The sequence below is a fragment of the Hylobates moloch genome, unplaced genomic scaffold, assembly GCF_009828535.3.
Source record: "Hylobates moloch isolate HMO894 unplaced genomic scaffold, HMol_V3 SCAFFOLD_9, whole genome shotgun sequence".
NCBI lineage: Eukaryota > Metazoa > Chordata > Mammalia > Primates > Hylobatidae > Hylobates > Hylobates moloch.
In genome coordinates, this window is record NW_026652284.1 from 3,750,231 (window position 1) to 3,822,319 (window position 72,089).

Sequence of the window (72,089 nt, forward strand, 5' to 3'; positions counted from 1 at the left end):
TTGCCTAAGAAACGTTCCCTCTGAAACATTCCCTCCTAAGTCAGTTTTCCCAGCTGTCTCCTCTAACCAACTGTGTGGTCAACTAGAGTCCAGGGCTCCCTATAGGTTAATTGAGAGCGATTCTTTGGCCTCCCTGCCTCCTTCTCTTTCCAGGGTGCATTTCTGCAAGGGACTTAACACCGTATTCTAGAACTATGAAAGCTGTGGTTTATAATGAGTAAAGGGAGGACCATAAGAGCTGCCTCTTGCTGGGTTCTGCACTCAGCTCTTTGCTTGGAGTGTCTCCTTTAACCATCCTGCAAGGTATGACCTATTGCCTCCAATTCACGAAGGAGGAAGCAAATCCCCAAAGACTGTGTCACCTGCCCAAGGAGTGGGACTGGAAGTGGCCTAGATTCGGCCTCAGCCACACCTCTCTGGGATGCTATGTCCCTAACAACTGTGCTGGGATTCCTAAAACGGGGCTTTCTAAGTGACTTAGGTCATATTGACAACTTGCCAAGACCCCAGGCTTTTTCTTATCTCACAAAACAAAATCATTTTGCTTCTCCCAACCATTGACTCTGCTGTCACTTGTCCTTCCCTCACCCACATTTGTGGAATCTTTAAGAATCCCTCCATCTTGGGCACAGACCCAGGGGTTCCCAGAGGTTGCAGTGAGTGGAGACAGTGTCCTGCCCTGGTGACCCAGTCCATGAATCTATCTTCTTAACCTCTTAGCCTGTGGGCTCTCCACCCTGGTTGCCCTCTGGCTGATATCAAGGGTGCTGGTGACCGAAAAAGGACAGTTCTCCCCCGATCTCTTCCTGGGAAGATGCACGGAGCCACTGGTATATCCTCACTCTCTCTAATCATTCTTTCCTGTGTCCACTGCAAAGATGTCCAAAGCCCTTTTGGAGCCGAGATCCTGGGCCCACATCAGGGACTGGCAGCTGCACCCAATCCCTCAAGAGCCTCCCAGTTTTGTCCCCTGCCTGCCCTGCTTAGAACTTATGTGGACTTCAGCCCACAGGGCCTACACTTCCCAGCTTGCTGATTGGCTATGTCAGAGCAGAGGGCAAATACATGGTGCCCCAGCATGACTTTTGCACTGAACTGGTGACTGGTCAGTCATGCTGTGTAGCCAACCCCATCTGTTGGGCTGCAGTGGCCAGTCCCTCATCTCTATGCCATTGGTGTCCTGAGTGCTGACACTCTGTGGAAAGTCTTGATCCTAGAAATGGCCCAAGATTGGGAACAAAGTGATATGGTTTGGCTGTGTCCCCACCCAAATCTCATCTTGAAGAGTAGTTCCCATATTCCCCACATGTTGTGGGAGGGACCCAGTGGGAAGTAATTGAATCTTGGGTGTGGTTACCCTCATGCTGTTCTCGTGATAATAAGTGAGTTCTCATGAGATTAAGGGGCTTCCCCCACTCTTTGCTCTGCACTTCTCCTTCTTGCTGCCATGTGAAGAAGGACGTGTTTGCTTCCCCTCCACCATGATTGTAAGTTTCCTGAGGCCTCCCCAGCCATGCTGAACTGTGAGTCAATTAAGCCTCTTTCCTTTATAAATTACCCAGTCTTGGGTATGTCTTTATTAGCCATGTGAGAATGGTCTAATACACAAAGCAAAGATGTCCAAACTCACTACTCCTGTCAACATCATACTGGAAGTCCTAGCTAATACAATCAGAAAAAGAAAGGAAATAAAAGGTATACACATTATGAAGAAAGAAATAAAATTGCCTTTGCTCACAGGTGACATTATCACTTAAATAGAAAATATGAAAAAATCTGCAAAAACAAAACAAAACAAAAACCTTCGTGGAACTAATTAGTGATCATAGCAAGGTTGCAGTATACAAGGTTAATATACAGAAGCCAATTGGTTTTCTATGTACCAGCAATGAACAAATGGAATTTGAAATAAAAAACACATTACTATTTACTTTGGCACCCTCTAAAATGAATTACTTAGGTGTAAATCTAAAAAAATTTGTACAAGACTCATATGAGGAAAGCTACTAAAGTCTGATGAAAGATATTTAAAAAAGCCTAAATAAATCTTGCCTGTGTATAGACAGAAAGACTCTATATCATCAAGACATCAGTTCTTCCTACCTTGATCCATAGAGTCAATGCGATCCCAATCAAAAGCCCACAAGTTATTTTGTAGATATCAGCAAACTGATTCCAAAGTTTATATGGAGAGGAAAAAGACCCAGAATAGCCAACTCAATATTAAAGGAGAAAAACAAAGCCAGAGAACTGAAATTACCTGACTTCAAGATTTACTGTGAAGCTGCAATAGTCAAGATAGTGTGGTCCTAGTGAAAGAACAGACAAATAGATCACTAAAACAGAATAGAAAGCTGAGAAACCATCCCACATAAATATAGCCAAGTGATCTTTGACAAAGGAACAAAGTTAAAATGACCAAGCAAAGATATAATCTTTTCAACAAATGATACAGGAATAATTGGAAATCTATGTGCAAAATAATGAAACTAGAAACAGACTCTACACACTTCACAAAAATTAACTCAAAATGAACTATAGTCCCAAATATAGAATGCAAAACTATAAAACTCTTAGAAGATAATACAGGAGAAAATCTAAATGATCTTGGATATGATGATGACTTTTGAAATACATCAAAGGCATAATCCATGAAAAAAATAATTGATAAGGTAGACTTTATTAAAATTAAAAACTGTGCCCTATGAAAGACATTTCAGGAGAATGAGAAGACAAGCCACAGACTGGGATAAAATATTTGCGAAAGACATGTCTGATAAAAGATGTTTATCCAAAATGTGCAAAGAAATCTTAATACTCAACAGTAAGAAAACGAGAAAATGAACAACCTTATGTAAAAAAAAAAGCCAAAGACCTGAACAGATACTTCACCACAGAAGGTATACACAAGGCAAGTAGTTCCCATATTCCCAACATCATATGTCATTAAGAAATTGCAAAATAGTAGACACCACTACACACTTATTAGAATAGCCAAAATCCAAAGCACTGACATCACCACATGCTGGTGAGGCTGTGGAGCAACAGGAATGCTCATTCATTGCTGGCAGGAATGCAAAATGATGCAGCCACTTGGGAAGGCAGTTCGGCAGTTTCTTACAAAACTAAACATTCTTACCATATGATCTAGTAATCACACTTCTTGGTATTTATCCAAAGTAGTTTAAAACATGTTCACACAAAAACTTGTGCACAGATGTATATAGTAGCTTTATTCATAATTTCAAAAACTTGGAAGCAACCCAGATGTCCTTCAGTAGGTGAGTGAATGAAAATATCTGTGGTATATCCAGACAATGGAATATTATTGAGTGCTAAAAAGAAATAAGCTATTAAGCCATACAAAGACATGGAAGGATAACCTTAAGTACATATTACTAAGTGAAATAAACCAATCTGGAAAGGCTGTGTGGTTTCAACTATGCAACATTCTGAAAAAGACAAAACGATGGAGATCAGTGGTGACTAGGGGTTGTGGGAAGGAAGAGACGAATAGATGGAACACAAGTCTGCAGGATTTTTAAGGCAGTGAGACTTCCCTGGATGATACTATAATGGTGGACATGTGTCATTCTGCACTTGTCCAAATCCATAGAATGAGCAGCACCAAGAGCAAACTCTGCAATCTGGATGATAGTGGCATGTCAATGCAGGCCGATTAATTGCAATAAGTATACCACTCTGGTAGATGATGCTGATGATGGGGGAGGCTGTGCAAGTGTGGGTATGGAGGGTACTTGGAAAACCTCTGTACCTTCTGCTCAGTTTTGCTGTGAACTTAAAATTGCTCTAAAAATAAACTTTGTGGTTAAAAATACGACTTTTTGGAGTGATGGAAATATTCTATATCTTGATGGTGATGGTGTATGCATTTGTCAAAACTCATCAAAATGGTGAGGTTCATGTAATATAAGTTATATTTCAAAAAGGCTGATTTGAAAAAATTAGAATTTTCCCTCGAATCTGCTTCCCTGCAAAGGCAGCATTTTTATGTGTATTGTGTTTTATGATTTTGACTTGGCTAATCAGAGAAAAGGATGAGGTTTCTACAGTTGATGTGACAGCTCTGAGCTTGGGGTCTGTGTACTAAGTGCATCACCATCAGGATCGGAAGCTCCAGGGGCCCACCAGAATCATCATGGGCTTGGGATTAATGTGTGTGATCAGCATCTGCCAAGACCCGGCCCATGTGCCAAGGGGAGAGTGAAGGAACAGCAGGCACCAATTGCAAGGCTGGGGAGCAGGGGCCTGGCAGAGGTTTACCCTCTGGCCAGCTCAGGGTGATTCAGTTGAGTTCAACTCAGCATAGGTTTGCTGAGGCCAGCTATGCAGACCCTGCTGCCAGAGCTGGCGAGGGAAGCAGAGAGGATGAGAACATCCTCCTTAAGGGGGTGGTCTGGGAGGCAGACATATACTGGGAGCAATTGTTTGTAGCTGGGGGGGTCCCCTTTCATGATCTGTTTTTGGAGTGTGGAGCAGAGGAGCTAGGGATCTCTAACTGGGGGAACTGAGGGCAGTTCCCTGCCACGGCGTCTTTACCTGGGTCTTGGCGTTGGGCAGGTTTCCACAGGTGACAATGCAAGAACAGCAAACCAGGAGGTGGAAAACTTGGGGTAAGGGATGTGCTATGTGTGAGCACATCTTGTGTGAACAAGGTAAGCGAAAACAGCAGAAAGAACCAGAAAATGGACCAGCATCTTGGGCCTGACACCCAGGTATCCCCAGGTGAGCGGGAAAACCCCCTCCCAGCCTGCCTCTCTATCACTTGGCGTGTCACCTGCTCTGCTGGTTTTTTGGTCTGAATGTCTGTGTTCCTTCGTGTGTTGAAGTCCAAACACACAAGGTGGTAGCATTAGGGGGTGGGGACTTTGGGAAGTAAGGAGGCTATGGGAGTAGAGCTGCCATGGTGGGATTAGCGTCCTTATAAAAGAGTCCCAGAGAGCTTCCTCACCCCTTTATACCACATGGAGACTTAGCGAGAAGGCACTATCTATGAACCGGGAAGAGAGTCCTCATCGGGAACTAAATGAGTCAGACCCTTGATCTCGCACTTCCCAGCTTCCAGAACTGTGAGCAATACATTTCTATTGTTGATAAACCACCCAGTTTATGGTATTTTGTTATAGCAGCCTGGACAGAAGAAGACAGGGCAAAAACTCTCTTCACTGTGTGGAGCGGACCCTCCAGCTATTGAGAAAAGAGTGGGTCCCAGACTCACTGAACACCCCTGAGGGGCGGTAGGCCGGGGCCTTACCTATGCTTCTTTATGCCAGGAGTGTACTTGAGCCTACAGGGATGCACGGGTTGTCTGATGCTGTGAGCAGCAGAGCTGAGCTTTGTCTCATGAAAACCACTGGGCTGTGGGATGTGAATGGCCTGGAGCTAGGGGGTTCTTGCACAAGGGCAGGCTGGAGGTCAGTAGAATGGAGCCAGGTGGTGACACAGTAATAAAGGAAGGGGACAGATGCACGGAGCACTTCAGAGGTGGAGTGTATCATTCTTCAGCGCAAGTTGGACAGGAGCCATGAAGGGAGGGTAGCATGGCTCTTTCTAGGACTCTCAGCCTGGGTGACTTGGAGAATAATTAACAATAATAACTACATGTGACTGTTACTGAGTGCCTATGTGTGCCAAAGAAGTTGTACAGAATGCTTAGATAAAGAATTCTAATTTTAATCTTCGCAAACCCTCTAGGTGGGGAGGGCTGACAAAACAGTCTCAGGGAGGGTAGGTGTCTCACCCAAATATCCAGGTGGGACTAGAATTCAGAGCCTCCACTCATGTTTGTCCACTCGTGTCACTCAGAGGGTGTGATGTTCCAGGCTTGAGATTCTGGGTTTCAGATCCAAGCTGACAGTCCCGAGAATGACCCAGCAGGTGGCTTGAGAGGAGTGTGGAGCTCAGGAGGCAGCAGGTGCAGCAGAAATGGCACTAGAGGACCATGAATGCGTCCCAGCAGAGAACATGGCAGAGGCAAGGGAGGAAGCGGTGAAGGGACCTTTGAGGAGCTGTGCAAACACAGACTGCTACCTGGTCCCCTCTGCTACCTTCCTGACCTCCCCTCCTCTCTTTTTCAAAGCATCGTGTCTCTCCTTTCTCTCCATTTCAAGCTACTGATTTCCTTAAATAAACTGTAGCTTAGACATAACATTTCACCAGTGAAAATTAAGCACAAAAACTCCACCTGATTTTTTTTCTTTTAAGAACAACCCAGATCTAAGCAAAACTGGAGCTTTGATTTATAAAATCACTCTCCCGGGCACACAGAAGGAAAGATGCAAATGAAAGCTACTGTTTGTAGTGAACATGCTGAGTACATGACTACGGTGTTCCTTCAGCCAGGGGGGATGCAGCTGGCTGCAAACATTCACGAACCACTGGAAGGGAAGACAGGCAGAACAAAGGGCCGAGGCATGGGGCGAAGTCTCATGTCTTCATTCCCTCTCCCACAAGAACCGCGAGCCTTTGTAAAACAGGAACAGGCCAGGGATCCAGGAGGGCGCAGGAATTTGGGAAGTAGTTAATATCAATTTTGTCACCATTATATGCCACTCTCCCTAAAGCAGAGCCGCCTCAATGTGCCTCGGGGTCCTCAACTTCCTTCGCTATTTGATATAAGAATCCTACATTGAAATTTGGGTGGGAAAAACACTGAAATACATGAAGAGAAGTTAGATAAGATTGGCAAAGTGAGCAGCACAAATTGATAAGCAGCTTAGATGGGGCCCACCAATCACCTGACGTCCTCCAGTGTCTCCATGTGACCTGGGTTCTTCCAGGCTCGCGGTGAGAGCTGGAATGTTCCTGCCCAAAGACATTCGGAAGCAATTACGGGAAAAGTCCTCGGGGAGCCGAGGGCATGCTCATGGGGTTCAGGAACACCCCACTCACCCCCGTTACTCTTCCTTGTCCCAACTTCAGCCAAAGCTCAGGTTTTCTTTCAGCTGGACCCAGGGCCAGGGCAGGTGGGAGCCAGCCAAGCACCACCCCCACCTCCGCAGCCCTGGGCTTCTCACTCCTCCATTCAATTTCTGTGCAGCGACTAATTATACTTGACTAGTTGCCAAACACCCTATTTTGGTGCCTGAGCTCATATGACTGAGCTGTGATAACAAGGCTGTCTTTTTTCACACCAACTGAGTCATGAATAATGATCTTATATAGATATTTTTAGTGTGGGTCAGAATTTTGTTCTGTTTCTAAATGTTTCCTTTCTCTTCCTTTTAAAACCAAAGTGAGGCTTGAGTGGTAGGCAGCTAAGCCTTCCCGAAAAAGGGTCAGAGACAGCTTTGATGCAAGGGTCTGTGTCCACCCTGGGAGCCAGGGCATCCCTGTCCTCGCTCTTTTCCCTCCTCCAAACACAAACTTCCCACAAAACCAATTTTCTGTGCCAAATGTTCCCCAACGCTGCAAATCTCGGTTCTGTGAGTGACATTGATTGAAAGACATGAAATCAATCACAATATTTATGAAGTAGGTAAAATGTTGTACAACACCAGGGTTTCATATTGAGGAATAAGCAGCACCAAATTAATAACTTCTGAGACCTTGGGGCCCCAAAATAGCCAGCAGATAAGCCTCGAGGAAGAGCAAATGAATCAATGTGATCAATTATTTGTCATTTACAGTTTAAATAAGCCCCGGGGATAACATTAATATCGCAGTCACAATTGGATAAGCCTCTCAATATCTGGAGTTATTATTTTGGGACCAGGTCAGTCTTCTATTCACGCCTCACTTCTAAATTCCAATTATAGATGGCACTTGATCCATAGGAAAGGAAGTGGAGTGAGGATGCTGGAGGAGGGAAGGGTGCCCAAGAGGCAGCGGACAGGAGGGAAGGAGGCTAGGCTGCCTGGAGTGTCTGCTCCACAGCCTGAGGGTGAAGAAACCGCTGGGTAGAAATGAAGCCCTCCAATGTGTGACTTGGCGAAGGTGGATATTTGAACACAGTCTATGGTTGACTGAGCAGCTCAGATTGTTCTAGGGAAGCTTTTCAGAAAGCATATGAGCCTTTTTCAGTATTGTTTTTAAAGAATTGGTTGTTAATGGCAACCATTGAAAAGATGATTGAATAACTGCATGATGCAAGCAGTGTGCTGCTGGGCCTGGAAATGGAATGGGAGCGTTTCCATGGCTGTAGAGGTGGCTTTCCAACCTCTCGTGTGTGTGTGTGTGTGTGTGTGTGTGTGTGTGTGTGTGTGTGTGTCTGTGAACATTGGGCAGGCCCTTCTCCCCTCTACCAACCTCAATGACTGAGAAAGAAGAATGGCTCCTATGGACAGGTTACCCCCAGGGCTCCGGTGTCCCACTCGTGGGGATGTTTTGCAACCCCCAAGAGAAGCACCCTTTGGATAAGTATTTGTGAGCATTGAAATAATCATCAAAACACGTCCTTTGTTCCCCCACCCCTCTCTAGTTAAGGACATAACATTTAATTCCTTTTACCATCTAACCTAACCTTGTATTCAGCTTAGCAGCAGTGTGTGCTTTGGGTAGAAGCTCACACAGAGGGATCTCCAAGAGCTGATGAAGCAATGAATTATGTGGCTTCCAGAGTTCTCTTCCAGTGCTGGGGAGAATCGGCACCCCCCCTTTCCCTGCAGAAAGAACATGGTGCTGAGTTCCTGGGCCATCATTCTCCCCAGAGGGGCTACTGAAGCCACAATGCTACGTTCAGTCTTCTCAAGAATTGGCAAGAAAGAGACTTGTCCATTGAAGGCCACTGAGGGCTTGTCCTCCTGGGTCTGCAGGGCTTTCCTCAGGAGACAGGACTTTTCGAAAGCCTCGGACCCATTCTCCAAGGTAAGCAAAAGCAGCAGAAAGAAACAGAAAATGAACCAGCAACTTGGGGCTGACACCCAGGAGTCCCCAGGTGAGCAGGGAAAACTCCCTCCCAGCCTGCCTCTCTATCACATGGTATGTCACCTGCTCTGCTGGTTTCTTGGTCTTCTTTGGATTGGGAATGCATTTGAGGAGCTGGAAAAAGCACAGTCCTGCTTGACTGCTGCCCCCAGACAAACTCACAGGATTCCTCAGTCATGTCCATGGCACCTTGGAACCTTCTAGGGCAGCACGGCCCCCTGGAATGCTCCAGGGTGATGGGAATATTCTATGCCTCTATTGTCCAGTGTGGAAGCTACCAGCCACATGTGCCTATGAGCACTTGGAGTATGGCCAGTGTGGCTGAAACACTGACTTTCTTATGGTATTTAATTGGGAATCCTGGATTCAGGACAGTGACCTTTGGCAAATGAAGAATGACAGTAGGTTCTTACGTTTTCACTCATCGGTGCGTTGACCTTCAGTTTCAGCTTAGGGGCTGGGAGCAGGTGGGCTTAACAGAGGAGTCTGCAGAGTGAGCGTCAGGGATGATGCAGCCATGTTTGTGCAGCGTCCAATCCCTGTCCCTGTCACTATCACCATCATCAAAGCAGCCCCAAGTGCCACCTAGCCCTTGGGCAGAGTCTTCATTTCTGGGTCCTGATCTTCTATACAGGAAGCGGCTGGACACAAATTCATCTACATTCACACCTACTTGAAGGTGAGAACCAAAAAAAGCCAGACATTGCAGGCAGCCTGTCCATGCCCCTGACAGTGGTGATGGGGACTTGATCGGCTGTGCTTCCTTTTGGAGGCATTCAGGGATGGGCATTGTGAACAAACAGGGCAAGGTCCTTTTTGAACAACACTGACCTTTCATGACCCCGGGTCCCCCCAGGAACTGCCTTTTCTTGGGCCTTTATGAGGAAGAGAGAGACTTCTCTTGTGAGCTTTTCTAGGAGATGTGAGTATCTTTGAAAGGAAAACAGTTATTTAAAAGGAAAATGCCTTTCACCAACGTCCAGCTCTAGAAGCCTATGAACTAATTACCATGGGAAACAGGCCCTCCAGGTGGCATTTTAGAACAAAGTCAGGAGTGACTGTCGCTGGCAGTTACCTATAGCGATGAAATGGGACAGTTCCCTTATTCCCCTTGCAGGAAATCCGACAGGGGTGTGGCCCTCTCCTTCGGTCACCCGCTGCTCAAACCCCTAGGGGAAGCATGCAGATGGGCAGGTGCAGAGGCTGTGGGGAGCACTTCTGGGCTCTGGCCCCATGGCAGCCTCTAGGGGTGGGTGTCTTCGACCCCTGAAGCCCAAGTGGGCATGTGTTACCAAGCCCTTTTAGATTTGCTGTTTGCAGACAGCTTGTGTGTTAATCAGCTCAATGAGCCCTCAGCAAGGCCAGTGTGACAGGCTTCTGTATTCTGAGTTCTTGCCCAGTGTACCGGAAGAATTGGATCACAGGTGAGCTTGAGGGATGACTGCAAGGTTTTACTGAGCAGTGGAGGTGGCTCTCAGCGAGATGGATGGGGAGCAGGAAGTGGGGGATGGAGTGGGAAGTTGGTCTTCGTCTGGAGTTGGGCCGCCCAGCAGCTGTGTTCTTCCCCCACCACCCTCGGCTGAACTCTCCTTGGCGTCTGGACATCCTTCCCCATCCCTCTTTCTCTGCCATGTTGTTCCGTTGTCACTGGCCTGCTGGTTCTCACGTTCAGCTGTTTGTGTGTGTGTTTCCGCTAAGGTCTTGGGTCTATATGGGGGAAGGATGGGGAGTGTGGCAGGCCAAAAGGCAACTTTTTGGGTGCAAAAACAGAAATGCCTGTCTTCATTTAGGGCTGTGGCTCTTCAGGCTTGAGGGTGGGGCTTTTGCCTGGGAACTGCCCTCTTTTACCCAGTATTTCCCTGTCTCCTGTCCATATCAGTGACACCTGTCTCCATGTGATGTGTCTGTCCTTCGTGAACAGAGCTTTCAGCCCTGCATCCCAACAGACATTTCAGAGGTCTGTTCTCCCAACACAGCCCCTCCTCTCCTTGCCAGGGCGCTCAGTGTCTCTGCTCTTGAGGTCAAGGGCCAAGAACCCAATTCAGAGGACACTCTGCTGTGATGTCTCCCAGGGCTGCTCCTGCTGGTGGGAGCCTCACCACCCTGGGACCAGCCCCAGAACCCCAATATCTTCACATGGCTCTTTCCCTCCATGGGTGTGGCTGGCCCTAAAACTACTGCCATGTGTGGCTCCTGAATCTTTTCATGGGGGTCAGAACATTTCTGCCATGTAGCTGCCTCTCCAGAGCCAGGGACAGCCTGTCCTCTGAGTGTGGGTCACCATGGGCCACCCCTGGAGCTCGTCTTTGTGTTGCCAGCACCAGGTGGCACCTTCCACTGTGCTCTGGGCTTTTGGGTCCCTCCACAAATCGACATCTTGATTCTACCCTCTCCTATGCCTCGTGCTAAGAGCAGCAGCCTCTCAGATTGGGTGGGATTGTTGGGGATGGGGGAGGCTTAAGGCGGCAGAGGAAACATGGGCCTTAAATGGGAGTTTGGAAGGGCCAAGAAGGACTTAGAGGCCCTGGAGACCCCAGATTCCAGCTCTGCCTACTTGACCATGGGGCAAACCCATCCACTGGGTCTACTAAGAGCCCCTCCCTCCTGGCACTGTGGGGAGAGCTGAGGAGTTGATCTGTAAAAGCCCTCAGCCCTGCTGTGCTTGGAAAAAACTCTCCCCAGATCTGAGTGCCACGCTTATCTTTTATTTTTCCACAGGTGATCTGAGGGGCAGAACTTCCTTCTTCGTTTTCCCTGCCCCCAGGTCTATACTAGAGTAACCCCTTGAAGATTCCTCACAAATAAACACCTGCCCAACCTTGAGAGTGAGTTTCACCCTTGTGTTTGTTGGTTATCCCACCTGGGCAGGAACCCTTCCCTCCTGTGGCGGGGGGCAAAATGGAACTCAGTTTGTCTCCTCTTTGGGGGAAGGGAGTGGATAATAGGATCATGGAAGTACATGTGAATTAATTAAATTAAATTAAATTCAGATTTTAATTAAATTTAATTCACATTTTAAACTAATTAAATTAAGTCGCATTAAAGTCAAATTTTATTCAGCCAAATTTCTCTTAGAATAAACTCAATCTTCTTTGAGGTCAGTTTTAAGATGATCAACCATTGGCCGAGTATTTGCTGACTTCCTCAACTGTTGACAGTACTCTGCTAAGGTGTTGAGATGAAAATAAGCTATATTTTACCTCCAGCTGACAGGAGGATAAGTTCTCCCTTCCTTTCCTTTTATTTTTTTCCCGTCTGAGGCAAGGTCTTGCTCTGTTGCCCAGGCTGGCATATAGTGGTGCAATAGTAGCTCACTGCAGCCTCAAATTCCTGGGCTCAATTGATCTTCCTGCCTCAGTCTTTTGCGTAGCTATGACTACAGGTATGTGCCACCATATCTGGCTAATTTTATTTTACTGTAGAGACAGGGTTCTTGCTGTGTTGCCCAGGCTGGTCTTAAACTCCTGGCCTCAAGCAATTCTCCTGCCTCAGCCTCCCAAAGTGCTGGGGTTACAGACGTGAGCCACTGTGCACAGCCCTTTCCTTTTTCTTGAAGATGACATAGCTAGGCCAAGGAGCCAAGGTTTAATTAAATGCAAGAAGTAAATTCAGAACAATGTAAGATGTCCAATTGTGTGATGGCGTGGAGTCTGTTTCCCACAGCACAGCAGTAGCCCCATCCCTGGAGCATCTGGGCACAGCTGGTGCACAGCAGGGACAAGACAAGCAGGGTGGTCTAGAGAGTACGGCCTTCTCTCTGGGAAGCTGTACCCAGTGACCAAGACCAGCTCTGGTTCCTGGGCCTGGGCCCCATGAAGCGGCCCTGCTTCTTGGGGGAACTTATACTGTCTCAGATTCTGGGCCCTAGGCTGACCTTTCTCTTACTTTGGAATTTGGTCCAGAGTTTGAAATTGGCATGATGTGGATGGAATATGAAAGTCTCCTGCAATTCAGCCATATAAGTAGGAGAAAAAGAAAAGAAAGAAATGAAAACTTCCTCATCATCCTCATTCCTTAAATTTGGGCTGCAAATAGCAGTGACTTTCTACCCGACACTGTGGTATGGAAAAGGGGAAGAGTCACTGCCTGGTGGAGAAACCTGACAAACACTCCTCCACCAGGTAAGCATTAAGGTCACCACAACAGTGATGCCTCAGGTGCCCTGGGTCTGATGCCATGAGAATAGCAACTTCACCTCTGGGGTCTTCCTTCCCTAAGACTCATAACCCCAGTCCAATCATGAGAAGATCATCAGACATCAGACTAGAGGGACATTCTATAAATGCCTGGCCAGTCCTCAAAACTGTCAAAGTCATAAAAAAACAAGGAAAGCCTGAGAAATATTGCTGGGCAGAGGCCTGAGATGTGACGACCAATGGATGGGATCCTGGGACAGTTAAAGGATATTAAGTAAAACCTAAGGAAATCCAAGTAAGGTATAGATTTTAGTTGACGTATCAATATGGGTTTGTTAATTGTTACAAACGTAGCATACTAATGTAAAATGCCAGCAATAATAGGAAAAACTGGATGTGGGGTATATGGGAACTCTCCAAAATGTTTTTGAAATTTTTCTGTAAAGCTATAACTATTCTAAAATAAAAAGCTATTAAACATTTTCCCCCCTTTTACTAAGAATAGTCAAATTCACAGAGACAGAAAGTAGAAAGATGGTTGCCAGGGGCTAGGGAGGGGGCACCAGGAATTAAGGATTAATGAAGACAGAGTTCAGTTTTGCAAGAAAGAAAAGCAACGCAAAGTCCTGTGGATAAATGCTGGTGAAGACTACACAATGAAGGGAGTGTAAATGTTATCGAACTGCACACATAACGAAGGTTAAGGTAGTAAATTTTTTGTTATGTGTGTTTTACCATGAATAAACATTTTTTTAGGTTTTGACATTTGATTTATTTTTTTCTTTTTAAGTTCTGGCACACACGTGCAAGAACGTGCAGGTTTGTTACATAGGTATACATGTGCCATGGTGGTTTGCTGCACCTATCAACGCGTCATCTAGGCTTTAAGTACCGCATGCATTAGTTATTTGTCCTAATGCTCTCCCTCCCCTTTCTCCCAACCTCCCAACAGGCCCCGATGTGTGATGTTCCCCTCCCTGTGTCCATGTGTTCTCACTGTTCAATTCTCACTTATGAGTGAGAACATGCGGTGTTGGTTTTCTGTTCCTGTGTTAGTTTGGTGAGGCTGATGGTGAGACAGTGTGGTGATTCCTCAAGGATATAGAACCAGAAATACCGTTTGAGCCAGCAATCCCATTACTGGGTATATGTCCAAAGATTATAAATCATTCTACTTTAAAGACGCATGCACATGAAGGTTTATTGCAGCACTATTTACAATAGCAAAGACTTGGAAACAGCCCAAATGCCCATCAATGATGGACTGAATAAAGAAAATGTGGCACATATACACCATAGAACACTATGCTGCCGTAAAAAAGAGTGAGTTCATGTCCCTTGCAGGGACATGGATGAGGCTGGAAATGATCATCTTCAGCAAGTAAACATTTTTTTAAAATGTCCCTCTTCATCTTGCCATTGCAGCCTTGGCCCCTAGCCCCCAAGTGTGTGCCATGGAGTGTCTTGAAAGCCTGCCTACACCTGTCCTCCCAGCTTTGCATTCCTTTTGGGTCATGCAGCTCAGCAAGACTCTGCACTCAACACTGCCCTGCCTTAGGAAAACGTGTTGACTGCACATCTCTACTCCCACTTCCCTGTGGACTCAACACCCAGTGGTTTCTGCCTGGTGCTGAACAGCTTCTCCCAGGCTCCTAAGGAGCCCCCAGTGGACAGATGTGTGGCTGTCAGCAGCTGATCAGAAGAGTCCTCTTGTAACACAATTGGGGAGAATAGATTTACCGCCTTTGAAAACATTTCTGATTCCTCCATGAATGTTTGCGAGCTGGGCGGATGGTGATGACTGATTAGTCGTGTGTGCTGGGCCCCCTGTCTTGGCATGGAAAACACACAGGTGCTGTCCTCCATGCAATTACCCTTCACTGCTTTCTAGTGGTGACTTATTTCCACTGATAGCGCTCCCCTGGCCGCCTTCCCTCCGGGTGACAGCTCTTCACCGTGTTATGTGGCAGACTTCCTCTGTGCATGATAAATAGTCCTCATTTTCTTCCCAACAGTCCCACAACCAATAAAAAGCAATAAAAAGTGAAATGACACACAAATTGCATCCCCAAAGGGCTGTAAAGGCCCAAGATGTTGCTGCATGCAATGATCAGATGAGATTCTTTGCCTTTAAACAAATAACCCTCGTTAACAAAGAGAGGTATTCAAAGGAAGAGGACGCAGGGCCTTGGGGGGCCTGGGCAGGGCAAGGAAAGGTGAGTGGGCTGACGCCAGCACACCTGCAGGTGCTGGAGGCTCCAAGTGCCTGTAGAGCAGATCAGGAAGCTTCTTTGGGATGAAGGCAGATGACCCAGAGACACACCTGGCAATTTTGTGCCGTAGCGAATGGCCCTGTCATTGTTCTGGGTTTTGGGTTAGTGAAAAAGATATCGCTGCAGCTTTTTAGAAGCCTCAAGAAGCACTGATTTCTAGTTTGTGTGTGCCATAATGATCAGATGTGACTGTCCCCTAAAATCTCCCCAGGAACCTTAACAAGAACAGGTGCCCAGATCTTGGGCTTAGCGATTCTGATTCTGTTGCTTTTGGAGGAGGCCAGCATCTCTGTTTTTAAAGGGAAGTGCCCTCAATACGCAGCCAGGTCAAGAGCTCTGGGAAACCCAGGGTCCACACCCAGCATACAAGCAGAGCCTGGTAATGTTCAAAGTTCTCCATTCTCTAAAGTGATGGACTGTTATCTCCTCTCCTTCCTGGCACCCTACTCATGGGAACATGCAGTCTTTCCTGATTAACCAGAGAGGAGGAGGAGGGAGGAGAAAGCAGTTAATTCTGCCCAACTACCTATACCAGTTTAACTTCCTCCTACCTACTGAGTGCCAGGTACCTGCTCAGTCCCTCCTCACACCAGCCCTGTGTGGCATCACTGTCCTCTTGGTAAAGATGAGGAATTAGGGCAGCAGCAGGAACCCAGGCTGCTCCCCACCCCTGCAGACCACACCTGGTTTGGAGTTGGGGGTCAATGATTGGGCATGAGTGGATGCTGACGGGAGATGCTAGAACAGTCTACAGAGCTGGGCATTTGCAGAGTGAGCAGCCAGGGAGGCTTCCAATGAGAGCCAGGCTTGGAGGTGGCTCTTGGAGGCTCTTTGTGCACCCATAGGTGGGCTGGCTGGAGGAAATAACGTACTAGAAAGTGTAGTGTTTGAGATAACAGTTAGGAAATACCAAGTTACCAAGTGGAGTCACCACAGTTTGTTTTAAATGTGAACAATATCTTGCCTTTGCCAATATCTTATCTTTGCCAAAACGCTTTTCTAGAATGAGGGGCCTGAGGGCGCATTAGCATGGGAAGATCCCTTCCTCATCTCTAATTTTTCAGAGGGAAAAGAGTAAGGTAGGCTTTTGAGCTACAGGACCCACATCAGCCCCAAGCAAGCACCGAAAAGTGCAGGTGTGGTTGCCGCCTCTAGTGTGCCCCGCCCTCTCTGGGAAGCTCATTTTCCTTCTGTGAGCTGCAAGCAGGGTCCATTGCCCTGGGTTTGGAGATGGCTGCATTCGCACCATCAGAGGTGGTCTTGCCTGGAGTCCTTTGCTCGCACCCACACTGGCACTTACGGCTGCATCTCCTGCCTGCTAGACAAGTCTATCATCCCCAGGAGGCACAGAATCATCACTCACTGTCACCCCAGCGGGGCCCCAAGGGGCCAAACAGGCAGGGGCCTCTAAGCAGAACCAGGGGAACCCAATGCATGATGGTGAAAGGCAGATCCTAAAAGTAACCCCAGAGAGACTTTGGCTGCCAGCTGCTTCCGAGGGAGTCATGGTCGTGCCTTCTGACCTGTCCGGGCCCCAGGATCAGTTGAGCCAGACGCCCAGCATTACGATGGCTCTGACAACGAATCCACATAATTCCCTAGGCCAGGAGAGAGACCGGAATATTTTTAAATTCCAAGCAGGGTTGAAACAAAAAGACAGTTCTGGGTATTTGTTTTTTATTTTTGAGACAAAGTCTCACTCTGTTGCCCAGGCTGGAGTGCAGTGACACAATCTCAGCTCACTGCAACCTCTGCCTCCTGGGTTCAAGCAATTCTCCCACCTCAGCCTCCCAAGTAGCTGGGATTACAGGTGTGTGCCACCACGCCTGGCTAATTTTTGCATTTTTGTAGAGACAGGTTTTTACCATGTTGCCCAGACTGCTCTTGAACTCTTAGGTTCAAACTATCTGCCCACCTTGGCCTCCCAAAGTGCTGGGATTACAGACTTGAGCCACTGCACCTGGCCCTTGGTATTTCAGTTGACTAGGATCCTACTTCACCAGGGTCCCTGGAACCCAGGCATCGGGTTGAGTGAGGTTTTACTCCCCACGGACCAGAGAGAGAAGCCAGGGAAGACTAGAGTCCAGCAAGCATCACGTGACTTCACTGGTGTGTTGAACACTTGGCAGTCACCAATATTTCAGCCTTAATCATGAAAGCTGGACTTTTAGATGGGTATCAGGCCACCTGGGGTGTTCTAGCTGAGAATATCAAAACAGATGTGAGGACTGTGAGGACAAAACAAGGCTGAAACAGTGAAAATATCTGACACCAGTGAGGGCTATGGTTGAGTCACACCACTTTCATCTGGGTGACTTTAAATTCCCCTTTAACAGGACCGTAGATGGCAGGGATTCCACCGTGCGTACTGTGGATGCGCCGAAATCGGGATGCCGCTGGCGGGTGTCAGCAATGGGTTAGGCTATTTCTGGTGCAGACCAGCTGGTTCTCCCAGCCTACCCCCGTGACGTGGGCTCTGCTACCTTCCCTGTCAACAGCATCAGCGGAGGCTTTGTATAATTTACTCATTCATTCAGTAAGCATTTACATACCTCGGTAACATTTCCTCATTGGATTTAAATTGCTGGAGACTGTTGTCTACGCTGGTGGGCCCATAAGGAGACTAAAACAGACTCTGTCCCATTTTACGGCTAGTGGGCAGAACGGGAGGAGGCCACCCATCCACAACAAGGAGAGCAGTGGGCTGTTTATGGAGTGATTGTGATGAGCCCTGCACTGTGGCAGGCAGGTGCCCTGCGGTTTTGAATGTTTCGCTCCACCCTGCCGGGTGGGTGTTATTTCTTCCCATGGCAGGTGGAGATATGGAGACGGGAAAGGCGGAGCGATCTGCCCAGTCAGGACTTTGCTCCCTCTCTTCCCATATGTGAGGTTGCCCCTGTGCTACACACACACACTGTGGAACAGGAAGCACCCCATGGGTGCTCTAGGAATGCTGGCAAAGCCCAAAGAGCTCCCTGGAGATCAGCACAGCCTGGAGATGAGGCACAGTTAGGGCATGAGCTGGCTTGGAGAGGATGGGCAGGGTTCAGACAGCAGAAGAGACATTTCTACTGTCTGAGCATCAGGCACCTTGCCATTCTGTCCACAATGGGAAGGCCGGAAGGGAATTGCCGAGCAGGAAGAGAATCGCCTTCTCATTGTAGACAGAATGGCAAGATCCAAAGAGAGTTGGGAGAATGTGGGCCATCATTACAGAATGGCACGTGGCCTGGAGTCCACCTTGCATGCAGGGAAAGAGCAGAGAGCAAGATACAGAGCCCTCAGGGCCACTCTGCACAGTTCAGGTGCCCTTTGGGGAGCCTGTGTCCTGGGGAGGGCAGATCACCCTGCATGCATCCATGCTGTACAGGTTTATAAGACCCAGACATGGCTCTTTTCTGCAGAGGCACCAGCCCCTGAGGTGTCTGAGACCCCAGGTCCCAATTCCTGCTGCCGTGCCCTTTGCTTGATAGATCACTCTCCATGGAGCTTCCCACGGAGCCCACCATCTCGCCTGACCCAGGACTTCACACTTGCTCTTCCTCCTTCCCGGAATGTTCTTTCCCTGAATCTTAACACAGCTGGAACCTCTCATCTTTCCCCTCCTCTGACATGACTGGCCTGCCCACCCCCACCTAAGGCACGTACTTTGTGTCACAGCAACCTTTTTAAGTTTACCTGTGTCTCGTCTAATGATCATCTCACTATTGTTTTAACTTGTATTCCTGGATGCCTGGGGATGCTGCCCAGCCATGCATGTGTTTATTGGCTGCCTGGAACCCCTCCACCATGGCTTGCCTGTTGACAGTCTTTGCCCGTTTTAATGTTGGGTTGTCTTTTTCTTATGACTTGCAGAATTTCTTCATGTATTATGAAAAGTATTACTATATCTTATAATCACCAGTCTCCTCCCCTAATAGCTATTTCTTTTATTTATGATGCCTTTTGTCTGTGGTCACCAGCCATACAGAAGTTATAGTTAGATATAGTCAACTGTAATAACCTTTTCCCATGTGATTTCTGCTTTGGTCTTGTTTAAGAAATCCTTTCCGATGTGGTATGCTGAAGGTGGCCTATCATTTCTTCCAGTGTGGTATGCTGAAGGTTTATTTTCCATGGTTGGTTTCAAATCCACTTAGGGCTTATTTCTGTACATGAGGTGAGCGTCTATTGTATTTTCTTTCCATATGGCTGGACAGTTGTCCCTGCACAATTTATTGAATGGTCCCACAGATTTGTAATGCCTTCCATATCAGTTAAGATAAAGATCTACTGTGAGAAACACAAAGCCCCAGGATAAATGGCTGAAACTAGATAGAAGTGTATTTCTCGCTCATGTGTGAATCTGGGGCAGCCTTTCTTGGGCCAGTCTGCTGGCTCTGCCGGGAATCCAAGCTCCTTAATCCCTAGGGCATGACTGGAGCCTTCATGGTCCAAGATGAAGTTCCCACCAACCCCTGAGTTTCCAGGTGGCATGATGAAGAGAAAGAGGGAAGGAGGGTCAAGGACAGGTATCAGCTGTATGTATTCTAAGCCACTGTCCAGCATTTCTGCTTCTTCTTTTAGCCAGACTTTTTTTTTTTTTTTGCAAAGGATTTGGAAATTCTAAGTAGCCCGTTCTCAGACTTAGAGTGGATATCCAGCAGTCTCTACCACATCTTCCGTATCTTATGCCAAAGTTATATATATGCAAATATATATTTCTGGATTTTTAATTCTGTTCTGCATATCTAGTTGCCTATTCAAATACGATAGCCCTTAATTACCATGGATACATCTTGACAGATAGAGCAATCTATCTATAGACAGTGATGTGTCTTAGATATTTGTCCCACCCAAATCTTATGTTGAAATGTAACCCCCAATGTTAGAGATGGGGCCTGGTAGGAGGTGTTTGGGTCATGGGGGTGGATCCTTTATGGCTTGATGAGTTCTTTGAGATCTGGTTATTTAAAAGTGTGTGGTACCTCCCCCTGCCTCACTCTCTTGGTCTCTCCCTTGCCACGTGAGACGCCTGCTTCCCTTCGCCTTCTGCCATGATGAAAGCTTCTTGAGGCCTCCGCAGAAGCCGAGAAGATGCCAGCACCATGCTTCCTGTAAAGCCTGCAGAACCATGAGCCAATTAAACTTCTTTTCTTTATAAATTACCCAGCTTCAAGTGTTTCTTTATAGCAGAGCAAGAATGACCTAACATAGATAGAATGGTGGAGATGAGCATCCACCACTTTCTGTCTTCTCCCCCGCATCTTCCTGGTTCTTCTTTTCCTCTTCCGTATGAATTTTAGTGAGAATTGGTGTATCAAGTACGATAGCACTTTTGATTGTGAATTTTATTGAATTTCATTGAAATTATAGATACATTTGAGGAAGTATTGACTTATTTATGGTATTACTCCTTCTACCTATGAACACGGTAAATCGCTGCATTTATTCAGTCTTCTTTTATGCCCTTCAATAATATTTTATAACTCTCTTTTCTAGCTCATCTTTCCTTAGATTTATTCCTGGGTAACTTACAGTTTTTGTGGTTTGGGTAAATCTCTTTTTTTTTTTCTATTACATTTTTGGAAGGGCTTTTCTTAACATACAGAACGACTTCTGATTTTTGTATACTGATTTTTAATCTAGATTCATTTACTAGTCTTAATAGGTAGTAGAATGTCTTTGAAATTTCTCTGTTGACAGTCTATTCATCTGCAAACAACGGCATTTTGCCTTTTCATCCCAATCCACATTCTGTCAGTTCTGTTGCTTACATTGAATTGGCCAGCACCCGCAGAAAAGTATCAGGAAGGTACTATGATAGCAGTATTCTAGAAAATTCCTGATGTCATTATCGTTTCGTGACTCTAAAGTTTCGTCATGAAACTCAGTGTTTGCTTTTTCTCCTTCTCCTTGGCACCTTTTCCCCTCCCCTTACTCCTCCTCTTCCTTTTGTGTTACTCTTTATCAAATAAAGGATGTCTTTGTCTTTTCTCTCTCGTTTTGGATTTCCTAGGAGGTTTCTGGTTTGTCAGTATTCTGTTTTGTTTGCTTCTCTTACCGGCGGCAAATCTGTACAGTTCTGCAGCAACCTCAATTCTGGCCTCCTCAGAAGAAAGAATTCGACTGAGGGACATAAGGCAGAGGGAGAAACTGAGGCAAGTTTTAGAGCAGGAGTGAAAGTTTATTAAAAAGCTTTAGAGCAGGAATGAAAGGAAGGAAAGTACACTTGGAAGAGGGCCAAGCGGGTGACTTGAAAGATCAAGTGCGTGGTCTGACGTTTTGACTTGGGGTTTTATATGTTAGCATGCGTCCAGGGTCTTGCGTCCCTTCTCCACTGACTCTTCCCTTGGAGTGGGCTGTGCACATGCGCAGTGGCCTGCCAGCACTCGGGAGAGGAGCATGCACAGTGTGTTTACTGGAGTTGTGCGCATGCTCGCTTGAGGCATTTCTCTCTTACCAGCGCAATGTCTCTAGGAGGTCATGCACCGGTTAAACTCTGCCATTATGCCTCTTACTGGGCATGCTCGAGCCCACTGGCCCAACTCCTGAGATCCCATCTGGAAGCTGCTGATCACCAGTTTCAAGTGTTTCTGTTTATTGGGAGACTGCCTTCCTCTGGCACTGGCAGTGACCAATTATTATTTTAGAGAGACAGTTAACAACCGCCTGACCGTCACCTGATGAATATCAGGAATGTGGCCTGACATTCCTGGTGTGTGTGGTGGGGGGTACGAGGGGAGCTCTCTCCTACGCGGCTCATGTCTGACTAGCTGGATTCTGCAGAGTGGAAGTGGGAAACTCCTTCTGACCCTGGCCACCTGTCTCCATGTGAAGGCAGATCCATTTGAGTGACAGTCCGAAGCAGTACCTCAACTGCCTCTCACTTCCCAAGACAAATAAACCCACTTGACCTTGATGTGCTTTTTGTGAATACTTTGTGAGATTGGACTTCCAGAAATTTTATTTATAATTTTTGCATCTATATTCTTTGGGAGGTAGGCCTATAATTTTCATTTCTCATAATGTCTTTGCTCAGTTTTGATATCAAATTATACTGGCATCAGAAAATGAGTCAGGTATTTTATTTGCTTCATCTATTCTGGAACAATTTGTATAAGAAGACAATTTTCTATTTCTTGAAGCTTTTGTGAAACTCTCCTTGAAAAATCACCAGAATCTAGTGTCTGAATGATTTTTATAAATTTTATCTAAAAACCATTTCTTCTAGGTGTTCAAATTTATTGTCAAAAAGTTGTTCATGATAGTCCTATGATTTTTAACCTTCCTTTTGCACCTCTTTTTATGCTCCTAGTGATGCCTTGTGCCTGCTTTTTTCACCATGATCTGTCCACTCAGTTGACTATTTTTTTTTTCATTAGTTTACAAAGAAATATCTTTGGTTTTATCAGTCAGCCATATTTTGTTTGCCTTTTCTGTTTTCTTAATTTCTGCTGTTAGCTACTGTTGATTTTCTTCTCCTTCTTATAGGCTTACTCTCTCTTATTTTAGTAGGTTCTCGAATTGAATGATTAGCTCATTTATTTTATAACATTTTTAAATTCATTAAAAGCTATAAATTTGCTTAAAGAATTGCTTTAGCTATGTCTTATGAGTTCTGACATAAAGTGGGATTTCTTTCCATCAATTCTAAATATTTTGTTATTGCTACTATGATTTTTCTTTAATCTGTAAATTATATTATATGTAGTTTTAGTACATCTTTCTATATATATTTGTTATAAATGTTTGTCTGCTTTTAGCATTACTCTTTTAAATGGCATATAGGAGGATTTTTAAGTTATCTAATTAGTCTCTGTCTGTGATAGGTAATATTGTCACATTTATTGTAAGTATTGGTATATTTATCTCTGTCTATTTTTGTTTTTTATAGATACTAGCTTCTATTTTCTCTATGTCTTGACTTGTTGTTTTTGATACAGCTTTTCTTATATCTTTTTTCCCACCAATTTGGAAGTTATTATATCTCTCCATATATTTTAGCTGGTACACTTAAGTTGTTAACATAGTAACTATTTTTCTAACAAAGTCTAAAGTTATTTGACGTTTCTCTCCTTTTCCAGTTTTCCCCACCCTACGTTCTTGTTTTACATTTTAATTCAATATTCTTAAAAACAAATTTCCAATTAATGGTTAAACACATTCAGCAAAGTACTTTTATTATTATTTTTTTTTGCTCAGTATTATCTCTAGCAGACCACTCCTTCCCCTTTGGTTCACTTTTCTTCTTGTTGGAATATATCCCTCAGTAGCTTTCTCTGCACCCATCTGAGGGTGGTAAATCATGTTTTCTTCCAGTTCATATTCTAAAAATACCTTGGCCTCTTTTGCCCTCACTCTTGAACAGTGGTTTCACAGGGTACATCAAATATAGCATTTGCAGTTAGTTATCTTGACACTCTGAGGCTATGTATTCATTGTCTTCTAGCATCCACTGTCACTGAGGAGACATTTGTTGCCGGTCTCATGGTCATTCTTTTGTCATAATATCTCTTTTCTTTTTGGTACCTCTAAATATTTTATTTCATCTTTCTGCACTGCGATAATGTTTCATCCTAATTCATGTATATATATATTCATGTATATATTTATCCTGCTCAGCACTCCAAGTGTTTCATTAGCTGAAAGTTCCCGCTTTTTCATTGAATCTAGAAAATTTCTAGCCATGCTTACTTCAAATATTGTTTATTTGCCATTCCCCTTGTTTTCTCCTTCCTGTGTGGCAGAATCTCAATTTCTTTTCCATATCTCTTAACTTATCTCTCATGTCTTAAGATTTTTTCTCTGTGTGCTGCATTTAGAAGGAGCTTCACAATACTATCTTCCAGTTCACAAATCTTTCTCTGACCAGGTTCATATCCATTTGTAATTTTAAAAAGTTCCAGCCTGAGCACAGTGGCTCATGCCTGCAATCCCACCACTTTGGGAGGTCGAGATGTGTGGATCACTTGAATCCAGGAGTTTGAGACAAACCTGGGTAACATGGAAAAATCCCATCTCTACAAAAAATACAAAAATTAGCTGGTTGTGGTGGCACACACCTATAGTCCCAGTTACTAGGGAGGCTGAGGTGGGAGGATCACCTGAGCCTGGGAAGTTGAGGCTGTAGTGAACTGTGATCATGCCCCTGCACTCCAGCCACCTGGATGACAGAGTGAGACCCTGTATCAAAACAATAAATAAATATATAACGACTATATGTTTTACTTCAAGAATCTTGAATTGAGCTTTAAAAAGTGATCTGTTTTTAATTCATATCTAAGTCATAATCTTTTCTTATTTTTCATATATTTCTTTCTTTACATCTTTGAGACCTTTAGACCTTTGAGACCATAGGGTATTCTGTAGACATCTCGAGGTTTCCTGCTGTTTGCATTTCATTGGTGATGAATGTCTTAACTGACAATTGTCACTTTAGTGTAAATCTTCTTCATGCTGATCAGAACCTTCTATTGAGTGGGTCTCTCTCTCCCTTCTGCCCTCCACCCAACCCCATTTGGTGGTTACACAGGTGCCTTTTCTCTGCCCCTGAGAATCCTGGTCAGAACCACATTGTATTGGAGTCCACTGCTTCAGCCTGTCAAGATCCTGGGGAGAGCACAGGTGGAGTCATAGGGCAATTGGCAGCTTAGCCCAAGTCTGGACCACGTGGCTGCTCTGCTTCCATTGGGACTGGCTCTCCCCGGTCTCCTTTCACTTGCTCCAGGTTTCATACATGAATCTGGCTGGGGTCTCTTGCCATGTGGGGTGCCCGGGTCCCTGTCATTTTCAGGAGCCAGATCCCTGTCATTTCCAATAGACTCTTGCCCTGGAGCCCTGCATGTCCACAGCTCCGCCTCCTCCTAACACGTGCCTCTATTGCAGGTACGCGGAGTGCCTTCTTTTCGTTTAGAGCATTGGTAAGTACCTAAGTATAAATTCGATTGACCTTTGCTGTGTTGGAGAAGAGAGGACAGTTCCAAGTTTGAACTCAGTTGTAAGGTTTCCTAGCAGTCCAGCCCCACATCCCCCCAGTGCCTGGCTCACTGGAGGTGTCTCTGAGTAGGAATGAATGAAGCAGAGTCGGTTCCTCCAATCTTATGTATTTTAGTATTTTAGGGTGCTAAGAGTCTTCTCCCTCTGAAGTTATAGAGAGGGAGCTTTCCAGTGCAAAGAAGACCCAGGGCATAGTCTGTTCCTATAACCCCAAGGCCACCAGGAGTCTACAACCAGGCTCCTTATCCAGTGGGGGGATTGGAGCCTGCAGGAGAAGGAGGCAGGACCCATCAGAGGCCTGATGGAAACAGGGTTCCCAGCACAGCTGTGTTGGGGGCAAAAGCCATGAAGGGAGATAATGAGGCTGCTCTTGGATGGGCTGGTGATGTCTTCTTTCCTAATGAGTTGTTAAATGAAGCTATGGCAGACACAGACTCCACTGATTTGGGAAAAGATGATCAATGAATTCCCATCTTCAAGCGCACTTATTAGCTGCTGCCTGACATGACAGACTGAAAAACCTGGAGATGAAATTAGTGGTGTCAGTGTGTCATGACCCAGCTCAGTCTGAGTGGATATGCGTGTGTGTGAAAGAGAGAGAGAGAGCATTTTCTTAAATAACTAAAATTCACTGACAGGTGGTTCCACATTAGAAGCCTCCTATATAGCTGTTCCGGCTGCAGCTGCCCAAGTCTGCCTGGGCCTCCTGCATGAGGTCATGAGTCTTAAGAAAGCCACTGACCCACACATTTGGAATTGTACTGACTTTTCACAACTAACAGCCAACACATTGCCAAGAAGCAATTCAATTGTTGAGGATATCACATCATGCCAGGGAAAGAGACATAGAATTCAGAAAGCCTGGGATATTGCAGGTAATTACTAAAGCATGTAGTTTATAGATCAATTTGCTCCATCTACTCAAATCCAAATAGTCTAGGACCTCAACTGCATGAAAATCTTTGTAAATATTTGTGTTAAAAGCCCCTTGGTAAACATTCCCTGTGGTGCATTCGGAGCACAGGCAATAAAAGATGTTTTGTTTCAGTGCCTTCTTCCCATGATTTAAAAAGGAAATGGGAGAACTGTGCAGTCACACTGCCATCCCGCATCCACGCAGAATCTGCTCAGCCACGGTGGAGCATCTATTGGTGCACCGAGGGGGGTGGCAGGGGCCCCAACACACAATGCGATTTATATCAAAGCAAGGAATGGCCAAGTTTTCTCTTTCTAAAAATTCAGTTGCTTTAATTTCATGTGTAATGTGGCACAGACCCTATCCTATAAAGAGAGCATGAAAAATTGAGCAGTGTTAGACTGCACTGAGGTGATAACCTTGATTAAAAAAAACAAAAAGGGTACCTGTAATCCCAGCACTTTGGGAGGCCGACGAGGGTGGATCACAGGAGGTCAGGAGTTCAAGACCATCCTGGGCAACTTGGGGAAAACCTGTCTCTGTGAAAGATACAAAAATTAGGTGGATGTTGTGGTGCATGCTTTTAATTCTAGCTGCTTGGGAGGCTGAGGCTGGAGGATCACTTAAACCTGGGAGACAGAGGTTTCAGTGAGCCAAGATCACGCCACTGAACTCTAGCTTGGGTGTCAGAGCAAGACTCAGTCTCAAAAACAAGCAAAAAATTAAAAAAAAAAATAAAAAGAGGTAGATGCAAAAGTGCAGTTACAGTGACCAATAGTCATCCATGTTCACGTCTCTTTAAAAATTCGTATTATAAAAATGTGTGTATGTATATGGCCTCTACTGAATTGAAAAGACCTGACATTGATAATGCATTTCATAACGAATATAATTTAATGATGTGATGAACATAATGTATCCCTAATAATCTCATGATGCTTTCTTTCCCTCAGCAAATAATTTTAAGCTTAGGTCATGTGTTTTAAACTGTGTTGGAGGCAGGGGCATTGTGGAGAACGTGCAGGAAGAGCTCTCTAACCACACTTAATTTTCATTCCAGTGAGGGGGCTGGTGGCTTCAAGAAACAAGTCAACAAAGGAGGTTATTTCAGATTGTGATCATTGCTAGGGAATAATCACAAAGGGGCCAGGAGGTGACAGGTGTGTGCATGGGGTGAGGCAGCTCTGAACCCTTCTCTTCCCCATGGCAGGTTCTCCCCATTCTCTCTCTCATTACCCCCCATTCTTCACTCATGAGGCTTATTATCATTCTGTCTTCATGAACCCCATGCGGATAGGGGCTTTATCCATCTCCTTTGCTTGGTCATCTCTGGGTCCAACATCCAGCCTGCCTGTGGCTGTTAATATTCTGCATGAAGGGATTGGTCTACAAACAGAAACTTTGGCTGCCTGGTCTTGTCTCATGATGACTCTGGAATTATCGTAATCCCATTCTTTTTAATTATTTCCACCATTCTGCTGTATGCAGTTTATGTTACAATTATACGTTGGCGACTAAATCTTTAATTGTCCTCTACTCATTTCATGGATCACTGGGAACCTTTTTCCCCCCCAATTAAATTACTTCTCAAGGGCAGGAATATGTCTTCAATTTCTTTATTACTCCTCACCATCAACGCATTTGAGCACTAATGTCTGGGCTGAGCCCAGTGCTCCATCCATACTTGCCGACATTGTAGAATGTGTATTATTCCCTGTGCAGTCAGTGGGGCTCTGCCGCTGGAAGAGAGAGGAGGCTTGGATAATTGAAATATCCCCATCTCAGACATTACCAACTGAGGTTAGGTAAGGGCAAGTCAGACTGGCTTTCATATCTTGGGGTTTTATTTCCTGCTGTTTCTCGTACGTATTCTTTCAGAAAACCTTAAGAAGGAAAAGTCTGGGCCATGGAGAAAGCAGGGAGGTTAAGAAAGATTCTCAAATGTTTTTCTTTAAAAGTCAAGAGGTTGCTCTAATCAGTTTCAAGAAACAGCAACAACAGAACCCAAAGGCCATGATGAATCTGTTATGTCCTCTCTCCCTTTTCCCTCCTCCTCCTTCCTTCCCTCCCAATCTCCTTCTTTTGGACACAGTCAGCTCCAAATAGAATTAACAAGGAAAATGATGTTTAGGTGGGTTCCACAAACACTGATGTGCTGATCACCATGAGTGTGCTGGAAATACAGGATGCATAAGGCCTCTAAGAATTTGTGCCTATTGGACTCGGCAAGTGGACGAGGTGTGTGTTAAAGGAGGAAAAATCTTAGTAGCTGCAAGTGAGATGGAGAACACAGTATTTGGATGGAGTGGGATGAGCCACTTAAACATGGCGGGTTGGGATTCAAGCACAGAGAGCCCTTGGGTTCTCCACCAGGACACAGGCATCTTCTTGCTCCTCTTGTCCCCTCCTTCAGGCAAAATTGTTCCCTTTCTTCATGCTCTGCCCTGCCACAGACCTTTCTCTAACACCCAAAAATGACTGGTCTTGCCTTTAGCCTTTTTTAGTCCTTATCACGCAACAAAAGATTGGCTGCTATTTTGTCTCCTCTTAATTCAGAGTGAGGCAGTGTGGCCTATCAGTGTAGATCAATAAGACATGGCCTTGACATTTACCAGCTATTAGATCTTGGCTGAGTTACTCAATGTCTTCTGACTTCCATTTCCCCTTCTGCTAAAGGGAAACAGTAATTACCACCCACGGGGTGAGAAAGAAGATCCAATGGGTTACGGTTGACAAAGCGTCTTGCAGATTAGAGAGGGCTCTCTGAATGTTAGCTAGTTATCATGACTGTGGGTTGGTTTCTATCACCAAGGAGTCTAAAATGTAGTTATAGAGGCAGAGTTCTATTTTGTGCTCCCTTTCTGTTCTAATGAGTCTGCACTATTAGGAGAACAGAACAGGTGGTCATTTTTTGATAGATGAGTATAGGATATGAATCTATTCCACAAACATTTATTAACCAAACGCCTGCTACAGAGGCCCTCTGTTTGACCCTGCATGAGGAAGACAGCATCTCAATATAGTTGCTTTCTTTTTCCCATTTTGTCTGATGATATTTGTGGTTGGCAGAATACTGCTCCCCCAAATATGTCTATGTCCTCATTCTTGGAACCTGACATATGTGACCTTACATAGCAAAGGATAATGAAGATTGCAGATAGAGTTACGGTTGTTCAGCTGACCTTGAGCTGGGGAGAAGATCCTGAATGACCACGTTGGCCCAATGTATCTTTAGGGTCTTTAAAAGTGGAAGAAGAAATCAGAAGAAAGAGTCAGAGAGAGAGAGAAGCATGAGAAAGACTTGGCCCAATGTTGCTGGTTTTAAAGATAGAGGGGGCCACCAGCTCAGGAACGTGGGAGACCCCCAGAAGCTGGAAAGGGCAAAGAGGTAGATTCTCCCCTTTTGTCTCCAGAGGAATGCAGCCCCGCTGCTGCTGATGCAGGATGTTTTACTTCTTTGCTTAGCTAGCTACGGGCTCTTGCCTAACAACCAGGAAGAATTAGGCACACAGACACTCAAAGACTGAGTGGAATAGACTTTATTAAGCGAAAAGAAAGCTCACAGCAAAGAGAGGATTCCTGAAAGCAGGTCCTCAGTTGCCCCCTTCCCAACTGAATACCAGGGTGTGTGTGTGTGTGTGTGTGTGTGTGTGTGTGTGTGTGTGTATGCATAAGGCATGAATTCCTGGTGGCTCCACCCCACTACCCCCGTGTGCATGCGGGCCCTTAGTCCACTGTGTGCCCCACTGTGCAAGTTCCTTTATCTGCACAAAACCTCTGGTCTAAGCACCTGTGGGACAGGTCAGAGGTTCTCTGGGGATCCTTCCCTTAATGTCTGCCTAAAGCAAGCTGGCTAACTCCTTTCACTGCCACCTTGATTTCATCCCAGAAAGACCCATTTCAGACTTTGATCTCCAGAACAATGTGATAATAAACTTGGGCTATTTTCACAAGTTTGCAGTAATTTATTATAGGACTGATAAGAAAAAAACACAATACTCATCATGCTCTTCTTTTCAACATTTATTTCATTCAGCCAATGTGTATTGAGTGCTTACTTTGTATCAGCCATCGATAAGTACTCAATATGAAATGATGGCCGGGGACCAGACATGATTGGTCCCTGCCCTCATGGAGCTTACAGTCTAGCTGAGAATACAATGCTAATCAAATCTCGGGGGAGATTGCCAATTGTCATGAGGGCTGAACAGGATGGGTACATGGCTCATGTCTTCTATTATCCTAGGCAATTTAGCAATGTTTCAGAAAATCACCCTGAGCCCACCCTGCCGGCCCTCATCCAGCCACTTCCTCTTCCAAGGATCAGAGAAAGGCAGGGACATAGCTGGCAGCAGAGGCCACCTTGTCCCCAAAGTGCTGGGGGACCTGTTCATAGGAGTGAAGCACTTGACCAACTGCCCTTGACATTCTACCTCTGACCCTTTCAAGGCCAGCTGGGTTGGCCAGGCTGCCTCCTTCTGTCTTTTTTTTTTTTTCTGCACTGTCAATCAATAGAAAAGACATCAGAGACATTTAAGAAGCACAACTAATCAGTTAAGCATTCAATTAATTAGGCAATCATTTTTCTGCACTTGATTTTCATTACAGTGAGTTTATTTTCGTTTCTTGTGTAGGAAAAAACAGGTGCTCACATTTAGCTTCATCAGCTTCCTGTTGCTGTTGGATTCATGTATTATTTTAAAAACAGGTTTATTTTAGGGGAAAATGTGACCTGGGAAAACCCACTCGTATTTACTCCCCAAGGTTGCTGCTTTTGTTGTGGTGTTGGTGGTTGTTCCCCCCGCCCCCAACACTGGGACGGTTTAAAAACATAAGTGAAGCTGTATCACATTCCACACACCATTGCTGAAGGCTTTGTCCCTTCTCACAAGTTACGCCTTTTCCTTTCTCAGAGAGGAAAGAGGCCTAAATTCACATTTCCTAGGAGCCTCTGAAACAGGTTAGCCCCAATGTAGGTGGTGGTTAACATTATTTCCTAAAAGGCAACTCTGTTCACCCACTGACAGTTTCCAGGCCCCTCCCAGGGGGCTCAGAACTGCTACAAACCCAGACCCAGTGGCATAAGGCTGGACGTGAGCCCAGGTGCAAACCCAGAATCATGACCCGCATACACACGGTTCTCACTGCTTCCAAGATCAAATCCCCCATTCCAAGGCTTGCAGATCCCAGGATGAAAATGCTGCTGCCTGAGTTGGAATTGTCCTCGTGGTGCAAATAGCAGACTTAACGACATTCATGTTAATTACTTTTCCTGAGTGTCATTCTAAAGGAAAGAAATATACCAGTCTGCTTTCCGTTTTCAGATGATGTTGGCGGTCTTGTCCTCCAGCCCAACTGCACTTGTGAGGTCTTTAAAGCACAAGTGAAGATAGTTAAGCTGCCCCTCCCCATCTCTCCCTCTCTTGTCTATTTTTCCTTTGTTTGTGATATGAAGGGTTAATGTAAAAATAGATGTTCTCCAGGCATCATAGAGTTCCTCTTTAGGTTCCCATGGAAACCGAGCAGCGCAAGTATGTGAAGAATTTTTTTAAGTTAGCCCAAGATTTTATCCTCCAAAGATTTAGGGTCATTCTGCCTTATGGTTTGGGGAAATTTTTTTAAAGATTTTTTTAAAGTAATTAATAAAATATCTTCACCTGCCTTCCATCCTCCCCAACCAACTCACAGAGCATTCTTTTATTTAAGGTGTCCAACACAAAGGTTATTTTGTGACATTTTGAATAATGCAACCCCTTAAGGGTATTTTTTTAAAGTTCTTTTGCAACAAACTTCCTTCTCCCCAACCTCAGAAGAAGGAAACACAAGAGATATTTATTTCCTTCCATTTAAGGTGATTTGGAATTGCTGCTGGGGTTAGATTATGGGAAATTGTCCACCAAGGAAACAAACTTGGTCACTATCCCTGAACTGCAGTGATGAGACCCAATGGGGACACACAAGACAAACAAAATACTGAGAAACCCGAGGTTCTCGCTCTGCCCACGGAGGGAGCTCCGAGTTGCAGCTGCCTCTTTCTGCTCCTTTTCAGTTCAGATAAATTGCACTTGGCCAACGGAAATGTCCTAAGGGCATTGCAGCTGCAGCTGGAGAATGAAGAAGACATAAAATTAGGGCTTTTGTCACTGTCACTTGATTTCATTAAAGGGCATTAGTTCTCGGCGAGATGTATGGGGTTGGAGAGGACAGGAGCCAGCAGCTCCCAGTGCAGCAGGAAGGCCGGCCCAGGGGAGTACCTAGAGCATCATTTCTGCTGCCACATGCTTGGGCTGCCCCACCCAGCTGTGCCCTGCTCAGCCGTGCCCTGCTCCGCCGTGCCCTGCTCCATCTCCCTCGCCAGGCCTGAGACTGGCCCCCAGTGTGTTGTGATTCCTGAGGTCTCTCAGCTGTCCCTCATCCCCCAGGAGAATTGCTCTCCACTGCAGAAGCTGCCTGATGGGGAGGCTGACCCCTCTCCAGGACTGACTGATCCAGGTACAAAGGGTCCCCTTGCAGCAATGGTGGAGCACCCTGTACAGCAGTTTGGGCTCTGGGCTCTCCTTTGAGATCAGGCCAAGGCCTGAGTCATCCTGGCTTGAGGTGGGATGAAAGTCTCCTCCACCTCCAGGTTCCTTCCTTCCCTCCTTTATAGGTTTATCCTGACAGTAACCTCTCCCCAGGTCGGAAGAGCTCTCAGGCTCTGCTTCTAGGGAGGCTGACCTGCTGACAATGCTCCTAGCTGGATTTTGTAAGGTAAAGATACCCTTTTATATGGGTTGAGTTATGTCCCCTTAAAAGATGTCAAAATCCTGACCGCTAATATCTGAGAATGTGACCTTATTGGAAATCGGGTCTTTGCAGATCATCAAGTTGACAAGAGGTCACTGAGGTAGGCCTTACTCCAATAAGAAATGTCAAAGGTCAATGTCAAAGGACAAATCAAGTGTGTAAGGTCAATGCCAAAGGACAAATCAGATGTGAAAGGTCCATGTCAAAGGTCATATCAAATGTATAAGGTTAATGCTAAAGGACAAATCAAATGTCAATGGTCAATGCCCAAGGACACAAGTGTGTTCCTGACAAGGTCTTTCTCATTGACCAAGCTTTTGTCTGTCTTGGCCATGCCCAGTTGCAGCCCAGTTGCAGCAGGAGCCCTGCTGAGTCCACAGTGAGAGTCCCTGTCCCCGGGTCTTCTCTTGGTGGTTCCATTCACCATCTCCTCATGGGCCCCAGACTACAAATCCCAGGTGTCTTCATTGCATTTGGCATTGATCTCAGTCTCCTTCCTCCATTGCAGTGGTCTTGAATAAAGTCTTCCTTACTGTTTTAACAAGGGACAGGGTAATATTCATTGAACATCTTATACAAAGAGAAAACCTGGCACAGAAGTGGACACGCACTCAGAGGGAAAATGCCGAGTGACAATGAAGGCAGAGATCAGGTGATGCATCTGCAAGCTGAGCAACACCGGGAATTGCCAAAAACCACCAGGAGCTGGAGAGGCCTGGGACATACCCTCCCACAGAGCCTCAAGGGAGCCAGCCCTGCCCACGCCTTGATCTTTGACATCCGACCTCAAAAATCATGAGAGAACCCATTTCTGTTGGTGAAGGCTCCCAGTCTGTGGTCCCCTGTCCTGGCAGCCCTGGGAACCTGACCCCTGGTCCCTCTGCATCCCTGGCATCACCCTGCCTCCCCCTCTTTTTCTCCAGTGAATCCGACACACTCTCACTGAGACAGCCAGGTGGCAGGGGTCCTCAGAGAAACTCCAGCCGGCCTGCTCACTGGGAATGCACACTGGAGTGGAGCCACAGAAGTTCGCGCTGTTTGCAGCAGGGAGGAGCCTGGCCACTCCTCCTCCTGGTTGGAACATGGGATTTATTTTGTGAGGCAGGAAGCCTATACTGGGGAGACTCTTGTTCTGCTGAGTCCCTGTTCCCCCTTTATTTTCCTTTTTGCCCAATAAATCCTATTATTCTCAGTCTTCAAATTGTCTATGAGCCTAATCTTTCATGGTCATGTGACAAAGATCCCGTCATTAGCTGAGCTAAGGAAAAGTTCTGTGCCATCAAAAGGCTGAGTCCCAGGTCCTTTGTTCCAAGAGCTGAGCTTCCTCATGGGATGTGGGGAGGCGGTCAGTACAGGTGATCAGGAGGACTGAGGCTGTTGGAGGGGGACCCCAGAGGGAGGCATCAGGGGTTGCATCCAGAACTGGGCCACCTGGGCATCCTTCTGAGGCAGGTTTCTCTCCATGTGCACGGCATGGCCCTTCCACATAGCTGTCACAAGCTAGGAGGCTCACATGCTCTTGGGACTCTCGGGACATCATGGGTCCCTGAGGGTGGTGCAGGCTGAGGGTGCACTCCCCCGCCGGCCTGGCACAATAACAGTAGCATTAACATGCTTCTCCAGACCAGAGGCCGCTCTCAGTGTAATAAATGATGGCAGGGACTTCGAAATGTGCTTTTCCAGTGAACAACAATGTTCAGCCACATGTAGTCATCAGGCACACTAATTGGCTCCAGAAAGTGTTATGTTGTGAATTAAGATGACTGACGGGGAAATGTGAGTTTTATTAACATTCTTCCTTCGGATGATAGTTTTATGTCTATAAGGATGAATTACAAAGGACTTAATGAAGGCGTCAGTCCAGAATGATGGGGTCCTTTTAGCAAAGCCTGCTTCCTTCCCTCGCTCTGTGTGTGGAGGTTAGATCTCTGCGTGGGGTATGGTTTCCACGTGCTGGACATGATTGGGCAAAAAGTCAACAAAACAGGCTGCTTGGTTTCAGGCTGACTGTGTAAAAGCCTCACCGGCTCAAGGAGGGATCGTCCTGGGCCCGGCGGCAGCGAATGAAATAGCGGCAGCGTTGCCATGGAAGATGGTTCGGCGGCACCCAGACATCAGCAGTGGGGATGATGGGACTCACATCCACCCCATCACGACTTCATCTCCCAGGAGAGTGTCCTCTGGAGCTGGGAAGGTTCTTCCTTTGCTTCAGTCCCCGTTTCCTGCTCGTGTTCTGCCCAGGAGCCTGTGCACAGGGCCCGTTGCCTCTCTCCAGCCCCTTGTGATGACTCCTCTCTGGGAAGCCCCCCACTTCCCGCACCTTCCTCTCTAGAAATTCCTTCTCTCTGCAGCAATCTGGTCATGTTTTCAAAAGGTGAGGTGCATTGTCAATTCTCAGCTCTCACCTAATCTTTTGGCAGCTTTCTGGTCCCCCTAAAAATGGCATCCAAAAATGGCATCCAAGGCCTCATCCTAGCCTACAGCCCCGCCCCCTTTCCGCCTGTGCCTCCTCCCACGGCCCCACCCACTTCCCTGCTGTGCCTCCTCCCACGGTCTGCCCCTTCCTGTGCTGTGTCTCCTCCCACGGCCCTGCCCCTTCCCTTGCTGGGCCTCCTCCTACAGCCCCAACCCCTTCCATGCTGTGCCTCCTCCGATGTCCTGCCTCTGAGCTCTTGCCCTTGCTGTCCCCTCCCTGCTGGCATACTGTCCCCCTGGAAGCTTCCTTGCCCTCTCCCTTGTGTTGTGAGGTTTGAGTCAGGATGTCATTTATGAACACGCCTGCTCTGAGCTCCCTCCTTGAGCTCTCCCCACCTGGTTCCGTGTTCCCACCTTCAGATTAGCCACTGCTGAGATCTCCTGCATGGACTTCCTACTTATGGAGGATCTCACACAGGCTAGAAGGTTTCACGGGGAGGCCCTGGCTGCTCTGTCCAGGGTCTGGAGCAGGGCGGGTGCACAGCAAGGCAGCTCACTGCATGGTTATTTGTGGAATGCAACGACTTTGCCAAAGCCATGGCTGCAGACATACGATGCTCTAAACATGTTTGTTATAACAATGTAAACATGTTTCTTTAGGAAAGCTTATTTCTTAGGAAACCTCTTTCAGTTTCTGTGGCAACAACTCAGATATTCCTGAGGTCCAGAAATGCGGCTGCTCTGCACGCTGGTCATGGGCCTCTCCTCACCTGCCCCCAGGACAGGCGCATGGGCTCCATCTCTGGGCCACCTGAAACATGAGATGTCGACTTGAGTGGCCTCTGACCCTGTGAGGCTGATGTCATCGCCCACCAGGCTGAAGTTCAGCCACGCACTGAACCTTTGTCAGGCCCTCAAATTCAAACTAAGACCAACCTGTCACTCCCCTTTCCAAAGCATGGGCCACTCATCATGATCAAATATCCCCTCTTCAGTCTACAGACTGCTTGGCATTGCCTGTTTGACTGTGAGAGACTGTGTGTCTGTGTGCATGCAAGTGTGTGTGTATGTGAGCGTGTGTGACATTGTTTGTGAGAGTGTGAGTGTGTGTGTGTGAATACAAGGAGGAGTGAGTGACTAAGAATGTGTGTGTGGGCGTTTATGTGTGTGAGACAGAGTGGTGAGAGACTGCAGAGGCTAAGTGTGGGTGTGTCTGTGTGAGTGTGTGCGAGATGGGGAGTATGTGAAGTGTGTTGGTGTGTGAGTGTGTGTGTGAGTGTTAGAATGTGTGTGGGTGTCAGTGTGACAGTATGAGTGCACGTATGAGTGTGAGAGTAAAATTGTGTGATGAGTGGGTTTGAGGTGGTGTGCAAGTGTGCAACAGATTGTGTGTACAAGATGCAACTGATTTAGAGTGCGTATGTACATAAGTGTGTAAACATGTATATGATATCCATGCGTATATATATGGTGTGTGCCTAAATGTGCAGATGATATATAGTATACATATGTGATGCATGTGTATAAACGTATGTGATATAGATGCATGTATATATTGTATATATGTGACCTGTGTATAAACATGTACATGGTATAGATGCATATAAATATGTGATGTGTATGTATACACATGTATATGATTTTTTTTTTTTGTGTGTGTGTGTGTGTGTGTGTGTGTGTGTGTTGGGAGGGCCTGGCTAGTCAGGGTGTAGTTAAAACATCAGCTGGGATCCTGCACCTACACAAAAACAAGGCACTTAAAGGAGAACTTCACGTGGCTTGATGCCATTTCAATGAATGCAGAGTAGTGTTTATCTCTGGGCCAAATTCAGAGGCAGGGGATGGGTTTCAAGAGGGGCACACACATGCAAACACACACACACATACACACATGCACACACATACACATACACACATATGCACACATATACACTTGCGTACATACATATACATATACACACACATGTATGTGCACATACACACATACATGCACATGTATACACACATACACTCATGCATGCACACATACATGCACATATATACACATACACATGCACATATATGCATAGATATACACATATATTCACACACATACACATACACATATATATATGCACTCATGTATATGCACATATATACAGTATATACAGTTACATACACATACACACATACATATGCACACATATACATACATATACACATACAAACATATATACCTACAGACACATATGTCTATACACATATAAACATACATACACTGATGTGTACACATATATACACATATACATATGCATACATGTATACATATACACACATATACACATACACACAGGTGTATACACACATATATACACACATATATATATATATATACATACATACACACAACATGGGAGTTTCACCCATATTGTTGATACTCTGGCTTTTAAGACAACTGCTGGTTTCATTGTTTTCTACTTTTGTATATATGGCATTTCACAGTAAAAGCAGTAATTGAGCTCTTGTTAACAAAATGAACTCTCCAGATTTTTCAATTTTAATTATTTTGAAAAAATCCAGCCCTTTTGTTGAAGGCACTTACAGGTGGCTTAGGTTCAGCTTCCTTTTTTACCCTCTGCTGGCTGTTTGTACTATGCAGAAATACCATAGTAGAAAGAGTATCTACTTTCTTTCGACTGCACCTTGACTATATTCAGGTTTCAGTAGAATCCACAATGCTAAGTTATCTAGGCTCAATGAGATGTGATCATTTCTGCTCCCTCCTGCACCCCGTCAGCAAAGAGCAGGATCTGGGACCTCAGTTATGCAAAGTAGGGGCCTGGTGAAGACTGTGGGGCTTACAGACTGTGGCAGTCTCTTGACATACGCGTGGAAGAGAACTGGAGTTTTTTAGCATAAGGCCCCCAGCTTTTAATTGCAGGAAGTCTCAGTGAAATAGTAGGAAAAAAATAACAACGATAAGAAACATACGTAGTCCCAGCTACTCGGAGAGGCTGAGGCAGGAGAATGGCGTGAACTCGGGAGGTGGAGCTTGCAGTGAGCCGAGATTGCGCCACTGCACTCCAGAAAAAGAAAAAAAAGAAACATATATTTGGTCTCTGTCCTCAGTTCCTGGCGCAGAGCTCCCCAAATCCTTGGAATTTCCTGAGTGGTAGAGGTGCTGTGAGAAATCTTTTGTTCAAACATTTAGTCTTTGACCTTGGTTCCTGACACAGAGCTCGTAAATTCTTTAGCATTTCCTGGGTGACTGGAGCATCTTTCAGTTTAATAAGGTGACTCTTGAAGGCTCCTGGATGGGGACTGGTCATCAGAAAGATTGAACCAGGATTAGGAGCCTGGAACTTTCAGCCCCATTCCCTTCCTCTGGGAAGGAAAGAGGGGCTAGATATTGAGTCAGTAATCCATCATGCCTATGTGACGAAGTCTCCATGAAAACACCTGAACTGTGGGGTCTGGAGAATTTCCAAATGGCCAAACATGTGGGTGCGCCTGTAGGGTGGAGCTCTGTAGAGAGAGCACGGAAGCCCCATACTCCATCCCCCATGCCTGGCCCTAAACACCTTCCATCTGGCTGCCCCTCTGTGCCCTTTGGGATCCCCTCTATTGGCATAAAATGCCAGTGAATGAAAGCGTGTGTTTTCCTGAGTTCTGTAAGCCATCCTAGCAAATTAATCGAGCGGGAGAAGGGGTTGTGGGAACCTCCAATTTGTAGTCAAGTCAGATAGAAGTTGTGGGCAAGCAGACTTGCAACTGGCATGTGAAGTGTGGGCAGCCTCTGGGACTGAGCCCTTCACTTGTGGGGTATGACGCTACCTCCAGGTAGGTAGCATGAGGATTAAATTGAACTGGAGGACACCCTGCTAGTGTCCCCTGGAGAAATGCTTGGCATGTGGGGGAAAAGCCCCACTGGTCTGGTGTTGGAAGTGAAGTATGGGTAGCGGTGAGTGAGAGCCTGACTGGAGTTTTGCTTCTGTTTGCTGCCCTGTGACCTCACTCAGAGTCCCCGCAGAAGAGAGCCTGAGTTGGGTGCAGCGTCAAGGGCTCAGGTGCATGGTTGATAAGCCTGTAGGAATGAGGAAATCCACACCTTCCCTGCTGTGCTCTGAATTTCTGTGCTCCTCAAAACCTCATATGTTGAAAGCCTCACCTCCAAGGGGATGGAATTAGGAGGTGGGGGTCTCTGGAAGGTGATTACATCATGGGGGCTGAGCTCTCATAAAGGAGATGAGTGTCCTTATAAAACAGACCCCCTGGCTAGGTGTGGTGGCTCACATCTGTAATCCCAGCACTTTGGGAGGCTGAGGCAGGAGGATCACTGGAGCCCAGGAGTTCAAGACCAGCGTGGGCAATACAGCAAGACCCTGTCTCAAAAAAAAAAAAAAAAAAGAGAGACATGTAAGACCTGCCTTGCCTCTTCCACTGCGTGAAGACACAGCAAGAAGGTGCTGTCCATGAACCAGGAAGTGGGTCCTCACCACCACTGAGTTTGCCGGTGCCTTGCTCTTGACCTTCCCAGCTTCCACAAGTGTGAGAAATACACATTTTTGTCATTTATAAGACACTAAGTTTATGACATTTTGCTCTAGCAGCCCGAACAGACTCGGACCTTCCACCAAGCATTTTTCTTAAGGAGGTGAATGTAGTCTTTGCCCTTTGAGCTGGCAGCCCTAGTTTGAGGGTGATGGACTCCCATAGACAGCACATCACCCGGTGTTCCCAGGAAGGGCCCCGGGGGGTTGCTGTCTCCCTGGGTATTGTGGTTCACTGTTAGCCCCCTTCTCTCAGTAGGAGGATGAGACTCCTTTACCTGTTGCCACCAAACCCCAGAGCCTTCCTGATGGAGAAGCTGTCTCCTCCACTTGAAGCTGGAGGTGGGCACGTTGAGGGGACAGGAGTGGATTTGGCAGTTGTCTCACTGAAGCAGTTCCCAGGGGCAGCACCATTCTGGAAGCTGGCCTCGCTCCTCCCAGTGCCATGAGAAAGGCCAGTCCTAGGCTCAATGAAGAGACTTGTGGAGCAGCCCCACATGGCCCGAACCACAAACAAACCTCTGCGGCTTGGGAGCCACTGGGATTGGGGGATTGTTTCTTACTGCAGCCTTTTAGTGAAACCTGGCTCCCATTGGCATCTTGCCCCCAAATCCTCCTTTGGGGACTTCAAGTCTAAAAATCCTTCTGAGCAGGAACTTGCGGCCTGTGTGGATCCAGGCACTGGAGGTTTTCACAAGAGAAGCAGTGGCGAGAACAGATCCAGACCACGACACCCGTGCTCCTTACTGAGATGGGGATAGCATCAATAAGGAGGTGCCCAGTGCACATTTCTAGTCTGAAATATTTATGGATTGGCACATACCCTAGAAAGAAGCTGTCACAATCAGTGGCATGTGCTGGAATGCTGGCAGGACAGAATGATCAGAAACCAAGCTTAGAAACAACCCTGCTCACTGGCTTTCTTCCTGGCGAGTTATTGGGGCTAGTCCAACCCTACAGCTCTCAGCTTCAACACTGACATGTCTTGTCCTCCCTGCAATAACAGACAGACCTGATCCCTGCAAGATGGCCAGGACGCTGTCACCAGCCATCTCAGACCATTCTCCCTCCAACCCTGGCAGGTTGGTAGAACAGATCTTACCCCTGTTTTAGACATGAGGGGCTGGAACTGGGAGAGTTTAAGTGGCCTCTTTCGTCCAGGTGACAATGAAACTCTGATGATTACAAATCCCACATTATTGACATTATATCTGTGTCTTTCAATGTGCATTTTGCAGAAAACTACTTATGTGGATCATAAAAGATGTTCTCTAAATACAGGACATGTGTTTAAAAATATGGGGAATGTTGGGCTACATGAAATTGATGCTGTCACCCCAGGGAGTGTCGGAGCTTTGCTATGCCATGGTGCACTGTGGATCTCCGGGCAGCAGCAGCAATCCTGTCACTGGTTGAATTGGGGTCTCAACCCTGCCCTTCCCTACAGTCGTGTCCTGTCTCGGTGTGGTGGCTGATGTGTACTTCCTTCTGCTTGAGTTGGAAGTGGCCACATAACTAGTTTCAGCTGATGAAATATTCCAGGACATGACCAAGCAGGATCTGAAATATGTTGTGTGATTGGCTTTGCCTTCTTTCACCGTAAGAAAAGATACCTGGGCCAGGTGCGGTGGCTTATGCCTGTAATCCCAGCACTTTGGAAGACGGAGGCGGGAGGATCACCTGTGGTTGGGAGTTCGAGACTAGCCTGACCAAAATGGAGAAACTCTGTCTCTATTAGAAATACAAAATTAGCTGGATGTGGTGGTGCATGCCTGTAATCCCAGCTACTCGAGAAGCTGAGGCAGGAGAATCACTTGAACCTGGGAGGCGGAGGTTTTAGTGAGCCAAGATCATACCATTGCACTCCAGCCTGGGCAACAAGAGCAAAACTCTGTCTCAAAAAAAAAAAAAAAAAAGAAAGAAAAGAAAAGAAAAGAAAAGATACCTGAGTAGCCACTGACCCAAGCAGGATGAAAGGCCCACAGGTAAGACGCGGACCCCACCAGCTTGCCACCCAGCCCAGCTGAGGCCAGTCTGGATAGGCCAAACTCTTGCTGGCCTGTGGTCGTGTGGGCAGTGGATATCATGGAGCTTGAGTTCCAGGGTGTTCTTCTTCTAGACAGCAGTCTTGTGGCAGTAGCTGACATATTGTGCTGCTTTTTTCTCTCTTTTTTGACCACATAACCCTTTGTTTGGTGAGTAGCTGCAGAACACACTTGGGGTATATCCAGAAATCTATCCTAAGACTCTGCCAGAAAGCATGTTCATAGCATGGCCAAGGCAATTACTGTGAGTGGATGGCCTGGCAGAGGCAGGGAGGGATGCTCACTGCACATTCAAGCCTCTTGCTTGATTATTTCTTAAAAAATCCACCTCTGCAAATTTCATAGAAAAGGAGATAGGGCTAGACCAGGGCCATTGGGCACACTTTCCCTGCCTGAGCATAATGCGTGCTTCCTTCATCATCAACATTCTTGTTGTGTGATGTCATGGCCTGTAGAAGAAAGAGGTAGGCAATGTCCATCAGCTGAGAGGAGCCTCTCAGGGTCATGGCTCTCAGAGCTAGGGTGCATGGCCCTTGCCATAGTGCTTGGGCAGCAATTGTCCAATCCCTTCATCCCTGGGGATCACCACCATGGGTGGTGTGGTCACAGGGTTGGATCCACTGTAATATTCATGGGGCTCTGAGGTTGGCCTCATGGTTCTTCTTCTTTAGGACACAAATATGCATTCATGAAATGAGAGCATCTTTTTCTTAGACTCCCCCTTATTTACTGTAAGACCCTGTCGAGCTGTCACTCAGGGAAAAGAACCTGAGTTGTCTCCAGGGCCTTCAGACTTTTGCTCAGATCCTCAATTTGGATGAAAAGAGAAAAAGAAGAGCAGTTTCCAGTGTGGTGCATCTGCAGTTCTGTGGGGGAGAGGCTGCCGGCTTGCTCCAAAAGGGACTTGCTGGGTGCAGGGTGGAGCATTCTAGTGGGTTCTCAATTTGCTTCATCCCCTGGCATGGATCCCTGAGGGTGAGGCATCCATGTGTACTGCTGCATGTGGCGGGAACGTGGGGATGTGCCATCTCCCGCTACCTCTCCCAGGTGCCCCTCATGTCTTCCTAATGGAAAACAGCCATGGGATGTGTCTTCATGACATTGGGATGGCCACCCCGAAGCAGGTCACCAGGAATGGCAGTGCCTCTGAATCCTGGTGCAATTGGACCAGAGAGTCAGCATCTCCCAAATGTATGGGAAAGCCCCCATCCCAAGAACAGATCAAGGAAGTCTTTTCTGACTTTTGCCATGGTAAGAAATCGTGAAAGAAGCAAGCCCCAATAACTCAAAGCAGATGAAGTGTGACCTATCTGAAATTTGTAATCCTTCAACCCCATTAATCCCCTAGCATTTTCTTTCCTTCTGGCTTAGAGGGAGGTCGTTTTTCAACCTTTCCAAGCACCACTGGACTTGCAGTGTCCCCAGCCTTTGGGATTAGAAGATGCAGGAGGAAGGGAAATGCCTTCTCTGGCTTTTGGCCCCAGCTCTTAAAGAGGCAGCAAGGGTTGACATCCACCTCCAGGGCACTGATGTTTCTCATTACTTATATCCAGTGGCAGGGTAGGATGTTGGAAGGAGGACAGGGAGTACTGAATCCCTTGTCCTGAAAAAATTCTGTAATATAGGAGCAGCCAGTTGACTTCCCTGTGTCCTTATCCCTCTGTACACAGGACAAAACAGGCCTAGGAAGGCAAGAGAGTGCTGAGAAGGGCCTGGGTGGGCAGAGCATTCCACGGAACCAAGGGAACACCCTTTGTGCACAAAGAACCTCTGTAACATTTCCTTGCTGCTTTTGTTCCCGCTTCAAAATGAATTTGTCCTGTTTTAGGAAAAGGCACTTAAGGTAAGTCTAACTTTTTCTTGATTTATTTCCTAGGTAGAATCTGAAATAAATGAAAACAGGTGGGTTGTTTGCCAGCTCCTAGATAGCAGTTCTTGAAGCTTGAGAGACCTAAATTGAGGAAAATCGAAGATGCAGAGCAGTTAAATGCCCGGCCCTTGCTAGCCGGAGGGGGAACAGGGACAGATAGACAAGCCAGAGGACGGTAAGGATAGCCTGGGGGACACAGCCAGCTCTCTCCTACATTTTTTCCAATTGTGGTAAAATACACATAAAACTTAACATCCGAAGCTTTTTTTTTTTTTTTTAAGACAGAGCCTCACTGTCACCCAAGCTGGAGTGCAGTGGCGCCATCTGGGCTCACTGCAACCTCTGCCTCCCAGGTTCAAGTGATTCTCCTGCCTCAGTCTCCCAAGTAGCTGGGATTACAAGCACCCACCACCACGCCCAGCTAATTTTTGTATTTTTAAGTAGAGACGGGTTTTCTCCATGTTGGCCAGGCTGGTCTTGAACTCCTGACCTCAGGTGATCTGCCCACCTCGGCTCCCCAAAGTGCTGGGATTACATGCTTGAGCCATCGCACCCGGCCCTGTTTTATTTTTTGAAATGGAGTCTCGCTGCCGTGTCCAGGCTGGAGTGCAATGGTGCGATCTCGGCTCACTGCAACCTCTGTTTCCCAGGTTCAAGTGATTCTCTCACCTCAACCTCCCGAGTAGCTGGGATTAGAGGCCACGCCACCACGTCTGGCTAATTTGTGTATTTTTGGTAGAGACAGGGTTTCACCATATTGGCCAGGCTGGTCTCGAACTCCTGACCTCAAGTGATCTGCCTGCCTCAGCTTCCCAAAGTGCTGGGATTGCAGGCATGAGCCACCATGCCCGGCCCCTGAACCACTTTACTTGCACAATTCACAGGAATTAAATACAAATGATGTTGTGCAACCATCACCACCCTCCATCTTCAACTTTTTGTATCCTACGAAATCAAAACCCTGTCCCCTTAAACACTCACTCCACAAAGCCCTACCCACAGCCCCTCGCACCCACCATTCTACTGTCTGTCTCTATGAATGTTACGACCCTAAAGAGCTCCTATAGCTGGAATCCTACAGTCTCTGTCCTTTTGTGATTGATCTCAAAGTTTATCCATGTTGTGGCAGGTGCCAGGGCTTCTGTTTTAAGGCTGAGTAATTTTCCGTGGTGTGGATGGACCACGTTTTGCTTATTCGTTCATCTTTCTCAGAGGACACTGGGGCTTCTTCCTCCTCTTGGCTTTTATGGATAATGCTGCTGTGAACATGGGTGTGCGGGCAGCTCTTCAAGACTCTGCTTTCCATTCTTTTGGTATACACCCCAAAGTGGGATTGCTGAATCGTCGGATAATTCTACCTTTAATTTTTTGAGGAGCTGTCATACTATTTTCCGTAGTCTCTGCACCATTTTACAATTCTCACCAGCAGCACATAGAGTTCTGATTTCTCCACATCCTCACCAACACCTGTTATTACCTGTTTTTTTTTTTTCCATAGTAGCCACCCTTCTCCCTCTGCATTTGTAAATAAAGTTTTATTGGGACACACTGGGACACAACCACACCCATTCATGTACATATTGCCTGTGGCTGCTTTCCCGCTATAGTGGCAGAGCTGTGTCATTGTACAAGACCACTTGGCCCACAAAGCCTAAAATATCGATCAGCTTGTCCTCTACAGAATAAATCTGCCAGCCCCTGACACACACACACAGATTCCTAAGTAGAATTCCTGGATTTGCAGTGGCTTCTAAGATCCTCCAGGGTAACTGAGAGTCATGTGAAGAAACTGTGCTTGATTAAACCATGTCACATTGTATACATACATCAAAATATAGCATTGAGCCTCATAAATATACACATTTATGATCTGTCAATCAAAACTATTGTTAATACTAATTTAAAAAGAAGAAAAAGGAAGTCAGCTGTCGAAACTTTTCACCATCAGTCTCCTGGACCGATGACATGGCTGACCTATAAATGAATGAGCAGGTCTTAGCAGGGGCTGTAGTTTCCCCACTCTGTGGCCTCAGTCCATCCCAGTCTCCCACAGCTGTGGACAGTTTCCAGAGAGCTGGGCATGAGGGGTCACTATAATCCCATCAATCCATGGGCACAGGAGGCAGTGATGTACACCTCCTATGTCTGCAAGACTGTCCCCAGCAAGCTCCTTCCCCATGGCTGTGGTTTCCCAGAGGACCTTCATCAGGAGTGAGGCCCAGAGGCCACCCCTTATCACACTTTGGTTTCTCTCCTCCCTGCCTCTTCATTTTCCTATTGCCCGCTGTGATTCCTGGGTCACTCAGCAGGTAAACTACCTGAACCCAAGTCCTCTCTTTGGGGTGGCCCTTGGGATAACCAGTCTAAGAAGCTAGTACTTATGAGGCACTTACTCCATGCCAGGTTCTAGGCTAATTGCTTCCATGTGAATATCATGTGTGTCATTTTTCCACATAAGCACCTTCACCCTTAAAACATCTCTCCTGGGCAGGCAGTGATAGCAGTGGGGGCAGAGGCAGGTTTGCTGAAGCCTGAAACTTGTTCAATTTTGAATGCTCTCTTTAAGAAAAATTATGCTGGGACATTCGTATTTGTTTAGAGTGGGAAAATACATTTGAAAAATTACAAATTTTAAAAAACTAATAAGTGCCACAAACAAACAAATAAAAAGTGTATCAATAACATTGTTTTATTTAACCAGCTGACACAGCTCTGACCTGGTGCCCCACATCACAGCATTGGATGAGTTGGCCCAGTAGATGATTAGAAAGTTTGGGGGGTCATTCTTCCATGGGTACCCTAGCTGTTATGGGCTGAGTTATGTCACCCCAACATTCACATGTTGAAGTCCTAACGCTCAGTATTTGGGAATGTGACTGCATTTGGAGATAGGATTTTTGAAGAGTTGAATAATTAGGGTCGGCCCTCATCTAGTAGGACTGGTTTCCTAATAAGAAGAGGTCAGAACACAGACACACATGGAGGAATGACCATGTGCGAACACAGGGAGAAGACGGCATCTACAAGCCAAGAGACCTCAAAGGAAGCCAACTGTATTCGTCCATTCCTGCATTGCTCTAAAGAACTACCTGAGACTGGGTGGTTTATAAAGAAAAGGGGTTTAATTGGCTCACGGTTCTGTAGGCTGTACAGGAAGCATGGCTGGGGAGACCTCAGGAAACTTACAATCATGGCAGAAGGCAAAAGAGAAGCAGGCATGTCTTACACAGCCAGAGCAGGAGGAAGATAGAGAAGAGGGAGGTGCCACACACTTTTAAACAACCAGATCTCATGAGAACTGTATCATGAGAACAGCACTGGGGGATGGTGCTAAACCATTAGAAACCACCCACATGATCCAATCACCTCCCACCTGGCCCCACCTCCAACACTGGGGATTACAATTCAACATGAGATTTGGATGGGGACTGATATGGTTTGGCTCTGTATCCCCACCCAAATCTCATGTCAAACTGTAATCCCCACATGTCAAGGGAGGGACCTGGTGGGAGGTGATTGGATCATGGGGGCAGATTTGCTATATGCCATTCTCCTGATAGTGAGTTCTCATGAGACCTGATTATTTAAAAGTGTGGCACTTCCCCCTTTTCTCTCTCTCTCCTGCTGCCATGTAAGACGTGCCTTGCTTCCCCTTCATGTTCCACCATGATTGTAAGTTTCCTGAGGCATCCCCAGCCATGCAGAACTGTGAGTCCATTAAACCTCTTTTCTTTCTAAATTACCCAGCCTGAAGTAATTCTTTATAGTAGTGTAAAAATGAACTAATACAAGAACATAGATCCAAACCATATCACCAACCCTGCCAAAACCTTGAGCTTGGACTTCCACCCTCCAGAACTGCGAGACAGTAAGTTTCCATTGTTTACGCTCCCCAGTCTGTGGCACTTCCTTCTGGCAGACCCAGGAAGCTCATACACTAGCAATAATTAGCCATATGGAGAAGTGGCTGTGATTGCAGGATCCATCCCATTGACTCAAACTAAAGATATCCCCAACTCAACTTCCTCTTGGTTGGATCCCCAGCACCCATGGCCACTCCACTAATACCTGAGCCAAGGGTCAAAGATCTCTGTGACACAGACCCTAGTGGAAGGAGATGGCTATGAGGAACCCTGAAGTTTCATTTTCGTTGGCTTCCTGGTGAGTTCTTCAGCCATCCCAGCCCAGAGGCCACCTTGGCTTCCATGTTTTCATGAGATCTTGGTAATTTGAAGGAGTTAGTCCAATGTGGATCACTGCAGGACTCTCTGCTGTCTTGGTGAGGCATTTGGTCAGACACTAGACATAACACAGCTGTGCTCCTCGACTCTGCTGATGTCATCCTATCCCTAACCAGCTCTGGCCACCCACTTGCTCAAAAACCTCCAGGGTTCTTCTAGAGTCCTCAGTCTTTTCTGATACTCACATAATTTATGGGATACCCAAAACATGATGGATGTTACAAAAGCTATGGTAGAATTGTAGAAGTATAGTTACTGTAAGATCTACAAAATGAGGGAAAAGGAAAAAGGATGGTTTTAAAAGATGGAGTAAAAGAGGTCCGAAATCCCAGGGCATAGGAATAAGATTATTGTAATAACCACAGCCTACACATTGGCATTCTACAAAGCACTTTCACAGGCTGAGGGTGTAAACAGATTTAAAAAAGCTTTGCTTAAACTCATTAGGCCTGGGAGGACTATTAGAATATCCCCATCATGTAATCTCTGTTTTACAGCTCAGAGAGATCAGGTAACTGCTCACCATAGAGAAGCTCCTCGAGAGACTAAGCCTGGATACAAATGTTGGCCTTCTCACTCCAAATCTTCTCCTTGCATTCCCACAGCAGGCTCAGTGGGGCATCATGAGACAGAAAAGCAAATGAGAAAGGTAGGTGGGACCACTAGTGGGTGGAGAGCTGACTCCCAGGCAGACACAACCGGAGCACTGAGGTGGGGAGGCACATTGGACAAGAGCTGAAGCCAAGGGGGTTGATCACATCAGGGATTCATCAGGGAGCCATTTGTCAAATAGGGTTTGGATTGAGGAATTCAGCATTGTCCATTTGGCCCTCCATGCCCGCTGCCTGAGCACTGAGCTCACCTATGCCCCTCCCTGGGCAATATCAGGAAATCCAGACTTCTCTCTGGACCACTCTGCTGGGCTCAGGAACTGCAATGCTCTCAATAGTTCATTGGAGATGTCCACAGGGTGACTCACAGATCTTACAACTCAACACCCCACCACATCCAAAATGGAAGTCAACTTTCCCCAGCCCCTGTGGGTGCCACCACCTTCTCCTTTGTCAGTGAGGGTCCCTGTTAGAGAATGACACCATTACGCAACCCAAGTCATAAGGGTGGTGCCCTGATCCTTATAAGAAGAGACATCAAAGAGTTTATCTCTCTCTCTCTCTCTCTCTCTCTCCCTCTCTTTCTGTATTCTTGCACCAAGGAAAGTCCATGTGAGGTCACAGTAAGAGGGCACTGACCCACAAGCCAGGAAGAGAGCCGTGACCAAAAACTAACCATGCTGTCGTCTTAATCTCAAACTTCCAGCCTCCAGAACTGTGACAAAATAAGTTTCTGTTGTTTGAGCTGCCTGGTCTGTGGTCTTTCGTTATGGCAGCCTGAGCCTACTAAGACATTTGGGTTATGGACATCTTCCATTCCCACATTCATGGTGGTGTTTCTTATATGATTATTTTTATAAGAAAACCTTACAAGAAATCTTCTATTCAAAAGTAGTCAAACATATCAACCTTCTGTTTTCTGGTTTGTTTTTTTCATCTTGTTTAAAAATCCTTTCCTATCTAATGTCCTGTGAGTCGTCTCCCCTGTTTTCTTTGGAAAGATATTGCACTACTGGCTTTTTATATTCAGGTGTTTAATCCATCCAAAATGTATTTTGTGTACATGACACAGAGGAGCACTTCTTCTCCAAGCCCGGCATTTCTGCCCATTGGAGAGAGCTCCACGTGGGCGATCCTGGCAGCCTCTCTCCAGCCTCTTTCCTTCACCCCAGGGAAGTTGAAGCACTCATTGGATTGGCAAACCCGAGAGACAGCCTTTGTTCAGCAACTTCTTTTTGGCTCCCATAAGCAAGTTCCCTGCACACTCTGTGCTCCCCCTGGATGGACCCATCCTTTATAGAAAGGAGGCCCTGCCCTGTCCGAGTTCCCTGGGACTGGATGGGAGCTCTGGCCAATTCTTGGGGGTAGTTAGAAGAACTCATCCCTATGCCGACCCCCATCCTCCATCTCAGCCCCATCCATAATAGAGGTGAAGTTGTAGACTTCTACAACACCTTGGTCCTAGAGTTTATGTTTCCATGTGTTCAGAAGCCAGGGTAGAAAAGGGTGCTGTGTAGTCTGTCCCCTCAAAGATCCCAACAGGAAGGTGTGTGGTGGTAATGTGTCCAACTAATTTCATCAAGAGGAGATCGTTCTTACCCCTCTGGTCTAAAATTGTAACCTCCCAATGGGTTCACCTTGCCCGCTGCCCAGACAAAGCCAATTTATTAAGACTGGGGAAGTGCAATGGAGAAAGAATAATTCACTCAGCGCCAACTATGTGGGATATCAGAGTTTTACTAATACTCGAATCGGTCTCCAAAGCATTGAGGGATCAGTGTTTTTATAGATAATTTGGCAGGTAGGGGCTTGGGAAGTGAGTTTTTCTTGCTGTTTTCTGTTCCTGGGTGGGTTGGCAGAACTGGTTGAGCCAGATTACTGGTCTGGGTTGTGTCAGCTGATCCACCCAGTGCAGGATCTGCAAAATATCTCAGGCACTGATCTTAGGTTTTACAATAGTGATGTTATCCACAGGAAGCAATTTGGGGAAGGTTCAGACTCTTGGAGCCAGAGGCTGCATGACCCCTAAACTGTAATTTCTAATCTTGTAGCTAATGTGTTAGTCCTGCAAAGGCAGACTGGTCCCCAGGCAAGAAGGGGGTCTTTTCGGGGAAAGGGTTATTATCAATTTTGTTTCAGAGTCAAACCATCAACTGAATTCCTTCCCGAAGTTAGTTCAGCATACACCCAGGAATGAACAAGGACAGCTTAAAGGTTAGAAGCAAGATGGAGTCGGTTGGGTCTGATTTCTTTCACTGTCATAATTTCCTGAGTTATAATTTTGCAAAGGCAGTTTCAAAATGGTGCCTCTGTCCTAGACCGGCTTCCCAGATGCAGGTGGATTTGTGTCTGGTGCTATCTTTGGTGCCGGAGGTCTATTTTTCTCCCATATTTCAATCACTGGAGCTTCTGTCTCAGCATGTAGTAAGGAACATCCCGACCTTTCCTTTTTCTTCCCCTTTAAAATACTCTTGACTCTTCCCAAGTTTTTATTCTTTCATACAAGTTTCAGAATAGGTTTGTTAAATTTTATGAAAAATTTTATTGAGGTTTTTATTGAACTTGCATTGACTTTATAGATTAATTTGGGAAGGATTAGCAATTTCTATGACATTATATCTTTTTTCTCCATTTAGATTTGCTTTCATTTTCTTTTACCAACAAAAGTTTGTCATCTCTGTGAACACCTTGTACTTCTTTTGTGGGGTTTATTTTCAGTAACTTATACTTGTTTTCCAATTGCAAATGATATTTTTAAAGTAATATATTTTGTTATTGGTTGTTGCCAAACTACAGGCACGTTGAAAGTTTTGGGGGTTTGCACCTCATAACCAGAAGCTGTGCAGAGCTCTATTATTTATACTGAGTTGAGATCTCTGTTCTCTTGGTCTTGTGTGTTGTCAGTCATAACAGCTGCCAATAATGATGCTTTTTGTGTCTTCCTTTTAAACCCTTGTAACATTTATTTTTGTTTTTCTTGTCTTACTGTGCTGGTCAGGACCTCCAGCACAAAGCTGAATACAAATGCACCTCCTTTTCTTGTTTCTGATTTTGAAGGGGACTGTTGCTGGCATGTTTCCATAAAATGTAATGTTTGCCACATGTGTTTTGATAAATATATTTGATCACTGTGGCTTTCATGAACCACAGTAAAAAAACAAAACAAAACAACCTTTTGACTCCGTGACTAGTTCCCATGTACCTGTATAAACAGACGTATACCTGAAACAGACACTACCCCAGATGTTACTTATCCTGCCTGCATGACACTTGCTCTGGCAGTTTCTATTCTATTCTATTCTATTCTATTCTATTCTATTCTATTCTATTCTATTCTATTCTATTCTATTCTATTCATCCTATCCTATTCCATTCTTTCTCTTACATGAAATATGCTAAATTATATGATTTTTCTTACATCAAAAATGATTACAACTCTAAAATGCACGGCAACCCATAACTTGAAAATAATGACAACAGCAACAATAGCATTGCTTTAGCAGGTTAAGAAGATGAGGAGATTTCTTCTACTTGTAGGAAATTTATTTCGTATTATTTTTAATCATGTATTGGCTTGTGGTGAAGCATGAGAGGAAGAGACGGGTTAAGGATGACTCCAGGGATCTGGTCTTGGGTCCCTGGAAAGGTGGCATTGTCCTCTCCTGAGACAGGCACTGAGAGGGAGATGCCAGGCATGTGAAGTGTCCTTCAGCCCTCCAGCTGGAGGTGGGAGCGGGCAGTGTGCAGGAGCCTTGCATGAGGGGAGAGGCTCAGGCTGGACACAGGTCCTGTTCTGTCACTTCCTATGACTTTCATTGTTTTAACCACACTTGCGTTTTCTTGCAGGGCCCCAAGCTCATGCACGCTCTGACCCTCTTGTATGCTTTGACCCACTCATGGGAGAATGGGTCCTAACATATCTCGAGAAGGTTAAATGGAGACTCATCTTCATCATGGGTTTGGATTCCCCTGTGAGGCTTCCACGGACATATGGGGAGGGCTCCTCCAGAGAGGGTTTGGATTTGCTGCTGTCAAAGGGAGGCACCCCTGGATCGCATGTGAAGCCGAACTGCAGACCTGCACGAGGCACAGCTCCAGGCTGTTTGTTGTTGGGGCAGGTTTTTATTTTTTATTTTTTCTTCCTGAACCCAGGTAGAGGTGTCTGCACTTCCTTATCTCTCCCCATATAGGCGGCGTCTACAGCATCTCTAAGGCTGCCACAACTGATGCAACACTTTTAGTCAGGGCTCTTGCCTCTGAATCCCCAGTTGCATGGATTCATTTGCTGCTGACACTTTGGTGTTAAAGCTCAAGTCTTGTTTACAAACATAACTGCCAACTTAATCTACCTACTTTACCTGCACACCTCACCTCCTCACTTCACCGTCTATCTCACCTGTACATCTCACCTACCCATCTCACCTGACCACTTTACCTGCCCACCTCACCTGCATATCTCACCTCCTCACCTCACCTGACCACTTCGCCTGCCCAAATCACCTCCCCATCTCCCTTGTACATTTCACCTGCTTATTTCACCGGCATACTTCAGCTTCCCGCCACACCTGCCCATCTCACCTGCGCACCTCACCTGCCCACTTCACCCTGGAGCAGCAGCCTTAGCTCAGGGCTCACCATATTTTCTTTCAATTCTGTCTTCATGCTGGAAACAAGAGGGTGTCCTTTCCTCCTTGGGTGCTCATATATGCACCTGAAATAGACTTTTGTTATCTTTTATCCAGCATATCTGGGGATAACTTTGAGGTCTTTGGTCTGCCATCTTGCCAGAATCACAAGTCCTCCAGAATAATCTGTCTAAACACAAATATGACTGCTTCATTCCCCTGCTTAAATTTTTCTGAATTTACCTCTTCCCCTCAAGATAAGGTTGTTACCACTTTTTGGCCACATGACTTGTGCTGCTCCTGACATTGGACAGGTGTGAATTTGAATCTGGACCCTGCTGCTGGCTCCTGGGCCTCAAATTTTCCCCTCTCTCTGAGCTGTGTTCACAGTGTTCATCATCTTTTAGAATGATGCATATTATTCTGGACCCAGTGTTTTAACAGATGCCAGTCATGGGTGTAAGAAAGCACACATTCAGAAAATGAATGTTCAAATTGAATAATAAAATATCAATAAGGTTATGAACAATAAATATTTTCTACTGTAGAACTCAAGGACTCGTGTTTCTGTCATGTGCTTTTCTTCAGTCACGGCATATTTTAGATGCTTTTCTCATGGGACTAGCATGAGGCCCAGCCACCTCAGCCGATGTCACTATATGATGCGGATGTGTGTATCCATAGCAATATCAGGGTTCTAAAGCTGTCCCGTGAGATCGCCTCCCTCTGCTCATCCAAACACTGACCTAGGGGCTGCTGTGAAGGGGTTTGACAGACATCATTAAGGTGACTCATCAGCTCACCTTAAAACAGGGAGATGCCCTGGAGTATCTGGGTGGGCTCAGTGCAACCACATGAGCCCTTAAAAGCAGAAGAGCAGCTCACAGAGATGTGGCGAAAGAGCTACCAGAGAAAGATGAAGTGTTAGAGGGATTTGTCTTACTGCTGCTGGAGGGGCTATGTGGAAGGCACGAGATGGTGCTTGTCGTGGGAAGGGATTCCCTGATGACAGCCAGCAAGGAAATGAGACCTCAGGGAAGTGGAAACTGCAGGGTACTACATTTGACTGACAACCTGAGGGAGCTTGGACATGGTATCTTGCTCAGAGCCTCCAGAAGGTTAGAGCCCAGCCCAGCAAACACCTTGATTTTAGTCCATGGCCCCGCTGAGGCCCCCTGTGCCTGAACTTCTGACCCATGGGATGATAAGACAGAAGTGGATGCTGGTACAAGCCACTAAAGGGGTGGCACTTTGTTAGAGCAGCAATAAGAAAACCAGGACATATACGGGCATGCTGGAATGATCTCTTTTTCTTTTTTTTTTTTTTTTTTTTTTTGAGATGGAGTCTTGCTCTGTCGCCCAGGCTGGAGTGCAGTGGTGTGATCTTGGCTGACTGCAACCTCTGCCTCCAGGGATCAAGCAATTCTCCCGCCTCAGCCTCCTGAGTAGCTGGTATTACAGGCAGGCACCACCACGCCTGGCTAATTTTTGTATTTTTGGTAGAGACAGGATTTCACCATGTTGGTCAGGCTTGTCTCGAACTCCTGACCTCGTGATCCACCCACCTTGGCCTCCTAAAGTTCTGGGATTACAGGTGTGAGCCACCGTGCCCAGCCTGGAATTATCTCTTATAGGTTATGTGTTGTACGTCATATGCTGCTAGTGGAATGTGTATTCTATAGGATGTAGCATTTATCATACACCAAATGATTTGCACACACATACATTTGTGCTGCTCAGATGCTATCTCAGCCATCTGCTTCCCTTCTCCTTCTTTCTAGTCATCTTGGTTTTGGTGGAGGGAGGTGGGATGTGCAGTGAGGAAGCACAGCTGCAGGGTACACCTTGGGTTCATGTGTGGTGCTTAAGATAACTTCATCCACAAAACCTTTTTGAATAACACAAACAAACAGATGACGACAAGAAGGCAATCAAGTGTATAGGTTTCTCTCCTGCCTTTTTTTGTGAGATGGTTTGCAGGCGTTGGGTTAGGAAATTAAATGCTGCACGTCTTTTGCCTGCTGAGTTATAGGGAGAAGGCCTCATTTACTACAAGACTAAAAATTAATTAGAGGTTCGTAATTAGATATTAAGCCACTAACAAATTAAATGTAAACAATGAGGTCTATTATTAATAAAGATAAATCCAGGATAGTATAAAATAAGTGGTTATATTAGAATTCTTTTTTTTCCCTGAAAGATCACTGCTTTCCAACAACACTAGAATGTTGGTAGCACATGCCATAAACAAGCTGCTTTTCACTCCTATGACTGTGACATTGGTGTCTGTACTGCCTCCAAGGGCGCGCTCTGATTTCTTCCTTAGCATGGCCAGCTCCTCTGCATCCTTTAAGGTTCTGTCCAGATTCCCCCTCCTCCAGGAAGTCTATTCTACCTGCTGTTGTGGCACTAAGACTTCTCCTGCCATGGTGCCCTGGTCTCCTCTGCCTCCTCTACTAGACCAGGGGCTGCTGGAGGCAGGGGCAATTGTATATGTATACAATATACCTTTATCTTATTGATGTTAGTCTCTCCAGAGCCTGATGCTGGGAAACAGAGGGCCATAGTCTGAATGATCAGCCCTCTCAGTGCACAGTAATGACATGAATATGTAATTGATTATGTCAACCAGGCCTGGGGAGAGTGAAGAGGGTGTATGAGTAACCTCAGTGGGACTACGGGCCTGCCCTGAGAGCATCCTGCTGGCTGGCAGGAATCAGGTCTTGGATGGAGGCCAACTGGTCACTTTAGCCATTCCATAAAGACAACAATGGGATATTAATCGATCATGGTTATACCTTTGGTAAAACTTTCCACAATCATCGGATTGGAAATACACAGTGCTAGCAGACAGAGCAGGAGCATCGCCACCTTGGGCAAGCCCCTCATTCTAAAGTTCACCTTAATAAAAAACTGCCTCAATCCAAAGGGCATCAGCCTAATGGCTGAGGTCAGCATGACCATAAACCACAAATAACATCTCCAGCCAGAAACATTCCAAACTCCTCCCTGACCAGAGACATGCTAGCCCCAAAATAAACCCCCTCAGGGCCGGAAAGATGTAGCCTCAAAATAACCTCCTCCTCTCCCAGAGAGATTCCAACCCCACCATAAACTTCTCCACACACGTAAACATTCAAAGCTTGTGATAAGCCCCCCCACCCTAAAACCAATACATACTCTTAGTCTGTAAGAGAAAGCACTTGTGACCGCAATGGGCCAGGAGCGCCTGTCAGGTTTTACATAAAGAAAACCTGTCTTTAACCGCCAAACCACGTTTCGTGTTTCTTTCCTCTGTCTTTTACTCTTACGTTAGTATGTTGTTTGTTCAGATTTGCGGCGATTCACTGGCTGCTCACATCTCAGCATCCTGTCAACCTGTAGATCACAGGTTGGCAGATGATCACTCATGGGCCAAATCCGTTCATCATTTGGCACTCCTGCCCAGTTTTGTAAATAAAGTTTTGTTGGAACACAACCCTGTTCACTGGTTTACTATTGTTTACACTGCTTTCAAATCACTGTGGTAGCGAGGTTGTAGAAGGGAAATAAATCCTGGAACCCCAAAATCACTAAGCTAAAGGGAAAAGTCAAGCTGGGAATGGCTTAGGAAAAACCTGCCTCCCATTCTGTTCAAAGTCATTCCTCTGCTCACTGAGATAAATGCATATTTGATCGCCTCTTTTGGAAAGGCTAATCAGAGACTCAAAACAATGCAACCATTTGTCTCTTATCTACCTGTGACCTGGAAGCCCTCTCCCTCATTTAGAGTTGTCCTGCCTTTCTGGACTGAACCAATGTTCTTCTTAGGTATATTGACTGATGTCTCATGCCTCCCTAAAATGTATAAAATCAAACTGTGCTTCAGCCACCTTGGGCACACGTCCTCAGGACCCGCTAAGGCTGTGTCATGAGTGTGTGTCCTTAACTTTGGCAACATAAACTTCCTAAATTGACTGAGACCTGTCTCAGATATTTGGGGTTCACAAGGTTTTGTGACAGGACCTGTGTGGTGACAAAAACAGAAAACATTTACTAAGTGGCCTTTTACAGGAAGAGGTTGCAGACTGTGTTATAGATGCCATGAACTTCTGGAAGCACGAAAACGATTCTTTTTCTATATTTCCAGCCTAGAACGGCTGAGCCCACCATGATCAGATGCCAGCAGAAGGCCCTGGGCTTAGCAACCACAGTAGTTATGATTAGATACAACGGCCTAAGCAAATCACCTGCTCATCCCTGCCTCAGTTTCCTCATCTGTCAAACACGGATAATGCCACCTTCCCTGTCTGTCCCAGAACCTGCTGCGGTAGTCAGATGAGATGATGCAGTAAATGCACTGTGTGCCCTGTGACATGCTCTGCAAATCCTCAGGCCGCTGTCCCAGAGCACTGCAGCACCGGCCAGGGTGGGCCCCAGGGAAGGGGCATGCAGGCCTCCCAGAGAGTTCAGCCCAAATGGGGAACTTTCCCCAGAACTACACTTAAGAGTCCTGGATCCCAACCACAGAGACTGAAAGGAAAGTTTTCAGAAATCCTTTGTTCAAGCAGTGGGTTTGAATTTCCCAGAGGCTGGAATTCCCCTGCAGGAAACAGGGCTAATTGTGAAATGGCTTTGGAGTTAGACAACTGCAGTTATTCTCAAAGAATGAGGCGGGATTTGCATTTGAAATGCACGGTGCTGACTGCGACTGGGAAAGCTTAGAGGGGTTGGTTTTAAGACTTCTAGGCTCTTAGTACAGTCTCCAGTAATTTTCCATCTCTGAGATGCTCATCACCCGCTAGGGCCCTGGAGAAACTGTCTCTGGCAGCCCCCGACTTGCTGGCGGGTCTAAAGAGAATTCTTGGTTCAGAGATGGGAAAAAGCAAGCCAGACCAAAAATAAAGATGTTTTGCGATGCACACACTAACGATTTGTGAAGAATTCCAAGTCTTTTGAGGGAAAAATTAATTTATAAAGGAAGAAAAAGACGTCCAGCCACCAGAAGTTGCTTTCTCCCTCCATCTCCAGCCACATTTGCATAGAAAGTAAGCTCCTCAGTAATGCTTTAAGAGGAGTACAGATTAACATGGGATTTGCATACTTTTTGTGCATTCCATTTCCAGAGATGTTTAAATGAATTGCTTGATTAAGCCTTAGTCAATTTATTTTTTAATTTATTAGAATTTTGTTAAGTCACTAAATGTTTTCAAGGGGGAGAAGAACGTCTCAAGTTGGAATGGAATAGACACTGGTGGAGGCATCTCATCTCTTTATCCCTAGCCCGTCAGCCTCCCTTGCAGAAGGAAATTTATTTTATTTATTTATGTTTTAAAAGTTGTATTTTAGGTTCAGGGATACACGTGCAGATTTTTTAGGTAGGTCAACTGCGTGTCGCGGGGGTTTGGGGAACAGACTGTTTTGTCATCGGGGTAATAAGCATGGTACCTGATTGGTAGATTTTAGCTCCTCACTCTCCTCCTGCCCTCCTCCTGCCCTCTACCTACAAGTAGGCCCCAGTGTCTGTTATTCTGTAGGTATCTTGAAACTATGTATGACCACACTTGATCTCTTGATGGCTGGTCCAGAGTGCAGCAGAGTGAACTGGCTGTGTACCAATTACAGGTTTCCCTGCATGAATTTGAATCCACTTTCTGACATCATGACCTTCACAGTAACTCACTTCCCTATGCCTAAGTTTCCTCCTTCATACAACATGACAGAATGCACTCACCTTGCAAGCTGTTGTGAGGAACGAGTGGGAAGATCGAGGTAAAATGGCTAAGCAGAAGCATCCACCATGTGTGAGGCACTGTGCTGACCTCATCTTTATTCCACTTAACATCCCTCACCCACCCGTGATGGAGGAGACTGGAGGCGGGAGGACATGGGCTATGGAACCCAGTAACCCCAAAGCCTGGCACACAGGAGGCCCTCAATGAACTTGGTGACATCGAAGTGTGCAGGCACCACATAGGTTCTCACCTACGGTGACTCAGAACCTTGGCATCGAGGTCACATTTAACCTGAGTCTTGGCTGGGCATGGTGGCTCAGGCCTATAATCCCAGCACTTCGGAAGGCTGAGGCAGGCAGATCACCTCATGTCAGAAGTTCGAGACCAGCCTGGCCAACATGGTGAAACCCCGTCTCTACTAAAAATACAAAAATTAGCTGGGCAGGGTGGCGGGTGCCTGTAATCCCAGCTACTTGGGAGGCTGAGGCAGGAGAATCACTTGAACCCAGGAGGCAGAGGTTGCAGTGAGCCAAGATTATGCCATTGCACTGCAGCCTGGGCAACAAGAGCAAAACTCTGTCTCAAAAAAAAAAAAAATAAAAATAACCTAAGTCTCCTCGGGACCAAAGCTGCCTCAGAGAGGGACCGGTGGCTTCCTACAAAGCCAAGTAGCATTAATTTTATTTATTCACTTTTTTAATCGACAAATAAAAATTTACATACTTATGGTGCACAACATGATGTGTTGAGATATGAATGCCTTGCGGAACAGCTCAGGCGAGCTAATTAACATATGCATTACCTCTGTGAAAGCTGCCCAGTCAAAGTGGAGTCACTTGTGCTAAAAACCCTGACAAATGGAGCCAGGGAAGGCCAGGAGGGGAGGTTCTTATGCATGGATGCCTGCAGACAAAGCCATCACAAAAGACTCTGCAAACACCACAACCCTGCACAAAGGCCATCACAGCCTTACGCATAAAAATATTTCTGCATGGACATCTGCTCAACAACTGCCTGTCCTCACCCTGGACTGGCATCACTCATGTTACTGATCCTTGTAGACAGGGATAATTATCTCAAAGCAATTATATGATCCTCCTCATTTTTTCCCTGAAAAACCTTTGTCTTCCTGTTTCTCCCTGAATACACATGTAGTTTACTATGGCACATATACTCCCATTGCAATACTGACTGCCGAGGAAATGTCATTTTCCTTTAGAGAGCCTTTCTTGGTTATTTAGGTTGACATCTCATTCACTTATTCCTTTGCGAGTACACTCAAAGTCTACTCTCTTAGCAATTTTCAAGTCTACAGTGCAGTGTTATTAACTGCAGTCATCAGGTTGTTAGGTAAATCCCCTGAACTTATTCTTCCTGTCTAACTGAACTTTTTTTGTATCCTTTGACCAATGTCTCTCTGACACAGTCCCTCCCTAAACTCTGGTACCAAGTGGCATTAACTCATAACCCCTGATTGCCTGGAATGGGCTTAGGCATCATACATCGCATGCTCCTTGGGCCTGTTTCCTTTAATCAAGAATGACCGTGTTCGGTGCTGTCCATGGTAGGGTCTGGAGCATTTGCTGACAGTGAGGCTGTGGGCTCCTTGACGAGGACTTGGCCTTTCTTATCTCTTGTTTGTGTGGTTTTTCATGCCCTTAGAATTTGTCCAGCAGTGGGGCTGGGCACACATCACATGCTTGCAATGTGGTTATTAAACGGGGTTCAGCTTCATCAGCAGGTGGGAGAAGATGGTTTGGGGGTAGGATAGTGGAGAGCTGGGGATGGGGACTCCCCTGGTCAGTACAGAGCTAGAAGCTGACCTGGAGATCCCATCCATTCCTGCTACCTGCCATGGTGCCAAGATGAGGCCAGCAAGGTGTGGAGTGTGTGCACCCGGCAGCCCCTGCCCTCCCAGCTGCAGTGCCCACACTGGTGCCCACCCACAGGCCTCCCTCCAGCTCTCCAGCCCCTTCCTCCTTCCCAGTCCTTCACCACCCAGTCAGTGATGAGGTTCCTGTGGATTCCAGCCTTGGAGCTCTACTTTTCTCATGTAACATGACACCCCGTAACCCCACCCAACCCCAGGTTTCAGTTATACATCAGACATAACCAGTGTAGCCAGAAATGAAAAACCCTCCAGATGAGAACAAGCAAAGGCAATTTACTCAGAACTTGCTGTAACAAGGGAGTTGGCCACCACTGCTTGCCCTGGCAGAGACTCAAAGACAGGCAGGGGAGTGGGAAGCCTCAGAGAGGAGAAGGGGAGGCTCCAGGTGAGGCCCGACAGATGCTGTTGGCCTGGGGAGCTGGAGGCAGCCAAGAAACACATGTCCTGTGGGATGGGGAGGGGGCATACTTGGAGTTGGAATATGAGCTGAAAATGGGGACAAAAATTAGGAAAGCCATTAGTTACTTCTCAAATGCTGGCCACGTGGGACTGGTTTCTGCCCTTGGTGGTCAGAGCCCTGTCTCTGTGTATGGCCTGCCTGTTGTTCATTTGTTGGTGATCAGAGCTGCATCTCTGTGTACGGCCTGCCTGTTGTTCATGTCTGTATTCAGTCTTTCTGCTCATATATGTAGACATCTACATTGCCTGGCCACTCAAGATTCTGCCAGGTCCCCATTTCCTCCCCTCAGCTTCATGTGGATGGCCTGCAGGGACCTTACAGCCAACGTCTTCTGCCATCTTTTCTAACCTTACTGCCTTGGTCTGAATGTGTGTGTCCCCATCTAATTCCTATGTGAAAATCCTCATCTCTAAGATGATGGTATTAGGAGGTGGGGGCTTTGGGAGGTGATTAGGTCATGAAGGTGGCACTCTCGTGAATGGGATTAGTCCTTTTTCAAAAGGGGCCTCAAACCTTTTGTTCATTTCGAAAATGTTTTGTTATTTTGCTATTGAGTTGTTTGAGTTCCCTATAGATTCTGGATATGAGCCCCTTGTCAGACATATAGTTTGCAAATACTTTCTACCATTTTATAGAGTTTTCTCTTCACTTTATTGTTTTCTTTGTTGTGGGGAAGATTTTTAGTTCATTGTAATCCCATTTGTTTATGTTTGCTTTTGTTGCCTGTGCTTTGTAGGTCTTATTAAACAAACACACAAACTAAAACCATATCCTTGCACAGGCTAACATCATGCTGCTTTTCCCCAATGTTTTCTTTTAGTAGTTTCATAGCTTTGGGTCTTACATTTAAGCCTCTAATTGATTTCGAATTGACTTTTGTATATGGTGAGAGATAGGGGCCTGGAAGGCATATGAATGGACAACAAATATATGAAAAAAATGCTCAACATCACTAATCATCAGATAAATGCAGATCAAAACCAAAATGAAATATCACTTCACCCCAGATAGAATGACAATTATCAAAAAGACAAAAAAAATCACTAACGCTGGCAAGGATGTGGAGAAAACGGAACTCTTTTACCTTGGTGGAGGGAATGTAAATCAGAACACTCACTATGAAAAACAGTATGGAGGTTTGGAGGTTCCTCAAAAAGTTAAAAATAGAACCACCATATGATCCAGCAATCCCATTACTGGGAATATATCCAAAGGAAATAGGCTAAGTATGTCAAAGAGAACATCTGCCCAAGCATGTTTATTGTAGCATTATTCACAATAGCCAAGATATGGAATCAATTTAAATGCCAATCTAATGATGAATGGATAAAGAAAATGTGGTTTATAGGAAATAGAATACTATGTAGCCATAAAACAGAATGAAATCCTGTCACTTGTGGCAACAGGGATGAACGTGGAGAAAATTATGTTAAGTGAAATAAGCCAGGAACAGAAAGACAAACACTGCATAATCTCACTCATATGTGGAATCTAGAAAAGTTGATTTTATAGAAATAGAGAGTAGGGCCTGGCACAATGACTCATGCCTGTAAACCCAGGACTTTGGGGAGCCGAGGCAGGTAGATCACGAGGTCAGGAGATCTAGACCATCTTGGCTAACATGGTGAAACCCTGTCTTCACCAAAAATACAAACACAAAAAAATCAGCCTGGCATAGTGGTGGGTGCCTGTAGTCCTAGCTACTCGGGAGGCTGAGGCGGGAGAATGGAGTGACCCTGGAGGTGGAGTTTGCAGTGAGCCAAGATCGTGCCTCTGCATTCCAGCCTGGGTGACAGACCGAGACTCCGTCAAAAAAAAAAAAAAAGAAAGAAAGAAATAGAGAGTAGAGAGTAGAATAGGGTTATCAGAGGCTGGGAAAGGTGGGGAGAAGGGGGACTGAGAGAGGTTGGTCAATGGGTGCAAAGTCACAATCAGGTAGGAAGAAGAAGTTCTGAGGTTCTGTCACACAGTAGGGTGATTACAGAAAGTAACACTGTGTTGTATATTTCAAAATAGCTAGAAGAGAAGATTTTGAATGTTGTCACCACAAAGAAATGATAACTGTTTAAAGTGATAGGTAAGGCAATTGCCCTGATTTGATCATTAGACTATGTATAGATGCATTGAAACATCATAATGCACTCCATAAATACATGCAATTAATGTGTCAATTATAAAGAAAAAAAATTAATAAAACAAAAGAAGTCTCCAGAGAGCTCCCTTATCCCTTCCACCTGAGGACACATAGAAGATGTCATTGATGAACCAGGAAACAAACCCTCACCAGACAGGGAATCTGCCACACCTTGACCTTGTACTTCTCAGTCTTCAGAGCCGTGAGAAATAAATGTCTGTTGTTTATAGGCTGTGGCATTTGGTTGTAGCTGCCAGAATGGATTAAGTCACAGCCCCTCATCCTCAGTGCCTGCATCTCAGTGAAGGCCCCGCCCTCCATCCCTTGCCTAGGACAGGTGTTCTCCTCTGCCCCTGCTCCCAGCCCTCCCGCACCAAGCCACTCAACACTAGGCCCTGTTGATGAATCCTCCTCCCAAATAGCTCCTGACCCCATGCCTCTCTTCTTGCCTGCTGCCTTCATCATCACCCAGGAACCTACTAGCACCTCTCACCTGGACCACCAGGGTTTCCTTGCTCCAGTCCAGCCCCCTCCAATCTAGTCTCCCAGCTGCAGTTGAAGGGATCCCCTCAAGTGCACACCTGACCATGCTATTGTCCTGCCCTCCCTCTGAGGACTTCGGCCCGCATGTTGGGCCACTCTCCTGGCTCAGGCACTTCACCCATAGAGGAGTGGAAGGCTAGGGGGAGGAGAAAGGGCTCCTGGAGGACCCCGTTTCCCACTTGTCTTGGTGCGGGTGATGACTCCTGCCCTTTCTCCAAGTAGCAGCTTGGGTCACACTGTGGGAGGCTCCACCCCATGGCGTATGCCCCAGCCCTCTGCTCTGCCTTCGGAATACTCAGGAGATGGCATTATGGTGACCCATGATAATGCAGTTAGGCTGCGAGGTCCCTGTGCTTGAGTCCCAGGTGAGTCTTGCTCACCGTGGAAGCCCCAGACCCAGCATGGGATTTGCACGAGCAGCACAGGGGGGCTCAGGAAGAGTTTGTTGAACAAATGGAGACGTTTCTACCACCACACTCTGAGACTGACACCTCTCACCTGCCAAGGGTACAGCCAGGACTGGGGGAAGAGTATTTAGAACAATGGGCACATTGCTACCCCTTGGTGAGCCGGGTACCAGGAATACGACTTCCCACATCAGAAGCAGCCTGTGTGTGGTGTGCCCAGAGGCCCACAGTCTCTCCACAGAGTCACGAGCAGCCACTGGAGAACCAGTGGAGAGTGTGTCCTAGAGAAGAGGAAGGGATAGCACTGGATTAGGGGGCAGGGAAGATCACCAGATTAGGAGCCTGGAGACTTGAGTCCAGCCCTGGCCATGCCATCATGACCACGAGGAAGCAGATCAACTCCAAAGACAGGGTATCATCTGCCAGACAGATGGGTAGGGGGAGCTAAACAAGTGTAGGATTAAAAACTCCTCTGCCTCCAAGAGTGGTGGCTCACTCCTGTAATCCCAGCACTTCGGGAAGCCAAGGTGGTCAGATCCATTGAGCCCAGGAGTTCAAGACGAGCCTGGGCAAAATGATGAAACCCCTTCTCTACAAAAAATACAAAAATTAGCTGAGCATGATGGTGCATGCTTGTAGTCCTAGCTACTCGGGGGGCTAAGGTGGGAGGATCACTGGAGCCTGGGAGTTTGAGGCTGCAGTGAGCCGTGATCATGCCACTGCACTCCAGCCTTAATAACAAAGTAAGACCCTGTCTTAAAAATATAAAAGCCCCTACTACTCAGTAGTGTGGCTGACAGACAATTATTATTCCCCTTTAGGGTGCAGATACTATTATTATTTTGCTTTGGATTTTTGTATGCAGGTAAAATTCACATGACATACAATGCATCATTTTCAAGCATACAGTTTAGTGGTATTCAGTACATTCACAATATTGTGACCATCACCTCTATCTAGTTCCAAAACATTTCGTCACCCCAGAAGAAGCCTCGTACCCATTAGCAGTCACTCTCCATTCCCCTCTCCTCACAGCCTCTGGCAAGCACTTATCTAATTTCTATTTCTAGTAGTAGTTCCCCGTTCTGGACGTTTCATAGAAATGAAGCTGTACAATGTGTGGTCCTTTGTGTCTGGATTCTTTGGCCTGGTATAAGTTCTCAGGGTTCATCCTTGCTGCAGTGTGAACCAGAACTTCATTCTTTTTGTGACTGAGCAACAGCCACCAGATGGAGGGGCCTCAACGTGCTGCTCCTCTCAACCAATGATAGGCATCTGGGCTGCTTCTGCCTTTTGGCTTTTGTGCATGGTGTTGCAGGCATTAATTTTATGGTATAATAAGGACTAAGGTGAAGGTGCAGCAAGTTCCCGCTGAGGCCCTTTGGTCTCTGGGTGCTCATAGGGAGGAAGCAGAGATGTTCCAGTTCCCTGTCCTCTCTTGCTGTGGCCAGAGCTTCTTTCCTTGTTTGTTTGGGAAATTGGTCTTCTGCATCAGGTGATATTTAAATGATATGATTTGGTGGTGTATCCACCCAATTGTAGCTCCCATAATTCCCATGTGTTGTGGGAGGGACATGGTGGGAGATAATGGAATCATGGGGGTGGTTTTCCCCACACTGTTCTTGTGGTACCAAATAAGTCTCATGAGATCTGATGGTTTTATAGGCAGAAACCCTTTTCACTTGGCTGTCATTTCTCTCTTGTCTGCCGCCATGTAAGAAGTGCCTTTTGCCTTCCACCATGATTATGAGGCCTCCCCAGCCACATGGAACTGTGTGTCCATTAAACCTCTTTTCCTGTCTCAGGTATGTATTAATCATCAGAGTGAAAACAGACTAGTATGGTCATCCTGCCTCAAAAGGATGCCTTGAGACCTCTGACTTCTCCCCAAACACCTTTCCTCAGCCAAGGAAGCTATCACCTTGAGTATAGTAACTTTCCCAAGGTCACAAAATTCTCTTTGCCAAGGTCACCTGGTTCTTTTTTTTTTTTTTTTTTAGACAGAGTCTCACTCTGTCACCAGGCTGGAGTGCAGTGGTGCAATCTTAGCTCAGTACAACCTCCACCTCCCAGGTTCAAGCAATTCTCCTGCCTGAGCCTCTCAAGTGGGTGGGATTATAGGCACGTGTCACCCCAACCAGCTAATGTTTGAATTTTTAGTAGAGACGGGTTTCACCAGGTTGGCCAGGATGGTCTCAATCTCTTGAGCTCGTGATCCACCCGCCTCAAACTCCCAGAGTGCTGGGATTACAGATTGAGCCACTGCGCCTGGCTGGTCATCCGATTCTTTAGTGGCCAGGCTGGGATGGACTCGCAGCACTGACTGAGCTCTCACTTGAGGTCAGACTTTGCACTTGGAGTGTTCATAAGGTATCTCTTTAGGAACCTGCTCTTAGGGCTCTGTTCATGTCCTCTGCCATGACAAAGCTACTCTGTAGACTGCCTTTAACCCATGACAATGGGACCAAGGGTGATTAATTATCAGCCCCTCATTCCTGAGCTGGTCCAGAAACAATTAACATGAACTTTCTGGGGATCCTGAAAACACTTGCCATAGATGGTCCATACTTTATTGGTAAAAAGAGAAACAATCCCCAACTTGAGAAATAGATTTTAGGGGGTGTGAGTGTAGGTTTCAAATGGGTTCCATCACTTAATGTGAAGTTTGCTGTTAGAGTTCTTCCTGTTATAAGCAGTATCAGAAGTTGATGAGGGCCCCGTGCACAGGAGGTATCCAAATAGAGGTTAGGAGACTGCCCACAAGGTGTGCTGCACTGAAGGAAGCGGGGAGAGGCTTTGCCCGGTTGCCCTTTGAGGAGGGTATTATTTGAATCCGCTTTTTTTTTTTTTTTTTTTGAGATGGAGTTTTGCTCTTGTTGCCCAGGCTGGAGTGCAATGTCACGATCTTGGCTCACAGCAACCTCTGCCTCCCAGATTCAAGCGATTCTCCCACTTCAGCCTCCCAAGTAGCTGGGATTACAGGCCTGCCCCACCACACCTGCCTAATTTTTGTATTTTTAGTAGAGACAGTGTTTCACCGTGTTGGCCAGGCTGGTCTTGAACTCCTGACTTCAGGTGATCCACCCATCTTGGCCTCCCAAAGTGCTGGGATTACAGGCATGAGCCACTGCACCCAGCCTGAATCCACATTTTGAAAATGAGAAAACTGAGGCACAAAAGTAACTTGCCCATGGCCCTGAATTATGTACCCAGTTTAAGGGGTATTCAAATCTTTCTGTTTCTGGAGCCCATTTTCTTCACTGATAATAGTTCCCTGCCTACTAACTGAGATTATAATCTCATATGCTGTTTTAAAATCTGCTTTTCCATTTAACAAATATATCATAAATATTTTTCCATATATTTGAATATTCTTCAACAACATAATTTTTTAAAGCTGTGTAGTATTTCATCATATAGCTGTAGTATAATTCATTTACCAAGCCTCTACTTTTCAATATTTAGGGTGTTTCCTACTTTTCCATGGTTATAAATATTGCTGGGAGAAATATCCCAGCAGATAAATCTCTTTGCTTTTCTGTGCTTATTTCCTTTGTGTACAATCTCAGCAGCAAAGTTGCTGGGTCAAAGAGTATTCCGCACCATTTTAAAACAATTTCCAAGGTGCACTGTGAATTTCTTATGATCAAAACAATTTTGAAAGCTGCAAGAATTAGTATATAAAGATAGTGTTTGCTGAACCAAGTGTAATAATAAATTAGACTTCTGTTTGCACTTGAATTGCAAAACTAATGAAGGCAGCAGTGACTAATAAACTATCATTAGAGATTGGAGTATTTTACTAAGGAAAAGGTATGTTAATAAAAACATGATTATTGTCATTGAAGGTGGTTGAACTGGCATTACCTGAGAATGAGATGATGATGGAAATAAATCAATTTCAGGTGGTTTTAGACAACACGTGCCCTGTACATGCAAAACTTTATGCACCCTTCTCATTTGATGTTCCCAGGAAACCTATGAGTTCAGTATTATTGCCTCTGGCAGAGAATGTTAATCAACCCTTCAGCATCTATTTTATGCCTTTTCTTTTTAGCAATACAATTCTGCTTTCTCTGAGTTTTAACAGGACCCCTTGCTACGCAGTTGGAGATTCTGTTCCCAGCCTCCCTTGCAGCTAGATTTGGTCTCTGGACCAAGTTGTCAGCCTTGCAAAGTGACCAGAAAGTGGTATATTGCCACACATTGTATGTCCTTTCCTTCAAAGAACATCTTGCGTTGTGCTTGTTTCCTTCTTTCTTCAATCATGTGTATTGTGATGGGGTTTGGTGGGCAACTTTCAACCATGCAGAAGAGGACAATTTCCAAGAGTATTATTCGGAGCTAGGTTGAGAGAAACCCTGGTCCTGATTGAGCTCACAAAAGGAGGCCACCTACCCGTGGATGTTATGTGAGCTAGGAGCAAACATCTGTCCTGTTGAAGCCATTGTATCATGGGTCTTTTTTGTTAGAGCAGTTGAACCCATTTTACAGATGAGGTTAACTGAGGCTTGGTGAAGACCCCCTAAGCAATAAGATGTGGGACTGGATTCCAATCAAATCGTCGGTCTGACTTGGGAGTGCACTCTTGAGCCTCAAACCCAATGCCTTCTCCCTAATGATATTGGTGAGTCACACCTCAGAGAGAAATCAATGAAAAGACTGGCCAAATTCTAACCATTTTAGAGCGGTCTGGAAATATCAATGAGGACACCTTGGGGGCAGGAATCAGAGACAGATGGTTTGACTGGAAAAAGAAGGGCACAGCCATGAAACCCGTGTTTGAGTTCTGCCTGTGCCACCCACCTGGGGAGGTCGTTGGGCTCCTCAGAGCATTGTCGACTTTCTCTTCTTTAAAAAGGAGATAATAACACTGACGTTGCACACCTCTATGAGGATTCAGTAAAATAACATGGCTAAAGGGTTTAGAGCAAAACTGAACCTAGAGAAATTGTTCAATAGATGAAGCAAACATCACTTCTCCATCCAACCAGAAGGCCACCCTGTGATTTCCCTATGGAACAAGCTAACCCCTCTAACAGCACCTCCCCAGGGCAGGTCTTGGGCACTGGCCACCTGGGCCCAGGCTGGCTCCCATAGGTAGACAGTGTGCATAGCTGGGCCACCTGTACTCAAGAAATGCCAGGGTCTGGGCTGGCCTGAGAAGAGGCATCAGCACCTAACAGCCAAAGCCACTGGAGCTGCTGCAAGGTAGCTGCAGATGGAGAGAGTTCAGGACAGGGCTGTGTGTGCATCTGCTGGGCTGTGTGAGCATCTACCTGCAGGCTCACCCACCTAGACAGACTCGGCCACCCTTGCATTCCCAGTCCATCCCACCAGCCTGCGAACAGAGCTGGGAAGGAAAGCAGGTGCCTGCTTGAGGCCCCTCTGGCCAGCCTGTCCCAGCCTCATCCTTGAGGTCCAAGGCCCTTGAGATACTCGGGGAAGAAGATGCAGAGAAATGGTGGGTGAGGGGGAAAAGAAGGCCAGAGGAGGAGGCCATCCTATTACCCTGCCACTATTTTTCATGGGGTATAAAACAGGAAAATTAAAATGAGCATGGTGCTAGTAGCTTAATGCAATTGAATGCTCAAGAAAAATGAAATTGGGGACAGCGACAGTTAGTGAACAATTTTACAGACAACTGAGTGGCAGGAAGGATCCTCAGCTCCCGTGGAAGAAGCTGTCCACCTTGTGAGATCCACGTTCTCTGCAACCCCAGTGCAGGGGCAGGTGCTGAGGTCGGGGGATCCAGGGGGGCAGAAAGCACAGGCTGCCCTCAACCCCACCGGAGGCTGGGGAGGGCCTCGCAGGGTGTGTGGGAGGAGAACCAGACTGCAGCAAGTGCAAAGTCGTGTTCCCAGGAAGGGCAGAATGTTCCGGAGGGCAGGGACCAGATGCCAGGAAGTGCTGCTTCTGAGATCCAAGCCCCCGAGTCAGCTGGCCTAAAGGAGGCAGGAAGAGGGGGCGAGGAGGAGGCCGTGGGCACAGCCAGGCCAGTGACCCAGCAAGCACACAGGCACGGGGCCTACCACCTTGCCACGGGTTTGGAAAAGAGTTTGGGGGAAAAAATGGTTTTAAAATGTATGAGAAAACTGTAAAATTGATAATAACAATACTTTCAAAACCAAATAAGAATTCTTTTCCCCAAGAAATGTGCAAAGCAAAACGCACCCGGAAGGATGGACTGGTCACACCTTTGGTGGAGGAGACGGAGCCAGTGAGGGAGGGGCAGCTCAGGCCGAGGGAACTTCAGGCTCTGGTGGAGGGATCTGGCTTCTAGGTGAGGTGCTTGCGTGCAGTGATGGAGCTACTTATTTTAAACTTTCAGACCCCAGCATCCTCGTCAGAAAACGGGGATGATAAAATCGGTGAGGCTGTTTGAAAGCCAAAATTAGTGAGACTCAAGTTCTATGTGAGTGTCCAGCCCTCTTATTATCAAAAGAATAACAATAAGCTCTGCTTTCAGCCCTGGGGACCTCGGAGCCCTTCGGTCTTCTGTCTACTCTGGGCAACATTCCTTATCTCTTTCTAGAATCTTCCAGAAAGGACATCCTTTGACTATTGGAGCCCCCCCTTCCCATAAACCCAAATGCAAAGGTCAGATGAGCAACCAGTGTGTGGGTTACTGCAGCACCGTCCAGGGGCCACGATGTGGGCAGAACCTCAGAGAATGACACATCAGTTCTGGGGATGGGCTGGTTCATGCATCATTGTATCCTGCTAGGAAGGTATGACCCCAGACACGGCTACAAAATGGCCACAGGAGGCAAAGAGAAGGCAGAAGCCCAAGGTGACAGTGTGCGTGGGCAGCTGGCCAGGGAAGGCCGGAGACAGCCGTAGTGCGAGCTGGATTGTGCCCAGGCCGGGAGCAGCCGCCACCTCCCTGCTTCTGCCTGGCCACTGCAGCTGGCGGGAGGCTCACAGATTCTAAGTCTACCCACCCGTGCTGCTTCTCTGCCCGGCCCCCTGACGGTCACAGGGACCTACAGGCCTGATCAACCCTCCTATGGAAAGAGGGGCCTCATCCTCCCCTATAACTGTCTGCCCCAGTCTGGCCACGTAGACGTCCTTGTCAGTCCTTGGCCTGCCTCATGGCCTTTGCACACACCCTTCTCCTCACCTGGCCTCTGCTTCCTGCAGGCCGCACCCGGGCTCACTCCCTCACCCCTTCGGGTCTTTGCTTAGAAGCCCCTTCCCAGAAAAGCCTTCTCAGTTTGGCCCATTCCAGAAGGCAACTCCCCTTCCCAGCATGCCATGCTCCCACCACCACTCACTTTACTTTCCTTCCTAGGACCTTGTGAACATAACATACATTCTAGTCATTTATCCTGTCCTGTCTGGCTCCCTAATAAAATGTCAGCTCCATGAGCACAGAGAGTTTTGTCTCCCTGCCTCCATTTTGTTTTTTGTTTTTTTGGTTAACTTGTGTTTCTCCAGGATTTAAGACTGTGCATGGCACGTACTAGGTGCTTAAAGATGCCTATAAAAGGACAAGCGCCCTTGAACTCTTGTCTTCAACACAGATCCTGTTCTTCTAGATCCTGTGGTGGAGATGCCTTCAGCAACCTGCAGTGATGAGTTTGCTCCTTCTTGGAGAGGGGCCCATGGTCTTGTGTTAATACACAT

At 46.3% G+C, this 72,089-nt stretch overlaps 1 long non-coding RNA gene across 1 annotated transcript; it reads left to right on the forward strand.

Moving 5' to 3' along the window:
- Positions 1–21,691: 21,691 nt before the first annotated feature.
- LOC116813889 (uncharacterized) lies at positions 21,692–34,173 on the forward strand. The gene is made up of 6 exons (XR_004371058.1): positions 21,692–22,275; positions 25,163–25,197; positions 25,912–26,148; positions 32,239–32,681; positions 32,839–32,939; positions 33,484–34,173. It is a non-coding gene; the product is annotated as an uncharacterized LOC116813889 (long non-coding RNA).
- The last annotated feature ends 37,916 nt before the right edge of the window (positions 34,174–72,089 follow it).